Source organism: Molothrus ater, chromosome 9 (genome assembly GCF_012460135.2).
Source record: "Molothrus ater isolate BHLD 08-10-18 breed brown headed cowbird chromosome 9, BPBGC_Mater_1.1, whole genome shotgun sequence".
Lineage (NCBI taxonomy): Eukaryota > Metazoa > Chordata > Aves > Passeriformes > Icteridae > Molothrus > Molothrus ater.
In genome coordinates this window covers 26,796,376-26,857,323 of record NC_050486.2, presented here as the reverse complement: position 1 = coordinate 26,857,323, position 60,948 = coordinate 26,796,376, and the positions used below count along the sequence as shown (strand labels likewise).

Here is a 60,948-nt window from a genome sequence, read left to right as displayed (position 1 = left end):
TGATGCTTTTGGGTACTGAGTCTGGGTGGTGGAAGGACTTTATGTGTTGCCTCATCAGTGGGGTGGCCATGCTGTAATGATCACGTGGGAAAAATCATAAAATTGTGGATTCATTTAGGTTGAAAAAGCCCTTTGAGGTCACTGAGCCCAGATCTGCCAAGGTCACCACCAAACCATGTCCTCAAGTGCCACATCTACACATCTTTTAAATGTCTCCAGGGATGGTGACCCCATCACTGTCTCAGGTTGCCTATTCCCACACCTGACACCTTTTGGTGAAGATATTTTTTCTAATATCCAATGTAAACCTCCCAGCCAGCAGCACTGGGAAATGGACAAATTGGTGATGCTGAAATTGGGAAAAATACACTGCTCTCTTCCTTAGAGTGCCTGGATCTTTGGGTTTGACTGAGGATCCTCAGCTCCTGCAACCTGGCAAGGGGACAAACCCCAGCCCTTCAGCTGGGTGGTTCATCTCCAGGAAACCAAAACCATCCAAACAGATTTTGGATGACTCTAGAAAATATTTCCTTTTAAAGGTGTCCCATCTCCTCAGTCTGTGCTGCAAATGTGGTTGCTTATTCCTGAAATTCTTCTGTACTAGAGAAAGGAAAAAAAAAAAGAAAAGGTAGATAAAGAAGTGGTCAGAAGAAATTTTATCAACCCAAATCACAGGTGATTTTCAGTAGGGTCTAGGGAAATAAAGTCTGGCACGAGTCAGCAACCCCTGGAAGAATTTTCCTCCTGGCAGCTCCAGGCACCTTGGGAATTATCTCTGCTCTCAGCACTCAGCACTAGATGGCATCCAAGGTGGCAATTTGGGCTCCCAAATGCAGTCCTGGGCTCTGAAATTATAATGGCAGCTGGATTAAAAAAATGAAGATCCCATCTAGATGAGGGGAAAAAATCAAAGGGCTGAGGAGGTGGAGTTCTCCCATCCCCTGCTGCCATCTCACCGTGGTGCAGCCCCTCCAAGGTCTGTTCCACCACCTCAGCTGCGTGCTGGGCCACCAGGACAGGAAAATAATGGGACAGGGGGAAGAGCAAAGGCACCACCCACAAGCCAAGGTGCATTCAAGGCTGCAGGGATGCATTCACCCATCCTCTTTTTCCTGAGAATGCTGCCAGCCTCGTGGGTGCTGGGACACGCAGCACACTGCACACATTGCTCTCTGGGGTCCCTCTGCAGCCTGGGGTGACTGGAAATGCAGCTGCTCTGAGCTGGAAAACATTTCCCAATGAGGGAATTACCTTTGCATCATCCACTGTGTTTACTAAATGAGCCAAATTGTCCCTAGGCCACTGATGGGATTTGGGAGAAAGCAGAAGCACCATGAGAGACAACAGACAACCCTTGCCTGGGAGATTTTTTCTCCTCTTCACCTTGCAGGTGTCTGTGGGATGAGGAGAGGGAGTGCCCAGCATCTCTGCCTGTCATCTGTATTCTCCTGGCTGGAAGGTGGGATTAGCCCCCCCAGACTCCAGCTTGGGGAGCAAATTATTTGCTTTTATCCCCTCTCAGCTATGCCATGGCCATGAACAGGTTCCTCAGGAGAGGCAGCAGCCTGGAAGGGGCCCAAATGCACACAAAGGTGTGAGGAGCAGCCAGGTAATGGTTACATGGCCCTGGGTGGCTGCCTGGAGGTGCAGGAGCCACAGGAGAGACACGAGGCTCCCTCCCTGCCCTGTCTGCACTCTGCAGGTGACCTTAACAACTCAATGAGCACTGTGGGATTGCCAGCACCATCTCCTGTGCCTTGGCCCTGCTGAGGAGCGTGATGAGGTCCAGGTCCTGGAGGTGACTTTACAGCCACCTCTCCTGATGGTTTTTACTCTGTCTGCAGCTGAGTAAAGAGTTCTCAGGTCTGAATATCTCACCACTGCCCAGAAACAGTTCTCCCTCTGAAACACCTTTATGCTCATGCCTTTTGTTTTTCTTTTCCTTGTGTTTTCCTGGTGTGAACTCAGCATCAGGCAGGGATGCAGGAGAGCTTTATTGAGGTTCTGTTGGAGGTTGAAATACTTCTCTTCCCAAAAGTATATGTACCTACAAGGAATAGCTTCAACCCAAGCCCTGAGTAGGCAGAGGCACTACAGAGTGCTGTTTGTGTGTCCATTCCCTGTGCCTGCAATTATGGGGAAATTGCCATCGTGTAAGCAGCAGCTGTATGAATAACTCTATTATTTGTTATTATTAGTCCTAGATGTGTGTTTTTCTTGAGATCATATCTGCACAAGAAGGCACATTAATAATAGCCTTTTGAACTGGCCAAGTTTAATTTCTATGGATCGTGAAACTTTTGAAGCAAGGTGCTGTTTATTGCTTTCTTCTGAAATCAAAGCTCTTGAGCGGCAGCAGAGAGAGCTCTGTTGAGTTGTCCAGGCTGAGTTCTTGTGAGGGCAGGCGGTCATGTTGAGCTCACCCTCCTCATCTGGCATCAGCAAAAGGGTCTCGTGTTACAGCCTGGTGCCAGCCTATTTTAGGAAGCAAGATTCCCCTTTTATGCAATTATTTTTCATGTGAGTTTAAGTTCTGTTCTCCTTTGCTCTTTCTCTGTTTCGGTCTGTTCTCTCTCTTGCCTTCAGGTGGGGTGTGTGATACAGAGAAGAGCAGCTTCTCAGCCACCAAGGTGCAAGTCTGAGTCTGCAAAACAGGAGCAAGAATGGGTCAAGAAATAGGAAAAACCATGTGCAGTGTCCACAAAAGGACATGGAGCTGCTGGAGTGAGTCCAGCCAGCAGGATCATCTGAGGGCTGCAGAACCCTGGGGCAGCTGTGAGTGCTCAGCCCAGAGATGGTTCCAAACAGACCTTAAAGTGCCTGAAGGGGATCCAAGAGAGCTGGAGAGGGACTTTGGACAAGGACATGGAGAGGACAAGAGGCAATGGCTTCACACTGACAGAGGGCAGGGGTAGATTAGACAGCAGGAAGAAATTCTTCCCTGTGAGGGTGGTGAGGCCCTGGCTCAGGTTTCCCAGTGAAGCTCTGGCTGCCCCATTCCTGGAAGTGTCCCAGACCAGGCTGGAGAAAGCTTGGAGCCACCTGGGATGGTGGAAGGTGTCCCTGCCATGGCAGGGGGTGGAACAAGATGATCTTTAAGGTCCCTTCCAACCCAAACCATTCTGTGATTCATGTTTTCTCTTTGAGGCCATTATTAGGACTCTTCATCCAAGTACTGTAGAGAAGAGTAAAATCAGATTCCTTAATGCCCATCATGACCTAGCAGTATTTTTGGGCTGCTTGTGAGATGCTCACAGAAGCACGGGCAGTCACAGAGCCACCCAGACTGGCAGCCTCTAAGAAAACAAATCCAAATGAAAGCAGTAAAACAGTGCCTTCTCAGACTTGTGTGATTTGTGCTTTTGCATTTGGGTTTGTCACCCCAAAATCATTTTGCCCCACTTTCCAAGCAGCTGATGGCCCAAGATTTGCTGAAGGCAGGAGGGTGTAAAGGTGGGAGAGCCTAGGAAAGCCTAGGAAAAGGTGGGCAGGTGAGGACAGGTAAAATGAGAACCCAAAATGCCTCATATTGAGGGGGGAGAAGTGTCTTTTTCTTTCATTTTTGAATCCCAGTGTTTCAAAACAGTCCTGTGGTTTGGAAACAGGAGGATTTTGACATTCAGTGTTTGATGCTGGCAATTCTGATAAAGGAGATAAAGGGTCCGTGGTGGAGCACAGGAGTTATTTGTGGGCTGTTGGGCAATGACTGTCAGTGAACCTGTGTCTTTGTGTGTTTAAAGTGTAGTCCCTGACATTTGCTGCCAATTTTAAAGGATTTACTCTTTGCTATTTCATAATCCCTGATTCAGAGCAAATTTGCAGATTTTGAAGATCAGAAGAGACCATTCATGCCCTAGTCTGAGTCTCTGGATAGCTGAAGCCACCTAATTTCATCTCCTCCTGTACTGAGCCAGATACTTTGTGTTCAGCTGCACCACAAAGCAAGACATGAAGGTAGAAAGATCAACCACTAACCCAATACTCAAAAATGTGATCCAAGGTTTGATCATTGCCACTATTTAAAATAGAGTGAGCAACGTGTTTCTCATTTTCTTTAGTCCACCTTCAGGTAGAAAAACAATTTATGCCCAAAAATTCATGTAAAAGCAAGTATTTCTTCATCCTGTTCAAAATAAAGGAAAAGATAAACTGGATATATATCCCAGGGAATCTGCTTGGCTTTACAGGGAAAATAGCATTCTTCTAGTGATTTGATGATGTGGTCTGTAAGGCAACTTTGTGTGCATGTGTAAAATCATTTGAGTTGCAGTAAGGTCAATATCATAACTTGAACAGATCATTTTCTTCTTTACAGACATTTCTTCAGCCTTTGGAAATCCAGTGTCCCAGGCAAAATTAAACTGGCAGAGAAAACTGAAGCAAGAAGGGAAGTTTGTGCACTTAGAGAGAAAATGAAAAAGTTTTTTTAACTGGAATTGTCTGTGACAAGTGTGACAAGGCTTGACTATTAAAAGGCTGTGTTGCAAGATAGTTTTTGGGGGAAAGAATTGCAGCTAGAAAGGGGGTGTGAAACAACTGCTTCATGCTGAGTCAGTAATTTGAGTGCTGTAGTTTTGTAATTCACTACTAACCCAAACTGTGGATCCTACCACTCCTGAGTTTTTGGGCCTGGCTCTTATCACAGGAGCAAACAGCCCCTGTGAAAGGATTCAGAATACAAATGGGGGGAGCAAATCCTTTTCAGAGCTATAAAACCCTTTTGTGTTTTAAGGAGCCTGAGTGTTTCTGGCAAGACTTTCAAAGCAAACAGTGTCGAGGTCCTCTCGATGAATAGCAACATTAATATATTAGGTGTGTATTATGTAAATCCTTGCTTCAGTGGAGCACTAGATAAGATAAATGGGAGCAAAGAGCAGGCTTTGAAGGCTTCTGGTGAGATTTTGTGAGTGTGCTGTGCCACTTGAAGGCTTGGTGCAGAACTCAGAGCCCACTGAAGTCCTGCCCTCCCCTCCTGCTCAAGCGGCTGCTGCTTATGGGACCATTAAATTTTGTCACCACGTGGCACAACCTTGCTCAGCCACAGCACTGCAGGGCTGTGCCTGAAAAACCTCTTTTCTCCCTGTTTTGGTGCAGAGGCAGTGAAGTTCCTGCATAGCAGAACTGGGCTGTGCATCTCCCTTACACCTCCCTGGCACTGCATGGCACAGAGGGATGAGCAGGTTACAGCAAACCCAGTCTGTGTGCTGGAGCAAATATTTGGGGAGGGTCCAGCCTGGCCCTGACAAACACAGTGAAATTCTTGAGGCTGGTGGACAATGACTTATCAAGATAGGGAGGCTTGGGAGCAGATAAGCCCAGGGACTTGTGCATTGTATACAAATACCCGGCCTGGCCCTCGCTGCTCACATGAGGAGTGATGCTGGAGCTCTGCCCCAGTGAAACTCCATTTTTTGTTCTATAATCCTGCAAAACCGGATGGACAGAGGGTCCCCACATGTGGGGCCACGTGCTTCACTTTTTTCTTGTGCTGCTTCATCCCTTGATGAGCCCCAATCTTGCTCCACTTTTTTCTTTTTTGCTTGTGATGTCTTTCAAAAGCCTCTCCCAGTTACACACTCAGATCCCTCCAGTACCATCCCATCAAGGCAGAGTCTTGACTCACTTTGGGAAGGCACAACCTCATGTTCAGTATCCCTTTTCCTGCTGCTCCACCACACACCTGCCCCACCAGCACCCATGTTCATCATCAGGGCTTCACGCTTTGAAGGTGACGCCAAAAGCTGTGGGGTGGCCCATAAAAATGGCATGGTCTAGACGTGGAAAAAGATATTAATTTTTCTTTCACTTTTCACTTTTCACTTTTCAAAATGCGGAGCATTTTCAACCAGGTCATTGAGACAGTTTGCGACCAGAAATAAATCCAAGCCGAAAAAATGTCGGCGGACCTGTTTACTTTATAAACCACAAATGTTTGTATCCTGCAACAAATACCTGGGAAGTGCCTGGACCAGACATTACAAACGTGTTAACTACCCCGAGTTAAGCAGTAATCAATTCGGGGAGAAAAACCCGAGCTGGACCTCTCCTCTGAGACTGCTCTTCATAACGGGGCTTTCATTTAGGCCCCGGCCTAGCAGCGCAATTAAACCATGGCACATTCTTGACTTTCAAACAAACTCCTGGGAGCTGGCCAGCCCCGAGCACAGACCTGGATTTCACCAGGCTGGAAACCAGGGTGATGTTCCACGTCTTTCACGAGCTGTTGTTGACGGTGGAAACGCCTGCCCGTGGTAGAAATTGGGAATTCCACACACAGCCCTTCAAGGCTGCGCTAATAAACACGTGAAGGGATTTGGAGGAAATATATGAAAATAGTGGTCTGTTGAAATGCTTTTTGCAATGCCACCAGTTTTGGGAGCAAGGTGTATTATTGAGGCCTGAAATTTTTAATAAGTAGGGTGCATCAATAGTAATTTAGACTGCTGATTTTTGATTTTTTCTCATTTCTCTGTCAATACCGGGCCATGACCTGCAGAGGTGCTTTGATGGAGCTGGAGTTTGGCATTCCCAAGCGAATGCTGAGGAATGGCAGTAGATGGTGCTGTTATTCTCTTTTTTGAGGACAGGGATGGCAGACACAGCTCTGACTGTACACAAGGTGTTACCAGTCCCCGGTGTCCCCAAATTATAAATCAGGCTCCTTCAAATAATGGGATTTGGTCATTAGAAAACCTTAAATCAAATAACATCTTTTTTTACAGCTTCTGTGTTTTGATCTTTCAGATAAGATTTCAAGCTCACATTTTCAAGCTGTTTGCTGTGATCATGTAATTTGAAATTTATTTCCTTTTTTTTTTCATTTCTGTAATAACATGAATCGAAATCCTCCAATCATGTCAAGAGCCAGCAAGATTTAGGGGAACTAAATTAAATTAGGGAGAAACATCAGGGTTGTGAAACTTGGCAGGAATACAGATGATGGTTTCAAAACAGACTGGACTTTAAGTTGTTGGCAAATTGAATGTTGCTGACCCTGAGTGATTTGTGATGCCAGGAACGGGTCCCTGACCACAGAATGTCCCAGCCCTCGGGTCACTGAGGCACGTGCCTGAGGGCTGACCCTCTTGGCCTGCATCAGCCTGGATCCCCAACTTCCTGGACAGCACCAAACTGCTGCATCAGGATGACATTTATCAGCGAATTCTTTTTAATTACCTGAAGGTTTATGAGGCTTGATCCTTCCCAGCTGCACTGGGGAGGGCAGAACTGGGCCCCCTTTGGATTTCACTTTTATTTGCCTTTCTCTGCAGTGACAGGTCTAACTCCAGCCTTTGTAAAAATTTAACAGGGCAATGTTGACTGTGCAGGTTGGACAACCTGGCGCCGGGGATGGTGTCCAGCATGGGGACAGGGACAGGGGACACAGCAGGTGTCCTGCCCTCAACCTCCTCCTGCCATGGGCTGGGCAGGGCAATGCCCCCACTCCCAGCCCCTCTGAGGGTGTTTTCTCCAGCAGCAGCAGCTGGTGATGCTAAAAATACCCCTGAACAGGGTAGTGGTGGTTGAGCTTTGGACTTTTCAGAAGTTTACTGGTATTTTGGCCTCGTGACTCCAGGCCAGGCCACCTGATGTGCAGCACGTAACCCGTGCTCCAATTTCCCCCCTCGGTGGGGAACAATCTCAGATAACGGATAACAATCAGCTCACTTTCTTATTTTAGGATTGCTGTAGCCATGGTCATTAGCAGCTCCAAGAAATACAATAGGCAGGGCCTGGTCCTCCCACACTGCGTGTCCCCTCTCCACAGGAATTGCTGCCAAAATCCTCCCTGTGACAGAAAAGCAGAGTGGGTTCCCAAGGAAGAGCTGGCTGTTGGTCTGAGGGGAAAGGGGTGGCATGGCACTGAGCATTGCCATCAAAATGAGCATCCCAAAGGGCACACTGCAGGCACCAAACTCCTCAGCAACAGCATCTGTGTTTGCAGCACATCAGGAAGAGCAAAGAGTTGTAACCTGGAGAAGGGAAGGCTCCAGGGAGACCTTGGAACCACTTCCAGTACCTAAAGGGATCTGAAAGAAGTGGAGACGGACTTTGGACAAGGACATGGAGTCATAGAAGGGGGAATGGCTTTGAAGTGACAGAGGGCATGGTTACATTAGGTATGAGGAAGAAATTCTTCCCTGTGAGGGTGGGGAGGTGCTGGCACATGTTGCCCAGAGAAGCTGTGCCTGGCCCATCCCTGAAAATGCTCAAGGCCAGGTTGGACAGGGTTTGGAGAAACCTGGGATGGTAGAAGGGGTCCCTACCCATGGGGAACAAGATGATCTTTACTGTTCCCTCCAACCCAAACCATTCCAGGATTCTGGGATACTCTACACTTGTAAGTGGAGCAGCCAGGAGTGCCAGGGCCACATCCTGCCTGGCCAAGGAGCAGCCCCAGCAGCACAGGGACAGTGCTGGCCGAGGGCAGTGCTGCTGCCCAGCTGCCTCTGCACCCCAGAGCAAGTGCTGAATGCTGGAACATCCACATCCACTGATGGAGCACATTGTAGGGACACCTTAAAGCTGTGCTGGGCCAAGGGGAGCAGGATGGGGTAAGCAGGAGCACAAGGACAGGCTACAAGTTCACTCCCTGCTCCAACAAGTAGCTCTTTTACATTAAATAATGTGTGGGATAAACTACTTCCATGAGCCTCAGAGCAGAATCTGGAGCCTTCTCCCTTCCCTACTCTCTCCCCACACCAAACCTGTGCACCTGGTGGAAACACAAGCTCTCACAACCTCTCAAGAAAGATGTTTGGGCTCCTCTTGCCCCAAACCAGACCTTACTGTCCCACTTGAGCACCCTCTTCTATGGAGAAGAAAGAAAAAAAGGAAATACAAGAACATTTTTCTGCTGTTTTTTAGTTTGGTTTGGGGTGGGTTTTTTTGGCAGATCCCCTTTTACCAGGATCATGTTGAGTGAGTAAGGTACAAACCTCCTTTCAGTTTTTAAGTTCTTGACACGTCATGAACAGATTTCCACACAATCCTGTCCCACTGATACAAAGGTAAAAGGGGCAGCAACAAGTTCATGCCCCTTCACCCATTCCAGGAATAGCCTTAAAGAGATGATTCTCTTAAAATGACGAGACTGAATGAATAAAACTCAATTCCTCTTTTCAAAATGTTGGCTTATGAAATAAATCTGGGAAAGAACCAGTGGTACAACAATTTTTTGATCTTCCCAGAAATTATATCAGCGTATCCTTTGTTTACCAGAAGTTTGGTCCAGCTGGGGTGGAAAGGTGGTGCAAATCAGTCCTTCTTCAAAAATGCAGAGAAAAATTCACTAATTATACAAACTCAGTTAGTTCAAATTATTTATATAAAGCAAAACCTCAGTCCACAATGAGAATTTCCAGTCTGACTGAAAGGAAAAGCTGAGGTCTTGAAAAGCTGAGGTCTTGCATGGCATATTTGATAATTCCATTTATGAATAAGTGATTATTACCAATGAATCTCTTGCATATTATTGACAAAGGCACAGAAGCTGCTTTTTGGCACTGCTGACTTACCCATTGTCAAATGTGAACTGGGCAATTGTGGTGGCTGCTGCTCCCTTAAGAAATTGTCAAAGATTCAGATTTGTGTGTCCTGGCTTGCATCAATTAACAGCACAATCTTTTTGTTATGAAAAATGCAAACATAAGTAGCCTGAGGGGTCTTGTAAATGCAAATACAAAACCATAATTTCAATTTCCCTGAAAATACAAGAAAGCCTTTTTTTATTTTTTTTTTATTTGCTGTTACAATGATAAGTCTCCATTTTTGTTTTGGTTTTTTTTTTTTTTCTCCTTGCTTTGAACGCAAAATGGAATTTAACCCGGGGAATCAGCAGATTTGGGGATATGGGGAGGATGGAGGCAGCTGCTGGAATCTGCGGGCTCCTCTAGGCAGGGCCAGGCTCTGAAGGGTGAGGGGGAGGTGGATGCTTGGCCCCTCAGTGGACAGGAGCTGGGCTGGGCAGCGTGCCCACGGCTGGGGGAGAATTCCCACGTGAAGATTCTTTCCACTTGCTCCAGGCATCCAAGGAGCCTAAATTAGGCGCCCACACCTCTGCCACGCTCAGGGGAAAGACAGAGAGACCTTGAGATGTGTCCTTCGCAGCCAGCTTGGTAGGTGATTGGCACCATTTTGGGCCAAAAGTGGTGCTTTTGTATTCAGTGTCATGGGGTGATAATGGGCAAAAGAGTCCCCTCAACAGCAAGGTGGGAGGTGGCACCTGATTTCACATCACTGAGGCATCACGGAGGCTTAATGAAAGAATTGGGGGAACGTCCAAGGTCTGTTTTCCCCTTTCTTTTTACACCACACATATAAAAGTAAAATTTGAAAACAGCCGCTTCACTTTCTTCCTCCCTGCCAGGCTGGCCTCAGTATGCCCGTGTATGTGTCTAAACAGATTCCTGGAAAACCTGCCCTTGCCCAGGCTTGGGCTGCAGTCTGCAGCTCCAGGAGGAGCAGCAGGGAAGGGTGGCCTTGCTGGGGGCTCTCCCTGCCCGGGAAACACCAGGGATGCAGCAGGATATGTGCCAGCACACAGGCAAGAGGCTGAGGTCAAATGCACGACCCAAAACGAAGAGGAGAAGTGGTTAAACACCGTCCTGAGCAGCTCCCTGGGGTAGCAGCTCTCCCCCCACCTCCTGCACCCCTGCTCAGAGCACAGCATTGCCCTCCTGCCAGCTCGGGCTCCTGGGAAACCTTTCCTTTACTTCCTTGATGATTTTTAATTAGACCGAAGGAGCGATTAACCAACACAACAATCCCTCACCCAAGTCTCTCGCTACGCTTGTTTGATGAAGGTGGTGCTGCTGCGGGAGGGCAAAGCTGCCACGGTTCGGCGGTGGCACCTGGCAGGGTGGCACGGTCAAAATTCAGCCCAGGGTCACCCCGCTGGGGTCCGCCAGGGTCTGTGGGTACCACACACATCATGTCCCCTTCCCTGCCTCAGCACACGGAACAGAGCTGGAGGGCAGGGAGAAGAAAAACATCAGGAAAATGTTTATAAATTTATTTGTTGTTAGTTTTCTGCCCCCTTGCACCGTTCCCAGCTTTCGGGAGTCCTCCAGCCTTGCATCGGCTGGTTGTTCTCCTTTCCCCCCTGCACTCCTGTAGGAACGAACGCTAGAGGCACCCTTCTTCTGGTCTGCGAGAGAAAACTTAGCTGCTAACTTTTTTCTTTTTTTTTTTTCCTAACTTCCCTCAGGAAAAAAATGTGGACCTAATTATCTATGTAAAATGTCAGTCAGATGCAGGAAAGGGGCTGTGCTTACTTGGATATCCCATCCGAGATTTTTTTTTTCTTCCCCCTCTTTTTTTTTTTTTTTTTTTTTTTTTTTTTTTTTTTTTTTTTTTTTTTTTTTCTGTCCTGAGGGCTGGAAAGCGCCTCTCGAAATAAAAGTGCAGAACCGAGCCGGTGGCTCCCAGAGAGGCCGGGGCGGGCGCGGCGGGAGCCCCCAGCGCAGCGCAGCGGAGCCCAACGCGGAGCCCACCTGCCCCCGGGGCAGCATCGCTCCGCACCTTCTCCCGGACTGAGACCTTCACACATACACAGAAACACACACATATATATATATATATATAAAATATATATATACACTTTTTTTTTTTTTAATCCTTCCCCCCGGCTTTTCCTCCAGGACTTTTCCACCGCCTTTGGGACAACCCGCAAACTTCTCACTCGCTGCCCCTTCGCTGCTTTCCCGGTGATTGGGGTTTGGTTTTTTTTTTGGGCTTATTTTGGTTTTTGTTTTGCTACTTTGATTTTTTTTGTTGTTTTCCCCTCCTCTCTCCTTGGGAAGACCCGCCTGCCTCTCTCGCCTCCCGTGCCCCACCGGAGAGGCCGGGAGCGGCTCCGGCGGCGCGGGCAGCACCTCCCCGGCGCACGGCGTGCGAGCCCGGCGGCGGCGCGGCTCGGCTCGGCTCGGCTCCGAGCGGCTCCCTGCGGCCCGGCACGGCACGGCCCGGCTCGGCTCGGCACGGCTCGTCCCGGGCGCTCGCCCCCGATAATGCAGAGCTACAAGTACGACAAGGCGATCCCGCCGGAGAGCAAGAATGGGGGCAGCCCGGCGCTCAACAACAACCCGGCCAAGAGCAGCAGCAAGAAAGCCCTGCTCATCTGCCTCGACTGCCTCTGCCTCGTCATGGGTGAGCACCGCGGGCTCCGCGCCCCCTCTCCCCGCTCCCGCACCCCCCTCCGCTCCCCGGGAGAAACTTTTGGGAAAGTTCGGCGGCGGGCGGGCAGAGCTCGGCCGTGCCCCGGCCGCGCCGCTTCCCAAACAAAAGCGCGGAGCGGGGCCGCCGGGAGAGCCGGGCCGGGCGGCGAGCGGGGGAGCCGGGGAGCGGCCGCGCCGGGCCGGGGAGCGCGGGGGGCGGCCGGGGGTCCCCGCGGGGAGAGCCGGGCACGGCAACCCCGCACCCCGGCGCACCGATTGTGGGTGATTCGCTGCTCTTGGTGCCTGGCTGCCCCCGCGGCCCCGGAGCGGCCCGGGCGGTGCGCAGGGGGCACTGTGGGCTCGGGGATGCGCCCCGGGGCTGCCCCCGGCGCGGGCCCCGCTCCCGGCGCTGCTGCCTCGGCGGCTCCGGGGCCAGCTCCAGGTGGAGGCAGCGCTCTACGCTCAGCCCGGCTCGTGTTTTGGTTAATAATGGAAAACAGCAACTCCTGCCGCTCCGGCTGCCGTGTCGCTCTGCTGGCGGCTTCACCGGCGCTCCTCTCTTTCTCCCGTCTCGCTAAACTCATTCCGGAGCGCTCTCGCAGCCCCTGGCAGAGGTTTGGGTTTGCCTGCCTGCTGGGTTTTTTTGGAGATGCGATGGCTTTTTGGAGATGCTGTGGCATTGGAAGGGAACTGTCAACAGCGCGTCTCAAAAAAAACTTTTTGCATTCCAAAACATCAACCCTTCCATTGTGGCTGCGATGCTGAATGTTTAATTGACAGACACGGGCAGGGGAAATCAACCGGCTTCCAACAAAGAGATTAATAACACAACAGCACGTGAGTTTAATACTCCAGACACCACAGTCTTTAAAACAATTGTTTCTGCTTAGTGCCCATTTTTTAAAGACTGTCAGTTTGATTTAATTTTTATGCAGTTTATTGATCATCTGGTGTATATTAGGGGGCACTAATACATTAGGAGGGGAGGCATGGTTTTCTCTTTATATTCCCACAAGAATAGGGGCCAGTGCAGAAAGCTTCATCTTCTCGGATCTGGAAAAAATAAAAATACTTGGTATCCCATATATGAAATTAATATTAGTAGGAACATAACTATCTGGACTTACCTCACTTAGTTAAGCAGAAAGTTGAATTCCTAGTAAAACAGCTCCTAGGAGTCAGAACTTTTAAACTTTTATTTACCCAAGTTTTCTTAACTTGAGGCGTTCCTGGCATGAGTAGGTGCTATTTGAATGGAGAAAGGGTTTTGCTTCCCCTTCTCTGGGCTAAGGGTCCTAAATGAAAAAGCAGTTGGTTGACATGTGTTATTCTACTTGTGCTAGTTTGGGTAAACAGGACTTATCAAGCATCACTGGAAAGTATTGTTAGCAGGGAATAATGTGATACAGCAAAACTGTGATTGTTGCTTTGTTTCAGGTTGCTACAGGTGGAAATGGGGAAGTAAACACCAGAGTTGGCTTGTTTAGGGGTTTTTGTTGGGGTTCTTCGTTGTTGTTTTGTTGTTGGGTTTTTTTAGGGTGAGGAGCATTCAAATGCAAGAGCATGAATGCAGCAGAAAGTTTAGATCTCACTGATCACTGGCAGGTGAAGGGCATGGGTGGGACATGGTGAGGGAGATGATTATGGGATGGAGAGCCCATGATGTGTGTTTGGGGATGGATAACCCATGTTGTTGTGTGTTTGGGGGATGAGCTTTGCAAATATACCCGGACCAGGACCAGGATATTGGACCTGCCAGTGGATGACTGGGCATGAGCTGCTGTCAGAGCTGCCCCACTCATGGGAGGCTTGGCTTGCTCTTCCCTCTGCCTTTTTCTAGGGAAGACTATCAGCTTATAGTTTCCAAGTACTTGATTCCCATTTTCTTGCTAAAAAAATCCCCCAAAAACCACTTGGAAAGTGGAAAAAAGGTGCCCTAGCTGAATCCTTCCTGTAAGAGAAAGGTGGACAGGTACAAGTTGATGGATATTTACATATACAGTGGGGAATAAAAAAAAAAGCCCTATATAAGATAATGAGGAGCAGAATTGGGTGAAATGACTTCTTCTGAGGTGGAGGGACCAGAAGAGATCTAATGCTGGTGCGTGTGGGCACATGGCCAGTGGCCTCCAGTGCAGTCAAACTGAGTTACACCTCTTGAGCAGCTGCCCAAAGACATTCAGAGAAGCAGGGAAACAGAAGGCTTTTTCTCATTTGAGGACCACTTTAGGAAATATTAAAACTGGCCATTTGATTTGCAGGGGCCTGTGACGCTGCACTGGCTCCTACTGCAGGTAATGCCATAATTGGCCCTTGGATTGGTTTTCTCTGAGGGGAAAATGAAAAGAGGGAACTATGGCTGGAATGTTTTTCAGAAGTGACACGCTCTGTGTGAGGCTGTAGATGTGTACAAACCCTTTGTTTACACACAAATTTAAACAAATTACCCAGAAGACAATTACCATAAACATCTAAGAAAGTCTGAATTAGTAAAGCTGAGCTATCAGGAGCTTCCTTCAACTTTAATTTGGCAAGAGTAGTTAGAAAGATCCAGTTTTGTCTTTCATCCTTAGCAGTACAATGGTTATCTTGATAGCAAATGCATAAAAGGAAGATTTGTATCTTTTTTTTTTCTGGGGGAAGCAGCTCACGAGCCAGTGGCTGGTGGAGTGGGTTGGATGAAGATCACTGCACCAAACCCTCCATTTTTCCTGCATTTCCAACTTGAGTTGAGTTGGCAGGGAGCTGGATGTTCCTGAATGACCAGCCCACTCCTCTAATGAGTGCACTTGGCACTCATAAATCCCTGGGCTCTTGCATGAACAAGAGGTTTGATCGCCGACACTGCAAACTTCCCAGAAATTCCATGCCCATGCTTAACTCAGTAAAAAAAGGCAGAAAAGAACTGAGTGTGCATTTATTAAAGCAGGTCATGCAAGGGGGGAAAATAACTTTCTCCATCTGCTTCCTCCCCTTGGGAGGGCTCTGTTTAGAGGATTGGAAGATGCTTCCTGAAATTGTTAGGGCCACAGGCGAGCTTGGTGGTGTGGAAGAGTCCCCGCTGCCCTGTCCCTGTCTCCTGATCACTGCAAAACGTCTGAAAATGTGATTGAGAGGGTCTGGGCAGGTCTGAAGTTCCCCCTGCTGAGCTGGTTGGTGTCTTTACTTTGTAGAGCAGTGGGGAACTCTCCGAGCAGCAAAACAAGAGGCATGATGGGTGGACCTCACTCCACCTTCATCTGATCATCCTCAGCCCATCCCTCTGTCAGGAGTTTCCTGTACCTCCTACTTGGAGCTTGGATTTGTTATGTGAGGGAATTGAGGTGACCCTGGCTGGGGCAGATCTCAGGGGGCAACCTTCCCTGGTGCCATGGGGTTTTGCTGTCCTGCAACAGCCCCCAAACCTCCTCCTGATGCAGGAGATGTGGCCAGGCAGGGAAAAGCCTCCTGGCCTGGCCCTTGAGGTGGGATGTTCTGGAGCCTGGCCCCACAGATGTAGCATCTAGGGTTAAATTTACTCCTCTCAGACCTGCTGTTTTCCCTTGGCAGGGGCTCCTGGTGTTCAGCAAGCTCAGAGCAGCCACCTGTGCTCTGCTGACGGGTGCTAAGTCAAGCGTTTAATCTCGGAAGAGGGGAAGGCTGTGTCAGCAAGGGTGATAGGGCAGATGAGGGTCTTCAGTAGCTTGTATTTGTGCAGCTTGTGCAGGTAAAACAGCCTCCAAAAAGTCCTGCTTGTGCCATAAAATAGAAGGATTTCATCTGGCATACCTGCTTCTGAGGCTTGTGGAAATTGGCTTTATGGGAGCATATGTTTCAGGCTGGTGGGATGTAAACTGCACATAATTTACTGCCCTTCTTCTTTTCTGCCTCTAATTTAATTTTCTCTCTTCTGTCAATCCCAGTTAATCTGTGCAGCACAAGTTTTACTGCCTCGGGAAGGTTTTTTGAAGCAACAGATGGATAGACCTCTTACAACCTTAATATCTCTGCAGCTTTCTCACAAATTTGGCATCTCCTGTAGCGAGCTTGATGCTAAAATGAACTTTGAAAGTAAATATTTATGTTAGCTGGACCTTGACATGTTTATGTAAGTGGGTATATAATCTTATAATTTGGGCTAACAGTTTAGATTACTCTTGACTTCCCTCTTCTGTGTAGAAAATTGTGTAGTTCTCCAGCTCTCAGAAGCAAAAAGGATTTGAGCTCTGCCAGGGGCCCTGTCGCTTCATCACAAAAATTGGTGCAAACAGGCCTGGGATTGTCATTGAAGTGTAAGGAGTGGGAGGAATTGGAGATGAGGGGTGAGGTTAGAGTTATTTGGATGGTGTAAGGCTGGATGTGTTGAGCTAAGCAACTTTACTTTGTTTGGGTTGGGGCTGTTGTTTTTATTTTTAGGACTGCCCCGCTGTGCACCACTCACTTGTCACATGGGTGACATCTTTCTGTGCACCTGAAGAAGACACTGAGCCAACCATTTCTTGTGTCCAGCAAGGCACAGCAAGACCTGGCTGTGCCAAACCAGCTGGACAGTCCCAACCCCTCGGTGATGCCTTCTCCAGGCTGTGTCTCCTCTGTGTTGAGCCCGCACCACATGGGAGAAGCTGTGTGGGTGGAGAGTCGTCATCGTGTTTTGAGCATCCCTAGGTGGGGTTTGGTCGTTAATGTTTATGTGTCTCTCCACAACCTGTAGGACCTCCTGGTGGCAGCCAGCTCCTGGCCAGGGATGGCTGCTCTGGAGGTGCTCTGGCACAGGCAGGTTGGCAGAACTGGCACCTTGGCATGAGGTTGTTGTGCAGTTGGACTCTGCCAGAACTTGGGAGTAAAGGAGATTCTTTTTTCTTTGAGCCTGGAAAAGCTTCTTCTTGAACCAGCAGTCAGCACCTAAAGTGTGATACCCATCTGTTGTGCCTCCCTTGAAAGACCAAAGGAGCCAAAGATGACTGGAAGTAAAGGCGAGAGAAATATTTTGGAGGTGTTTGAAATCCACTTTTTCTGCATTTGCTTTGTGAAAACAAACAAACAAACAAACAAAAAAGAGAGAACCGAACTATCAAAAAGAGATTATTAGTGACAATTATACTTGAGGTGTTAATTGCAGAACAAGGAAATGCTGTACCTATGGCAGACCGAGTCCTCAGGGGTATAAATCTGTTGGCTTTCCTGAGTTGGTGGAACTTGGCCAGCCTGAAGATGTGTCTCCAGGAAAAGCAGAATTACGTGCAACTGCTTCATGGCCAGGAGTGCTTTGAATCCTGTGTACCTGCTGCTGAGACAGGCAGGAGATGGGAATCACAATTACAGCAGATGACATTTTTTTAATTGTCTGTTTGTAGTGAGCATGGAAAATAATATAAACATCGCTCCCAGATCAAACGGATTATTTTTATACCCTTTAAATCTCCATTTAATATGCATGCCTTTCCTAGGCTGCTTTGGTCTGACCATGTTTGTCTGGATACAGGCTGGTGGTGTCTCCTCCAGATGCGTGTGCTCTGTGTACCACCCAAAAATGGTTTGCATACCACAGCTGGGGAACCTCTGGCAAACCAGGGCCCCTCTTCAGCATCTGAGATAGGCGAGGTGTTTGTGTGGCCCCATCTCTGCCTGAAATGCCTTCAAAGAGGGGGAGGCAAAGGCCCAGCTCTGCTCTGGCGGAGCAGGCTCCATCCTCCCCGTTCCCTTCATACAATGCTCCCACTTCATCCATAGTAATCCAGAAGGGACCCTTGTGGTCTCCCGGCCTGCCTGTGCCTGGAACAAGGGCCTGCCTGTTGAAGGCAGCGTGGGGAAAGGCAGCAGCCTTCAAACCCTCCTCTCCCAGCATTCACACAGCCAGAGCTGGGAACAGCAGCTTCCCTGGCATCCCAAGGGGCTGTGTCCCCAGGGGGTAAGGAAGCAGGGAAACCCCCTCCCAGGATGTGGCTTTCCCCCCTGCCAGCTGGGGTTTTGTATGAGTGCTATCATACATATATATATATATATATAATTTTTTTTTTTTTTTTTACATTTCTTCCTTTTTGTTGTATCTTAGGGCCTTGTTCGGCTCTTCCGGTAGGTCAGGTTTCATCTTTTAAACAAACAAACAAAAAGGCTCAGAAATGAGAATGATAAAGCCTCAATGAAAGAGGTGAATTAAAGTAATCCAGCGCTTATCCTGTAATTATAAAAGTCTGAAGTCAGTTTTCTGAACGCTCTTCTGTGCTTCCCCCCTTGCCAGCGTGTCTGGCGGCCCAGCCTGTGGCCAGCCTTCCATCTGCCTTCCCAGATACCTCAGCTGGGTGGGTTTTGCCAAAAGCTGGGAGCAGGGTGCCCTGCGTGTCACATCTCCTCATGGATCAGTGGCCCCCTTTCCCAGAAGGGCATTTGCATCCCTTTCAAAGCCACCCCATCTCAGTTTCACTCTCTCCCATGGCATCCACCTTGGAGGGGCACTACCTGCTCCACAATTTTAGAGCAGGTGGGAAGTTCCTTCGTGTGGATCAGGTGTCTGTGGCCAGGGATGTGTTGGAGCAGCTGTTGGGAAATTGGAGAATCCCTTCTTGCCTCTTGGGTGCACGCAAGGGCTCAGTTGCAACAGTGGGATCATGATCAGCAGAAGCTGCTCCTCCAGTTCGACCTGAGGAAGCAGAATGCTGTGAAAACCAGGGAATTTGAAGTGTCTTCGTTTCGATTTTTCTGCAAACAGCTTGAAAGCAAGCCTTAAGCATAAGTTTGTTACCAAGAGAATGCATGAATGAGTGTGAAAATCAGCTTTGTCGTGGCAGGTTTGGAAGTACCAGAAATTCCTATGGAACTCCATCCTTTGGAGTCAGTCACGTAAGTGGGCTTGTTTTTCACATGTGCTGGATGTTTTGGAGACAGAGGGTTGGAAACAGACTCTGCATCAAGTCAAGTTATATGCAGAACATGTAATTTAACTCCAGAGCTTGTGATACTCTGCAAATGCCTGTGCTCTTTGTGCTGTGTGTTCCTGTTCCAGCCCTGGAACAGGACTGCATCCATGCATCCTTGTGTTCTCTGAGCACATGGTGCCCTCCTTCAGGGCCAGGCTGGGGCTGCCAGCCAGAGCCCAGATGGAGCTGCAGCTGGTCTGACACTGGTGGTGGCACTGACTCCATGGAGACTGCTCATAATCCTCTACTGTTTTCCCATAGCTTTGCAACCCTTGCCCAGAAAGATGTGAAAGAGTGTTGGTCATAGCACTGAGGAGCTTGGGAGGTTTTCTGGCCATCCACACCAGTGGGCATAGCCTGTGATGCTTGGAAAACACAGCAAATTGAAGCTGGAGCAGTTGGAATTGTTGGGTTCACCTGCAGCTTGCCCTGAACACCAAAGGTGGCTGTGGGACCGAGCTGTCCTTCACCCCTTCAGGAGCTTGCAGGTGTCAGACTGCACTTCTTGGGGCCTCATCATCTTTCCTGGCTGCTGGAGCTGAGAACAGCGTGGTTCTTCCTTCCATGGCTTTAAAGAGAAGAAGTGAAAGTTACTGGTGAGATGTTTTGGGCAGCCATCCCTCCTGAAAGAAATGATACTCCTTCAGAGAGCTTCTGCCCCCCAAAAGTGTCAGTCTGGTGCTGAAGAGAAGAAGAAATTAGCTGATTTCACCTGTAAAATCATAAAAAATTACCGCCATTTTTGGCCAGCCAGCAGTGCCCTCTTGTCTGACCATGCAGGCACCACACACTGATATTAATGACATTTCTGTTAATTGAGCATTAATATGAAGCTGAGACCTCATCACATCCTCCCAGTGCCCAGCCACTGAATTTGAAAGCCAATGTGCCAAATGGGATCTGGGCTTCCTGTCTCCTTGACACTCAGCTGATTATTTATGACTTTTTTGGGAGGTGGTGTAATGGGCTTTCCTTTAAGCCTGGAGGCAGCATCCAGCCCAGCCCTGGTTATCATTCCCAGCCAGCTGACAGCGAGGTCTTTGCTCTGGTCTTTGTGGCAGCACAGCAGCCATGGCAACCAGTCCCACATCCCAAGCATTTTGAGGGCTTCCAAGGCTTTCCTGCAAGGCCCACCACCCTTTAAAGTGCTATTTTCCAAAGGGAGAGTCACACACAGCATGGTGAAATGCTGATAAGCAGGTCTGGTCAGTAACCACTGGGTGCATTTGTGTTCTGAGTGATGCTCAGGGAGTAATTTTGGGTGGCTGGCGAGCTGATGGCAGGCAGCAGAACTCCTTTGAAGTCGATAGCTGTGAATCAGTTTGGTGTTAGCAGGTTTCTGGAGCAGCTCTTTGATCACTGATCAGATGGCCCTTGCATTTTGGGGAGCTGCTTCTCCCTGAATTCAAGTGCTGGGCCGAGGATCCCTGTGCCAGGCTGTGCTGCCCTTGGTCCTGCCTGGGCACGTCACGGGAGGTTTGTGCCTCTGGGAGTTTCTAATCTGGGGAGCCAGGGAGCAGAAGGAGCAGCATCACCCCGGTGCGTGGGCAGGTGCTGGAGCCCGGCGAGGGCACACTTTGAAGGCAGTGTTTCCAGTACAGAGGTGCCCAGTGGGGCTTTCAGAGCTGCTCAGGCACCTCTGATTCCTTCCTGAACTCCCTGGTGGAGCTGCAAACTTCAGTACTTCAGTGCTTCTGCCAGGCCTCCCAAAGCATCTTGAAATCAGATCCTGGGCGACTGTGGAGGAGTCTGTGACTGCCAGGGCTTGGGCTGAAGTGTGTCCCTAGGACGTGTGTGTACCTGTCCCGGGGCTTCCCACCTAATTCCTGTGAAAACTTACCCAGGTGCCTCTGCTCTGGTGCTTCCATGCTCTGCAGAAAAGGGAAACAACCTTGGATTCCCCCACTGCAGTGGGAGCTGGCTTGTCCTTTTCCAGAATAAGAGCTGGAGTTTTTTCAGGTAAAGGATGTGGAGGAAAAGCTGCACTAAGGCATCTGCCAGTTGATAATACATTACAAAAATGGATGATTCTCAAAGGGAAGGACTTGGAGGGGCTTGTATCCTACTCATACTTGCCAGGCTGAGAGGAAGTTCCTTTGCTGCCTGACCACAAGAGGCTGTGCTTTTCATAGAGAACTCGGGGACTTTTTTGCTTTTTTTTTTTCTTATTAAAAGAATAATAAAATTTTACTTTCATAAAAATTTGCAGCATCAGTTGCTATCCTCTCAGATAATCCCGTTTTTTTCCCACATAATCTGGGCCAGATATTTTTTCATCCAGCCCTCCTGGTTTCTTGACCATCCCTGCAGCTTTAGCATGCAGCTGTCATTCTGCTGCAGCTTCCACAAAGCGGCTGAAAACCAAGGTAACAGCAACATTTTGAGTGAAGGGGATGAAATGTGGGATAGGTTCAGCGTATTTCTTTGTCATTGTTGGAGTCCTATTCAGTCTGGAACTGAATAGGAGGCTGATTAGCATGTGGAAGCATTTCTAAAGCATTGGGCTGTGAGGGTTGGGTGGTTTGGTTTTTTTTTTTTTCCTTAAAGGAGAAGTTTTGTGGCATTTGTTTTTCTGACTGAGCTGGTATGAATCTTTGTCAAATGCAAAACCCGTGGAAAAGCCAGATAGCATTTTGGAGAAAGCCTGTTTTGATAAATCACCATGGGCACAAAGAAGTTTTCCAGTGTGTAAAACTCTCAGAGCCACTGGAGAATCTAGGCATGCAGCATGTTTGAAATTGCCAGACAAGTGGGATAGTGTTTGGGATACACCAGGATTGTGGATATAATAACAGGTACTTTGCTTTTGCTCTTGCTGAAGTTTTCTGCCACAAGTGGGTATTGGGTCCACGGCCTGAAAATCCACCTGCTTAAATCTCAGGGTTTTGCTTTCACAGGGAAAGATGTAACACTGAGGTAAATTAAAGCTGCCTGCAAGTGAAAAACATCTTCTTTCCCCATGCTTTAACTCCTGGGCTGGTTTTGGAGGAGACGGTTTTCCCTTTAGTGTCAGGGTGAGGTGTTGGGCTGATTCTCTCATTAACACTCCCTTGCTGCAAGATCTGCTGTGTTTTCTCTGAGGGGTGAAATTGCCACCTTGGTGCTGTTTGTGGGTCTCAGCTGGGTCAGTGCAGGAGCAGAGATCCTGCCCTGGGAGCACCATATCCCTGCCTTTGGTGGGAACACAGGATTTTGAGGGTTTGCCAGTCTCAAGGGACACAGGAGACCCCCATTGCCTGTCTGTATGGATGTAGCAGAGTTGTGCCCTGAGCTGGCAGTGCAAGAAAATGCATTTTATTTCTGTGTATGGTGAGTATTTTATTTCTTTGTACAGTGAGGGATGGACATGAGGTCTCAGTGAAGGCCTCAGTGAGTGATGGCCTTGGGGTTGTATGGAAAGTACTTGGAGTCAGACCCTCTTGATGATGTGTGCATGGCCTGGATCTTGTGCCTGGGTTTTTTTGATAGTTTTCTTTCAATTATGCCAGTTTAAGAAAGGCAAAATGGTCATCTCAGTGGTGTGCCTCAGTGTCACACAGTGGAATGATTTGGGTGGGAGGGGACCTTAAAACTCATCTTGTTCCAACCCCCTGCCATGGGCAGGGACACCTTCCACTATCCCAGGTTGCTCCAAGCCCTTTCCAACCTGGCCTTGAACACTTCCAGGGATAGGGCAGCCACATCTCCCCTGGGCACCCTGTGCCAGGGCCTCACCACCCTCTGAGTAATGCCAGCTATTGAAGGCTGATTAAAGCTATTGTTTAATTAAGGAGAACTCAGCTCCTCTCTTCACAATCCATGATTAAAGGATCTTTTGAAGTAATTCTGCAGCACTTTCTCGTGTCCTGCCTTTCTCTCCTTCACCGTGGAGGGAGTTCCTGGTGCTGAGGGTGCCGGGCTGGGCGGGCCGTGCGCTGTTACCGCAAACCTGCTGGCAGAGCTGCCTGCTGCCAAAGGCATCCCAGCGTTCAAAAACCCTGCAGAGGGGTGGAAGGGAGTTCAATCTCAGGATACGCTGATTTGGAAAGGGAATCCAAACAAAGAGGCTTTTCAGCAGAGGCTGAGGCTTGGCTTCTCTCAAGGGCAGTTTGGGCTTGGGGAAGCATCCGGGAGGCGGCGAGCGGAGCAGGAGTACATGAGCTGGATGCCGCGTGGTGTAAGGTTTCCCAGCACAGTCTGGTTTTGTGTTACAGGCTGGGGAACTGGCTCTAAGCTCTCCTCTCCTTTCTTTTCGTTTTTTTTTTTTTTCACCCCCCTTTCTTTTATTTCTGTTGGAAACAAAGGAGAGGTTTAGGTTCTTTTGTTGTTGTTGTTGTTTTTTAATAAAGGTTCCCATCCCCTGCAGGTTTGGCGGTGCCTCTCGTTGTTGATGCTGGAGGGGGACCCATTGGTGACTGTGACCTGGAGAAACCCTTTGCAGGGTCCCACGCAGGCCTCACAGGGATGTTTTATTTTGCTCAGCAAGCTCAGTCCTCTCAGGGGCTCGCTGAGGGCACTCTGGCAGGAGCCGGCGTTCCTGAGGGGACAGGCACCTCGTAAAGAAGTTCTGGCTCAGATAAGAAGTGAAATGAGGTGGATGCTGGGGCACCTTCTTTGCAGCAGGAGGGACGCAAAGTAGAGGGGGTGTCTGCCAGGCCCCTCGTTCCCATGGCAGCCCTGTCCCTCACTGTGACACCTCTGGTGCCACCACGTCCCCGTGAGGTGCCAGGAAGAGCCGAGCAGGGAGGAGGTGCTACCAACCATCCCAACCAACCAGTTGGGGTTTTTTATAGGCACCAGATGGTTTTAATAGAGGAAAGCTGAACTTCTTATGACCCTTCCCCACAGACGTTGTTTGTTGTTTTGTAATTGTGGCCAGGACAAAACCCTGTTCCAGAACCTGCAGTGAATCGAGATCTTGGTGCCTTCTTCTTCATCCCACCATAAACCCTCCACTGTCCCCATGCTCCTCTGCCTGCCCTGACTCCAAATGATCCAGGAGAAGCTACTGGGCATGGAAAACTTGAGGCTTTCCACTGATCCTTGGCTAAAGAGATTATCAAGAGAAGAAACCGAAACATCTAAAAGCAAAGCACAAGGAAGCAATAAAATGTCAGGCCATGTTTTCCCTGCTGGTTGATTAAAAATTCTCCTGATAAGCAGGAAAGCTTTCATGGCTGGACAAGACCTGTATTGTGTCAAATGCAGTGAAAGGTTTATTGGAGAAGGATAAAGCGGTGCGAGCGTTGGGTTGTACTTGCAGCCCTCCTGGAATCGTTATCCCCCAGGGCTGAGGAGCAGTGTTTTTTGCAAAAGAGAAAGTCAAGCAGAAGGAGATGAGGTCTCAGTCTCCATTCTCCCCATGGGAAAACCATCAGCAGTGGCAAACCAGTGAGCTTGGGGACCTGTGCCCAGCCAGTGCCAAGATGCTCCACTGGGCCCATGGTTTCCCTCTAGCCTGAGAAATCTTGGGATCAAACAAGACAGGAATGACAAAACAGGAAAACAAAAGGCTCACTTCCATGCTGTTGTGTTTGACTTCCCAAGGTTTTAATTGCCAAGGGCTGCATGGGGAGCCAGCTGGCTGCAAAGGGATGCAGATCTCTAGTAAGAGAGGCAAAGGGATGCAGATTTCAAGTAAGAGAAGAAAGACCCTTTTTTGTTGTGGTTTTTTTTTTAATCTTTTGTCAGAGAAACTAACAACTGTTATGTTTTCCTACAGGAGATGCAGTTTTGTGTACATTTCCCCTTCAAAAAGTAAATTATCATTTTTAGATACCTGCTTCCTCAGCTCCCCCAGCTGCTCTTGAAGCTTCTGCTGTTATTGTTTTGCCACCTGTAGGAGTAAGAGGGTGCAAGCAGCAGGAAAGCCAAGTACAGAGTGCAAAGGGTGCCTCAATTTTACAATTTTTCTCCTTGGAGCAGAGAACCTCTGCTTTTTACAAAAGGAAAACACAGTAGGTGGTTTAACTTGCAAGCCCTTGGCCCATGCTCCAAGAGATGTGCATTTCCCTGCAGATGTGGTGTCAGCAGGATCAGGCCCACCAGTGTGTGGCCCTGGGAACAGGCTGGACAATCCCAATTTTACTGCCAAAACCTTGTTTTTATATGATAACTTGGAAAGAGGGGAAAAAGGCCAGCTTAAAGTAATAATAGCAATAATATTAATAATAAAAAAGCATGGGCTGTTTGGCACGGCGGGTGTATAAATCTCAACATTAGCTACCTGTGAATCATCCAGCAGCACGTTAATTGGTACCCCTCAGTAGATGAGGATTTGGCACCGGGTCTGCATGTAATTACAAGCCACACACAGAAGGACACAGGCAGCTAATGAACTCCTGCCAAACTCCAGCTCCGCTCCTGCGGCTTTTGAAGCCCGCTGGTCTTTCAGAGTTTTGTATGGTAAGCACTGAAAGGCATCAAATCACTCCTTTGACAGTGTTTAGAAAGGGTTGGTTTGTTGAATAACCCAGTCCCTCCAAAGTCCCAAATCTGAGAACTGGAGCATCTATAGGCTCCTTTCTCAGCAGAGCAGTAAATAGACTGGAAATAGAGGACACCCCTGAGGAGCTCCTGCCTTGCTGACAGGAGCCAGAGGGCTCTGGTTGCCACGATGGGCTGCAAGAAAAGAAACTATTTCCACTTTAAAAATACTTCAAAACAGTCCCACCAATGGGATGCTTTTTGTTCCCAAGCCTCATTGTTTTGAACTGAGGCTGTGCACAGCATCTCTCATGGGTTTGCAGTTGCTCTGGTGTTCTGACTGAGGTGGTAAAAAGGGTTTTTGGAGGGTTTCTGCCCTGTTGGGAGGGCAGGTTTTCATGGGGCTGGGTTTGGAAGGTCGTGGTGCTTTTTCATGGATGTTTTGTTGCTGGGATGGGATTTGAGCCTGAGCCCTTCTCCTCCTCTTTTCATGTCTGAGGTGACAAAGGGAGTAGTTGTTGAGATAAAAACAATTTCCATGAAAACCTGAGATTTTCAGGCAAACATACCAGGCGGGTTTCATGGCAGTACCATGGTGAAGAGGAATAATGCAGCTTGGCATGAAGCCCTTCCAAATAAAAAAAAAGGGGGCAGGAGAGGAAACAGAAGACCCTTTGTCAAAATTAACTGCAATAAAGAAAAAGGGACTCCTATTCCCTTGGGCTTCTTTAACCTTCTTTACTTAATTTATTCACACGTTCCTTGACAGCAGGGCACAGCATTGTTGCAGGAGGCTGGAAATGGAAACTGGGAGTTGTCCATTTTTGGTTTTAAAAGGCATGGTACATGTTGTGTCCCTCCAGTCAGTGTGAATAGAGCCTTGGCCCTCGCCTGTGCCATTCAGATGTGGCCCAGTTCATCCTGTCCCTTAAAGAAACAGGGTTATGGGATGTCACCTGGCTGCAAAATGCAGCTGTTGTGGGCAGGTGCATGGGAAAGGGGCTGGGGTGACAAGGTGGCTGTGCCCACCCTGCCTGGCCCTGTGCTTGCAGAACACGGGGGTGAAGTTTTCAGTGCTACACTGGATTTGCAGAATTTTCAGTCTCTTAGAGGGATAGAAGCACCCAGGAGTCCGAGATGGTGTGCAGCATGGAACCATGCTGTCCCAAAAATTCTGTTTGGCTTTCAGGGGCACAAATAATTCACAGGGGCAGATGGGCAGGGTAGGTAAGTCCTTGTGTGCAGCATGGGGTGGACACCTCTGTCACTGCAGGTGATGATGTCTTGCCTCCAAAATACTCCACTCCCAGCTGCTTTCCATCAAAACTTCTGTGGGCAGGGAGGTGTCAGCATGGCCAAGGCAGCAGTTGTCATTCCTCCTCCTTCCCCTGCAAAGTCTCCTTTCCCTGTAATACAAAGCTATTTTAATTAGGAGCATGGTTTTTATTTATTTTTTTAATATTACCAGCACAGCCTCAGATATATCATGTATTGCTACACATTAGGATGCCACTCTGTGCAGTCAAAATACAGAGGAACAAGAAGAATGGTAATATTACACTTTTTTAACCCATTGATAAATAGGCAAAGCCTTTCAGAGCTCTGCTCTGGGGACCACCAAGATCAACCCCCATCACTTTAAGGGCCTTTGGATCACTTCCACCCACGTCTCTCTGCCTTTCAGCACTCTGGGCCGTGCTTTATGTCCTGGAAACTCTACCAAATCGCGACTACCGAGGGGGAAAAGCTTCATTTCCAGTTAATCAAGGGAGTTGTGTAATACCATTTTCTCCTGGGGAACTTCCAGAAAAAAGAAAGGAGGAGAGGAAGGGGGGGTGGGGGGAGAAAGGGGAGCATTACATAAAGCAAGTATATTAAGAGGAAATAAATTATGAATTAAAAGTGATTAGTGAACTTTTAAGGAAGAGGTCAGAAGTGCTTTTTGGAATACAAACTTTTTAAGCTTCCAGTGCTTGTATTGGGTTACAGAGTTATAACCCGGCCTTATTTGTGCAGGTGGCTGCTGCTTCAAATCCGAAGAAGGATTTTGCATTTACAATAGGTACATTGACAGAACTGGGTCAAAAAGCTACTGGTGGCAGGCTCAGGGCTGTGGCCAGGGGCTCTGCTGCCTCCTGCACCGGGGCAGTTGCTCCCAAAAACATGCTTAATTACAGTGGCACTGCCTGGCCTTGGTGCTCAGGAAGATGTTTAGGAAGTTCAGTGATGAGGTTTGATGAATTTTTATTTAAGAGACCTAATGTTGACTAAGTTAACTGGCTTTATTTTTGCTTCATATGCTTTGTGTCTTTACTGAGTTAAAAATAATACACTTTTGTTGGCTGCATTACATTGGCTTCAGTTTTATATTTCTACCTGTTCTTGTTATGGTTTGGGGTGTCTGTGCAAAGAGGAGGAGCCAGGGCTTCTGTTCTGTGGTGTCTGGGGGCAAGAAGTTGAGATAAGGAATTTTTGCTTGCTATTTTATGGATTAAAACAGCACCTACATCTCACAAAATTTTCCTTTTGAGTAGAGGGCGATGAATTGGTTGGATGGGGCCCTGAGCAACCTTATCTAGTGGGTGACATCCCTGTGCATGAGTTGCAAGTAGGTGTTCTAAGCTTCCTTCAAACCCAATCTTTCCTATCATTCTGTGATTCTATATGAGCAGAACAGAGTTGTGATTACGTAGGGAAATATTAGTGTTCACCCAGCCAGTGGGATGACAGGGACAAAGGGGAGCAGCTCCTTTGCTCAGCCACTGGTTTGGCAGAAATTTCTTAGATTCCCCCCCAAAGAAGGGGGGTGCTGAGTGTTGCTGGGGCTGGGCAGTGGCCTGATCCATTCCTCGAAGGCAGAGCCCAGAGGAGTGGTGGTGAGAGGCTCGTTCCAAACCCTGCTGACCAAGCGCTGCTCGCTCCATTTCTAATTGGAAACATCACAGTCACCACAGTGTGTTTTTCACACGAGCTGTTGGCCTTCACCATTGCAGAGTTCACAGGCACATCTTTATTTTTTTAAATTTCTCTCCCTCTCTTCAAGCTCGGTCATCCTAGGTTGGGCTTGTCATGTTTGTGAGACTTCCAAAGCACATGGATGTGCAGAGGTGCCTCAAAAGGTGTTGTTGACACTTGGGGGTTTTCATGGGTGTTGCATTTTATCCCTTGCTGTAGACAATGGGAAATGATGGCTTTGTTTCCATCAAGTTTGGCTGGAGCTGGCTCAGCCAAGACATTCCTCTTGGTAATGTCTTTTGTATTCACCCAATTCAAATTTGCTCTTTCCATCATGTTCATCTGGAGCTGGCTCTGGATTACTGTTGGTAATGTCTTTTATATTCACCCAATCCAAATTTGCTGGTTGGCCAGTCTGGTTTAAATTTGTTTTACCCCACAAATGCAGAATTTTTAAAGGACCTACATATTGTGGCTTGGATAGGACCTTTTGTTCTTATTAATGAGTTCTGAGGTTATTGAAAATAAATGTGCACTTTAATATAAAGGCTTTTTAATCCATCAGCTCACACCAAACTCCATGAAGAACAACTTAACACTCTTTGTAGAATTCCCTTGTTTTTCTTCCTCTGTATGTGGTCCTTATCTTTGAAAATAGGTGACAGCTCCTCACTAAAAGCACTTTTTCACCCAGAAAAAACCAATGGCAGCATTCCTGTTGGTCTGGAGCGCTTGGAGCACGAGGCTGGCACGTTGTGCTCCAGCCACATGAGGAAGTATTTCTACTCTTGGTTTCAAATCCAGAGGAATTTGCAGTGCAAGAGGATAATTTGGCATTTGGCTTGAAGTATTTGTGTGACCAAGAACCTTTCTATAATGATATTCTTCCAGGATGGCTGGGTTAATAAATATGCTCTAGGTTGCACAGGGGAGTATTAACCACAAAGAATGAGTATCATGGAATCATGGAATGATTTGGGTTGGAAGGGACCTTGAAGCTTGCCTATTTCATGGACAAGGACAGTAGACCACGTTGCTCAAAGTCCCATCCAACCTGGCCCTGAACATTTCCAAGGATGTGTTTGGGTTGGGCAGCTGGTAGGGACTCCTGTCACTTTTGACACCACCTTTGGTTCCTTTTAAAGGCACTTGTCAAATACCCCTGAAGCCTCGGGTCATCAGTGCTGTGCTGTTGTCCATATAGAAAATAATTATTTCTTGCTTTCTTCTTGTTTGCTCTTGCACTAACAGGCATAAGAAGATGTTTTGCCCAGTGTTCCTTAACCAGTTCTTACTAAAAACAAAGAAACAAACCCCAAAAATGTAAGAACCCAGAAAATACTATCTAAGTCAAAATGAACCTGTGTCTGCCACTAGGAAGTCTTTTGGAATCTGTAGCATCTGGTGGACCTAAAATGGTGAGGTTTGCTTTGAAGTTCCTACAATTTAGCTGAAAAATAAAAATAATAAAATGGACAACAGAAATGCCACTCTCTGCATAGGAAGGATGCCAGACAAATTAATTAGATGGGGCAGATGTTCATGGAAGTTATGTGAACAAACCTACAGCAAGTACAAAATTAACTAATTTTTAATTCTTTTTTTTTTTGGTGGAAACCAACCCATTGTGCCCAAGAAATTGTCCAAACAGGTCAAATAAGAGAAATGCAATATATACTGATCCTTGTTTATAGGTTCTTTAGTACTCTAAAGCAGGTACCTGTTTTACCATAAAGTCTAGGGTTTGTTTGTGTGGACAATTTTCTCTCCTCATGTGTCAGCTGAGAGTAGTGGAACTGTAATCGAGCTGAATGGGAATCTGTTTTGCAAACAAAGATACTAGATGTGTTTCCAAAATACAGGCAGATGCACAGATCAGTCTGCTGGACTGCTGGAATCAAGGTGAAGAACAATCAAGACTTTGCAGGTAGTAAAATAGCAGAGCTGATGGTTAGCCCAGTTGTCTCCTTGTCCTAGTGAATATGTGGTCCTCAAATATCCAGATTCAGTCAAAAAACATAGGGATGGAGACACATCACTCATGCTTTCAAGACCTTTAAAAGTCTGAATTTAATAGCTGGATCTAGTCTGCAGTAGGATCTTTTTTTGGCTGATACTGGGCTGCAGATCTGGTCCCTTGAGATTATTTTTTTAGCTGACCACGCTCCTCCCATTCCTTCAGATACACCCAGTGCTGGTGTGGAGCTGGCTTCTGTTTTGATTGACAGCACATGCCTGATATGGCAGAAATGTGGAAATACTTCGATTCACTGGGTTATTAACTTTTATTTATGTATTTATATATATATTTATACATGTACAGTGTAAGTTGGCTCCAAGATTTGCTCGCTGTCGCTGCAGTTGCCAAGGCTGCCCTTGCAGTGCTGCAGCTCTTCTCTCAAAGTTTTGGGAAGCCAACTTTTAAAGCCCCAATAAAAGCCTACCGTAGCCTAATCTAGTTTATATGCATTTTTAAATATGTACAAATATTGTAAACCAAATAAGGCTTGTATGTACCCAGGATCAGCCACTAAGTACTTCAAATAGAGAGCCTGTCTCTTGTAGGTACCCAAATATTTACAGTGTGACTTGAGTAAGGAATTAGATACCCCACTCAGCCCTGCCAAATTAATTAATGGTCTTTTACACTTATTTAGGTAGATGTCTGATCTAGTGAAACCCTAAGAACACCCAGGGTCTGGACAGTGGCAGGTAAAAGCATCATGGAATACTTGTTAGAAATTACTGTTGCTTTGTTGAGGTAGCCAGCAACATCCCACTGACCTGCATGGTTAAAGAACAAAGATTTAATGGGGAAAAACCCCTAAACCCCATCAAAATCAGACATTTAAAAAGGAGAAAGTGGTGATGGTTCTTAATTTGCTGCAAAGGTGAAAGCTGGGCTGGGAAGATGAGAGTGGCCTGGGTGGGTTACTGCCCAAATGCCTCTTGTCTTCCTCTCCTTCCACTTTTTGATGAGTGGCCAGTGAAAGCTTATCCCCTTTTTAAATTTTTTTTCCTCCTATTAAATCTGCACAAGTGCTAACTTTTCAAAGACTCTAAGATTCAAAGTGCTGTACCCAACACAGAGCCCTTTTTTCTCCTGCCTTTGATTTTTATGCACATTTCAAGCTGGTCAGAGAGTACACGGGGGTTTTGTTTAGGCTTGGTGGTGGGGTTTTAGCTTTCAAGCTGCCAGCCTTCCCAGGATTATTGCCTATTAACTGCCTCTTCATAAAGGTGCTGACCAAAGAAAGGAATATTTTTTTCCTTGGTGCTAGCCTTCCAAACTCGATTGGCTTTATTAAATGGAAAGACAAATAAATTTAAACCCTGCTCTGAAATACCTTAGCGCAGGACACCAGCAGTTAGAGGTCACCAAGTCACTTGGACTTCCTCCCAACAAAAGCAACATCATTTTTCAATGTCCAGCCCCACAGTATCCTGCAGTGCCTCACACAATTCCTCGGTGTCCACACCTGCTCCGTGCCACTCGGAGCAGGGCTGAGCCTGTTTGGATGGGGCAAGATCAGTCCCCGAGAGAATTCTGTTATGGTTTGGAGCCGTGTTTGATCTCTTACAGCAGAGCTGGATAAAAGCTTGTGGTTGGGATTTCCTTGTTCTGTTATTAAAGCAAAAAATCCCCGTTGTACAAGGAAAAGAAACTTTCCATCACGTTGGGAAGGATGTTGCAGGTCAGAAGGTAATTTCAGCACTGTTTACCTTTATTGCATTGGAAGAAGCAAATCCCTTTGTTTTATGCTTTAGTTTCCCATGAGATGGGTAGCAGTACTTGTCTGGTTGCACAGCTCCCTTTGGATGTGCCAGTGTTGTGTCCATGCTTTAGGACGTGGTCCACAGGCTTCTGTGTCATTTCTCAGCATGGAAATACTAGTATTAAGGAGGATGTGAGGCCCTTCTGCAGCATTCCTGAAGATTTTGCAGTTGGTCTGCACATGACAGAATGACCAGACAGGACTATTTTTGGAGAAAAGTGAGCATCCCCAAAATCAGTGTAATTTTTCTGCCTGCCCTGTACATCTGTCATTCACTTCAGTGCAAGTCACTGTTTCCTGAAGTGAACCTCTTGTGTCCTCAGTAGTTTGGTACCATGTGTAGGGATGGGAAGTGGTGGAGGTCTAAGACTCAACACCTTTATGGGATTCAGCTGTTGAATCCGTAGATCTGCAGCCAGGGATGCACACTCTGAATTCCCTCTTAAAATGCTGACTCAGAGAGGCAGACTGGGGCAGGAGAGGTGATGAGGACAGATGTTCCATCCTCACAGTACAGCCCTACTCTGCTTGCCTTCCATTTCCAAGGTGTGTGGGCTGTAAGCCCCACTTCTGGATTGGATCCTTTTGCCTCGGGCAGATCTCCTAGTGTGAATAATGTCTCTGTGGTGTTTTGTTTGAGGGATCCCAAAGGCATCTCTCCCTGTGTTTAATTTTCTGTCTCCTTCCAGACTTCCCTCTGTAGTGTTTTTTCTGCATAGCCCATGCTCTGCCAGCCTTTTGGCACCACCACAGGTTTCTCCATGCTGGAACCCCCTTGGCAAAAAAAATATGGGTGGTGACCTAGTCCCTCAGACAGCCTGTCCTCCAAGAAATAACCTCGTGGAAGAAGAGCCATCTTGAGCACAATTTATTGTTTGCCATGGGCTGGGGTCCTCCATTCCTTGGGTGAAGGAGCAGTCTCTCACCCAGCCCTCAAAATCAAAGGCATGTTATGTCTTCTAAGTAATATTCACTCAGTTATAGGGAGTGTGTTTATGTTTCTCATGTTAAAAAAAGGGGAGGGGAAGGGAAAAAAAAAAAAAGGGAATCTGAGGTTAGTGTTTTGCTGGAAAAATATCAAGACTTGATTGGCAATATCCCACTAAACCACAAGTTTGTAGGAGAGAAAACAAACCCATTGGATTTTCCAAACTATGCCTATGTGCTTTATGAAAATGTGTCCCATATAGGTCACTTACACTCTTATTATAGCTGTGGCAAGTGTACATATAATTGAAACACGGAAATACTACCCCAAGCTGCTCAATGAATGAAGGAGAAACAAATCTTTATTATTCCTGGGTTCACAGAATATATAGGAACACTATTGTCTCTCTTTTTTTTTTTTAATTCTATTTTTTTAATTTTTTTTTTTTAGGGCCGGTTTTAGCTTTCAGATGTATTTTATTGTCTGTGGGAACATGTGTTTTACAGACCTGTCATGTGAAAGCCATTAGCAAGAGGAACTGGAGGAGTAACAATGAGCCACGTAACCGTGGTGTGTCTGCTCCCCAAGTTCATCCGGATCGTGCCCGGCGACGTTAGTGCTTCTCCCCTGCCATTCCTCACCAGGAAACCTAAGGATTTTTTAAGAATTTTTTAAGTGGCCCATTAAAAAGGGATTGCTGGCATCGCAGGCAGGCTTCTGGGGCCAAGCTGGCTGGGCTTCAAAACGGTTAAATCGTGGAATGAAGATCAGCTGGATTCACACGAGATGTCCGGTGTTATTTACCAAATCTGAGCGGGGCGGGCAGTTCTGGAGCTGTTCCTTGCTGGTTCACACATGTGGTGGAAACTGTCCTGCCTTGCCAAGCAGATCAGGGCCCAGAACTTGCAATTGACCCATTTCCAGAGTTTTTGAGAGGATCTGAAAGGGGCCCTGAGCAGTGGCCTAGACCACTATGGAGTACCTGAAAATTTCACTTCAGTATGTGTTGTCCCTGCTTGCAGGCGATGGAGTTTTTTCTTAAGACTAACAAAACCCTGTAGTAATCCTGGCTTAGGCAAACCCATTAACATATAGGAAAAGCAGCCAAAGGGGATTGCGCAAAGTGAAATCCAGAGAGTGGTTCATGTGGAGAACATGAAGAACATTATTTTGGTGACACTTCTGAGCAACGTGCATGGTGCCCTGGCTAATCGCATCTAGCAGATGGTGTTCACTACAAATGTGCCGTGGACAGCTTTGGTTCAGACCCAACAGCGCTTCATTTTTTATTTATTATTTTTATTCATTTTAGAAGGAAAAACCCTCTGATGTCTTTGAGTGCTAGCTGTGTAAACAAACCCACAGATACTTAAGCAAGTTAGTGGTCGACAAGTATTCCCTAATGCCTTCTGTAGGATCTGGGTGTGAGACCTGTTGTCTTGGCCCAAGGACAGCTGGAACCACTGTGCATTTGTTTTTCCCCTTACCTGGGTTTCGCTCTGCAAGTGGGACGAGGGTTTCCTGTACCTTGTGGCTTGTGATTTACTCTGAACATGGGTTTCAGGGAATTTGGGGCTTGGTTTTGTGGGGATGTAGTGCTCCTCTCGATGATGGGCTTAACAGCAAAGATGGATGGGGAAACTGAGGCAAAGGGAAGGAAGGTGCCCTGCCCAAGGTGACATTGTGGTTGGGAAACACCCTACTAGGTTTGAGGCAGTGCTGTGTTTGTCTGAAAAACTTTAAAAAATAGGGAGTTGTGGACGTGCCACAATTTCCAGGTGTGCCCCCCATACTGTGTGTCCTGACCCGTGGTCTTGAGCAGATCTGCTTCCTGCCTGGTGCAAAGATCCAACCAAGCTGTCCAGACACAGGAATCCTGCACAGAAGGTTCCCAGATAGTATTTAAAATCCAGATTTCACGTGGCTTTGTTGTGACTGAAGGTGAACAGGCTCAGATGGGAGTTCATCAGCTTTTGTGGATGCTCCGGTCCTTGCATGGATGTGTGTCCCACAGCTGCCCAAAGCTCGTGGTTGGTGCAATAGTAGGTACAAACAGGAAACTGTCAATACAGCCTGTAAATACAAAGAGGAGTGAGCCAAGGAAGGCTTCAAAGGCAGGGAAGTGATGGGGATGGAGAATGGCTGGCCGGGGAGGAGAGAAGCCCTGCGGATACTCGATCCTGCCGTGTTTGTTTGCACAGCTCTGGGCTGCTCTGCCCGGCGCACTCGGAGGAGCATCGGGCCCTCCCCGGAGGACAGTGCCAGATTGGCTTTCATGGCCTTTTGCAGAGGGATTGCTCCAGGGGTCTGTTCCTGTAAGTTAATATTTGCAGCGCACAGGGCTTAACTGGAACCAGGCTGCGCAGACATCTGATAACCATAACAGAGCAGATGCTTTTTCCCTGCAAGAGCAGCTTGGAAAAACAAATCTCAATGCTGTTCCCTTTGGAAAGATAACAATATGGAAAGAAAAGCACCAGGAAAGGTGGTGCGTGGTTTGCAAGGGGTTTTCTAGTTGAATCTTGGGGGTTTTTTTGTGAACTGCTCGGTTTTGCCTGTATTGCTGATGGGTTTGGTTGTCTCCCCTTCTTTGTAGCCGGGTTGCCTTTCCTCATCATCGAGACAAGCACAATCCAGCCCTACCAGAGGGGCTTCTACTGCGATGACGACAGCATCAGGTACCCGCAGAAGAACGTGGAAACCATCAACGACGCGGTGCTGTGTGCTGCAGGCATCCTCATCGCCATCCTCGCGGTGAGTCCCACCTCCAGAACCTCCTCCTCTGTCCCAGCAGGGGCTTTTTGGCACCTCTTTGTCCTGCTAATGCTGCCACGGTGTCTACTGGAGCACATCTCCTCTGCGGATTGTTTGACTTTTGTAAGCGTGGAGTTGCAAATATTTACAAATGAAAGCTTGTAATGAGAGGAATGAGATTACTCTTGAAGCCTGTAAACAGGCCCAAAGCTGTTTGGGCAAGTCTGTGAGCTTCACAAGAACTTTTCCACCCTCCAGTAAGAGTTCAGAGTAGAGGCAAAAACACTTGAGTGTCAGTAAGGATTTGGCATGGTTTGTCACTATTCAAATAACTCGTGGTATTTGCCTATTTTATAAGGTTTAAAAAACAAAGAAAGGATACATCTTTTCAGCTAACCAGTGCCTGGAAAATTTAACAGGTTAGTATTAGGTTTTTAAGAGATTGCATATTACAGCCGTTTTTAAAAGACAATTAAAACCTTCCATGGGGAGCATGTTCCCAGGGTCCTCGCTGTAAAATGTAGTTAATGTCCCACCTTCCCAATGCCTCTTCATTTTCCTTCTGCCAGTTTTTCTAGAGCTGTGCTAGGAAATGGTTGCATGGCAAGAGTTTTATTTGCCGGCCAAAAAGCTGAACTCAGCCCATGAGTTGAGCCTCCTGATGCCCATATGTGCTTGGTCTGGGGCAGAAGACAAGATCTGTCTCCAGGTTGTTGCTTAAACATTTCCAGCTAAGATGAAAGTCCCCTATGAAAAGTACCTGCATTTTTTTCCTTCTCACCTGCTGCCAGAACAGCTCAGGTGCTTTCCCAGAAGTGCCACCTTCCTCTTGCTCCTTCAGCCAGGAGGGATGGCGATGGACAAGTCAGAAGCACTTGTTCTCCTTTCACCTTTCCTTTCATGGGCAATATATTTTAGGATGGCACAATGCCTGCTTTGGTAATACTCCATCCTCAGCCTTGTTTGATGTGAATAACTCCATCATTTCCTCATCTCTCCATCATTTCCTCATCTCTCCATCATTCCCTGACCACATAGACACCCAGCAAAGCAGTTCCCCAAAATTGCCCTGTTTCTCTGCCCCCTTCCTCCCCAAAAAAAGCCCAAAAGGTGCCAGGCCCCCAATTCTATAAACACAGCAGAATTTCCCCCGTAGGTGAATGACCCCTGAGTGTGGAAAAGCCATAAAAATGAAATGAAAAAGCCTCTCATTTTCGCATTACTGCCGGAGCTATCGGCACGCCAGCTCCATGCAGAGTGTGCTTCTGATCCCTAATGAGGCAGTGGCAAATACAGGAGTTGGAAGAGAAACTGGAAACATAATCAGCTGCCTGTGTGATCCATCAACTCTGTACCACGAAATAGCAGGTCAATTAAAAGAGAATGAAAATCCCCAAAGAATTGGATGTTTCTGACCTGGTTTCGCTGTGCCCACAACAAATGTAACTTAATAAGGTAAATTCAAAAGCTCAGTTATTTGCTGTTGAGTGACACAAATGGCTAACGAGGAACTGAAGCAACAGATTTCTTTGCTATGGCAGCCTGCATGGAAAATTCAAGTCAGCCTGACCTCTTTTTTCAGATGTAACCCAGATACCAGAATTACTGTAGCATAATAGGAATTCCTTCCAAATCCACAGAGCCCTGAGTGCGCTCCTTTGGCTCTTTTGGAAGGCAGGGCAGTGGTCATGAGCACTTCCAGGGAGCTGGCTTTTGGGATGGAGCAGCCAAAATTCCACACCCTCGCTTCACGTGGCGACACAGGCAGTCTAGCCTGGGGTAAAAAGGTCCAGGTCATGTTTTAAGTGGCTTGAGGACACCCAGAGAGTTTGTTAAGTAAACGGCAGAGGAGAGACCTTTGCTTCCTTCAGGATGGGAGAGGACATGCATTTGGTTTTAATATCTGTGTATTTACTGACTTCAGGCAAATGTCCATGCAGATGGCACTGGAGAGGCTCATGCCCCTGGGCTGTGCACTCTCACCTCTCTCCTGACTGCACTTTGGGCTAGAAGGTGGTTGGTGTGATGTTGGTGGTCCCTTGGATGGTGGGAAAGGGAAGGTGACACTCCTGAGCTTTGTAGGGGCACCACTGCTGTGGTACCATGTCCCCACACCTGATAGGTCTTGAAGGGCTATGAAAAATTCCTAATTAAATTAATTTGCTAGGTAATCTAAGTGACACACCTGGATTAGCTGGCTGTTTTACAGTTGAAGGTGATATGCTGCAATGTGATTAGCACAGAGAATGTTACACCAAAAGCAAGTGTCTAGAAAAGCTCTAAAAGTAATTACAGGCTAATTGGATTACTGGTGATAGCTTATAATAACAATAAAATGGACTTGACAACTGAAAGTCTGCAAAAAGCATTCACAGACAGAAAAATTTGATGTTGGCTTCTCTCTAGTGACCAGCTTTTTAAAATATGTGTGCCAGGGAATTGTGCCCATCACCTGGGAATGGCACATGTCCCATGTGGATGGCTCGCCAGGAGTGCAAGGAATGAGAAGAGCTTGATATGTTTAAAATACCAATTTGTTTTCTTTTCAGGATGTCCTTCCAGTCTGTGCACATCTGTGCTGCATTAGTTTTTCACCGTCCTGCTTTATCTGGGACAGCACTGCCAAAAAACCAAGTTTACCCAATTTTTAGCTACTCATTAAGTTGATCCATGGCTTTCACTAACTGGGGAGGGTTCCTGGGTACCCAGCAGCATTTTAGTGAGGGAGTGAAGGCTCCAATTTACAATCTGCTACATGTGTGCAATTACCCAGACCACCAACGGTGAGAGAAAAATATTAATCCCCAGACTTTTGTTGGTCCCTGTTTAAAATGGTCACATGCCTTTCCCAGGCCAAGAGCCTCAGGTTTGAGTGGATCTGTGTGTGAGTTTGCAGTAATGGCACATGTCCCAGTGTCAGATATCATCCTTAATTTGTCTGGTCTTCCTTCTGTGAAAGCCACGAGTTTTGAGCCTCAGAGCTCCCCTTCTTGTGAATTTAGGCTTTTGGGAGGGCAGGAGCCTCTGTGTCCATCCAGGACAACCTCCCTCTGCAGGCCTCATGCCAGTAGATTTCCTGTGCTGGAAAAAAGAGGTTCAAAATGGAGATAAACCATGGTCTTTGGAGACTGTGAGGATTAAAATGATGCAGCTCCCTAAACAATCCTTGGTCACTACCAGATTTCCAAGAGCAAATCTCAGCTGTGACGTGTAAACCCCAAATGGTGGTGCAGCCACTGAAAGAATTTCTGTGCATGGTAGCAGAGCCTGCTCTAGCTTGGCATTTATTTTCTGTTATTACAGTTGTATCTCTCTTTGATAAAGCCTGCTTAGCTGCAATTTCAGCTGCCTTAGGTCAACCTTTGTTTTTCCAAGCCCCGGTACGAGTGACTTCAAACAATGATACAGCTTCAACTCTTCTTAGTCTAATTGCCATACTTTTCCAGTTTATTAGTTTCCAAAGGTTGTGCCAAGCTTTTAAAAAAGGTAGGCAGGGGAGCCTCGTCTCCTGCTTATGGCTGGCAGGCTGCCACGCTGGGAGGAATATTGCTGGCTGCTCCAGAAAGGGATTAACATGAAGGCATTTTTCTTGACAGTTAATTTTACATATCACAGTCCCCGTGACTACAGAGAGGCAGGGACAAGGGGGCATCCAAAAGAAAAAAAAGAAACAAAACCTCTGCCTCGATATATTACTCAGGTATAAAAACATTTAGAGTAATGAATGAAATCCTAAAGCTGTAAATCTGGAGCTTAAAATTTAGGTGTGTAGCGTGACGGAGAACAATTTAAATCTTTGGCTCTTTGGGAGAGGTGAGACATTTGGACTTCATTTCACAGCCTGATTTTCATTAACCTGCCTCTTAAGAGTCATGAGTGTGAGAAGTTGGATCCTCGGCGCCCTGACAGTGATTTATGGCGATACTGTCAAACCTCAGCACCCCTGACACAAGAAAAACATAATCTGCTGCCATGTGATGGGAAGACACCTTGAAATGCCCCAAAATAGCTGGACTTTTTGGAGGCCTTGAGAGGTCTGAATTGGGTCTGCTGGCAACAAGTTTTGGGCCAGAATCTGAAAAATTTGGGGCTTTCTGTTTCTTCCTTTGTTGTGTTAATGATTTTAAGAGAGGAAGATAAGCAGGATGTGGGTTTATTTTCCTCCAAAATCAGTTTGACAAGAGGGTAGTGGGTCTGGCCTCTCCTTCCCAACACACACTAATTCTTTATCTGGTTTATGTCAATTTTCTTTTCCCACTATGCTGGGGTGTTACTTCACTTCAGTAAAGATATGCCAGTGTGCTAACCCAAAATTTACTCTTTTGTTTCATTTATTGGACTTTTCCATAAACAACATGTTGAGCACTGGGAGGGACGAGGGGGAGGATGGAGAGACACTGGGCCATGGCTTCTCCTTCCTCACTCCAGAACCAGATTCCTGGTTTGAGATCTCAGAGCTGTCTCAGCCCTGCATTCACGCCCGGCCCTGCTTTTGCCTGTTGGAGCCCTGGATGCTGAGAATTTTAAACTTTCTGTGCTGAAAGGCACAGACCCTCAAGAGAATGCTGTATTTGACCTGAGGCTGCAGAGAAGGCTTCTAAAATTGAATGATATTAGGGGTGTATAGTTTGAATAGGAGTGTGTAGTATCACAGGGTGGAAAACTTAGAGTTTAAGGTTTTAGAATATAGGAATATATATGGGGCAAGATGGAGGATTTAGGGCGGTGGCTGGTCCTTCTTCTTCACCTTCTTCTTCTTGGGTTTGGGTGTTTGTAATTGGACAGAAAAGTCCACATTGCAGGACATGAGGGATTGGTTATTGGGTTAAAAGTAAAAATAATCCAGGTGTAATTTCTTAATTGGATAATTTAGCCCTAAAAGACCTTGTAGAGAAAGATGGTTAGCCATTTTGTAGAAGGCTGTACAACTCACAACTTGTAAGACCATAATATAGATAAGAAATAATACACATTTGAGCCTGAATATGAAATACTATCTCCAGAGCTTCAATCCCAGCCTTGACAGAGGCAGAAAGGAAGTTAAGAACTGACATTTGCCCAGCGTTTTTCCTGCTCTCTGACCTCTCTGTTGTGCTTCCCTCACAGATTATAACGGGAGAGCTCTACCGCATCCACTACCTGAAGGAGAAATCCCGCTCCTTCATCCAGAACCCCTACGTGGCAGCTCTCTACAAGCAAGTGGGCTGCTTTGTTTTTGGCTGTGCCATCAGCCAGTCCTTCACAGACATTGCCAAAGTGTCCGTCGGGCGCTTGCGGCCGCATTTCCTGGCGGTTTGTGACTTGGATTTCTCCACCATCAACTGCGCCAAGGGAGTTTACATCCAGAACTACACCTGCAGGGGGAACGACAGCAGGGTGCAGGAAGCCAGGTGAGAGCCCCTGGCACCAGAGCCAAGGCTTGCTGACGCTAAATGTGGCTTGGGTTTCTCTGTCTGCAATAGAGGATTCGAATCTGAAACTGAGGGTGGGGTTAGTTTGGATGTTAGGATGAAATTCTTCCTTGTGAGGGTGGTGAGGCACGGGGTGGGTTGCCCAGAGAAGCTGTGGATGGATGCCCTATTCCCAGAATGCCATCTAGGATGGGGATCTAAACAACCTGGTCTAGTGGAAGCTGTCCTTAACCATAGCAGGGGGGTGGAACGAGCTGGTCTTTGATGTCCCTTGCAGCCCAAAACCATTCTAGGATTCTATGAAATGCTGCTTTTTCTGCGAAGGCCATAAATCCATTTTCCAGTGGGCAGCAGTTTCCCTTGGGAAGTGTGGTACTCAGCTGAACAATATTTCTTTTCCTTTCTCTTTACTGCTACACTATTGTTTCCCTGAGCTGCTGCTCTCTGTGGGAATTCACCCCCAGAGCTGAGCTCATGGTGAGCAGCCCGAGCTGTCCCGTGTGTCACAGCAGAGCTTCTCCTCAGGAAAGGCTCCACCACACAGGCAGGGCTGCCAGTGCCTCCCCTTGGAGCTCTATCACATCCATCAGATGCCCAGTTTTGACTTTGCCAGGGGCACATTCCTCATGCTGCAATCAGGCTTCTGGAGAAGTTGCTCTCTTCTCATTTCTTCAGGGTTTCCCGGTTATTTGAGGCGAGATGATGAGTTATTAGGTTATCCTGGAAATAACTCCTGTCCCCTGAGTAGGCCAGGAAGGGACAAACAATGCAAGCATCCTGTCCATCCGTTTGCTTTCTGCCTCACCAGCAGGCAGGGCGGATAACAGAGGTTTTATAATCAAAGGATTGGGGGTTGCGAGTCCCTCTGCTCTGGCACCCTCAGATGCCAAGTCACCGTATTATAGGGGGAATTGTGATACTGAGGATTGTGCTGGCTGGTTCTGAGCACCTGCTTTGTTTCGCAGGAAATCCTTCTTCTCCGGGCACGCGTCCTTCTCCCTGTACACCATGCTGTACTTGGTGGTAAGTGACCTCACTGAGCTGATTGATCCCCTGTCCCCCATCCCACATTCCATAGCAGTAATGGCAGGATGAGCCTTGGACATGGGAAGTTGGCTGGTAAAGAAGAGTCTGAGCTGTTGGTGGGAAGATCCTCCCTCAGCTGCTGTTGTGGTTTTTAGGACAGAGACTCCTGAGATGATAACTGAGCTGTGTGTGTGCAGCTTTGGGATGTGGCCAAGGTGGCAATTAAATCCAAATCCTGCTACATTTGTGGATGGCCTGTTTGCACACTGAGGAGAGTTTGGGGCAAGGCAGAATGTTTCATGGATGGAGGGGCAGGATGTGCTGCATGGCCATGTCAGGAGGTGATGCCTGGTTCTGAAATGTGCCAGCAGAGCAGGTGGAGCAGCCTGGTTCCGGAGGGGAGGGCTGGGACTTGTTTTCCTTTGTCAGTGAGAAATGGCTCTGCCCTTCCTGCGCCTGGGCTGGGGCCGGGGTGGCTGCCAAGGTGCTTCCTGCTAGGACTGCAGGAGGCAGCGCTGCCCACACGGGCTGGACACACACACACACCCTTCTGAGGGGTTTGTGCCTGGTTTTCCTCTTTTGCAAGTTATTTATTTCATAAAAAATCAGGTTTTGTGTTGCTTTTAAGATTTGTGCTCCTCCTCCGTCCCTGGTAATCTTGGATTTGCAAGCAGAGGAACAGCACTGCACTGATAAAAACATGAAACATGAGCTTTTATCTATCAGCAGTGCTCCCCCCATCCCTTACCCTCTAGAAAGATAAGTGGCCACTGCTCCCTCCAGCCTTTTCAGCCTTGGATCCCCTTCCCTGTGACAAACTCCTGTAACTGAATCACTGGGCTTTCCAGGCAGTTGTGGGCGGCGTATTAAATTCTTTCTTTGTTTTCCCTCTTATTTTGTTCTTGGAAAACTTCTGAATTTCTCCAGCGACTGTTTTGGCTGTTTCCTCCCAGTTATTACAATGAAGAGCCGCCTTGGTGATGCTTCACAGGAGGCTCAGCCTATCATAAAGCTTTCTGAGCTGAGTTTGGAAGCCATCGCTCACAAGGGCAGTCATTTATTTCTGGGGAGGTCTCTGGGCAGTCAGATAAGTCAGCCCTGAGGTATTTTCAAGCCCAGCATCTGGGAACAGCAAGGACTGCCGGTCCCTATTAAGGTGGTGATGGCTTCTCTACCAGGGCTTGACCTATTTGCTGCAGGTTTCTGGACAAACTTTCTTTTTTCGTGTGTTTTCTGAAACTCCAGGACTTTTGGAGCAGGTGAGAAACAAATGGGAATATAGAGCTTGGGGGGCAGAGACCCCAAAACTGCTGACTGCATTCCAAGTTCCCACAGGATGCACAGAAAACCTGCAGGGCTCATTTCTCATTGCTGCTTTGCACCAGTGCCTGCTGCCTGATGTTGTTTTTAACTTTGCAGCAGGCTTTAGAAGTGGTGTTTAGCTCCTGTGTGATGCCTCAGGTCTCTTTGCTGCCCTTCCCTGTCCCCATATGGGAGCACTTGAGCTGTCAGCACTCACCAGACTTTGCCCCACACTCCCCAGGACAACAGGCTGTTCCACTTGCCCCTCTCTATGCAGGGGACAATCCCTTCTAAATTATTTTATTTTTAATTTTCACCTTGTCCCAAAACTGTGATATGGCTGGTAGCAGACTCTGCCTGACCAGCTGTCCAGTTGCCTTGTGTCTTAGGAAGTCAGGAGAAATTACATCAAGTATTTGGTGATCAATTGAAGGGAGAAAAAGGCAACTTGAGACAAGACAGGTGAGTCAACAATCTTAAGGCTCTCTTCCATCTAAATGATCCAGTGATTCCAGCTTGTCTAGCAGCACCCTGCTCTCCCATCACTCCAGTTCCCTGGTCACTGCCAAAGCCTGACAGAGAAATCTCATAGAAAAAGGGAGGCAGAAAATCTGACACATTGGAGAGGCTGATAATAACAAAAAAATAATTACAAGAAAAAGGAGATTATAGTAAGCCAGAGGGATTTTATTTGATGCAAGATAAACCCTGCTGTCTTGCCCACCTCAGTGAATGAGTTGGGGTTTTGAAAGCCTGCTTAGAAACATGGCATCCACCATGCCAGTGCCTGCAGGAGGTGTGTTTGATGGGTTTAATCAGGGAACCACCTCAATCAAGACAAAACGGGTGCTCCCCTATTCCTGGGAAGTGAGGGCTGTGCTGCAGCAGGTTGCTGCCTACACTTTGGATAGCAGCAGTGTGCCAGGAGCTGCTGCAGAGCTGGGGGATCTGTGGGGCTGAGCGTGTCCTGCAGAGGCCTGGCAGGTCAGCCGTGTCCCGAGCGTGTTCCTGGTTGAACAATACCTCATATTTCAAGGATAAGTCACTTCCCGCCTTTCCTGGCATTCCCTGGCTTCGCTCTCGGAGCCCATTCTGAATTAAAATGTTTTCAAGTTTGCTTCACCTGGTGGAGACGGGTGCCAGAAAATTCCAGTCAGGCTGTGAGAAGATCCATGGATTCCCACGCACCCCGCAGGGCTTTGCCTGCAGCCTGGGGCTGGATTTGTCCAGAGGTTTGGTGTGCAGTGGCTGAGTGACCACAGCTTCCCCATTTCCTGGCACAGCAGCAGAACCCTGTGCTATCCATGGGCTCCTAGCAGGAAAACATTCATAGATGCCAAGCCCTGGAGGGCTTTGAGGGAAAAGTCCCAGGGAAAGGCACTTGCAACACAGTGAAATCCTCTGGGATTTAGTTCTGAATGCTGACACCTCAGGGCTAAGTTTCTCGCAGCCTTCTTGTCACCAGGAATACTCAATTAACATCAGGCCTTTGTATAAAAAATTTAAAAGGGGAAATAACTCTTGGGTAATCCTCTTTGTCCTAATTTTCCTTGCTTTGTTACCCCTTGGCTGAGTGAGCTGTAATATGTATTTATAGCAGGCTGAGGAAAGAGGAGGTATGGAACAGCTTATTCCATGCAGCCCTCTGGAGCTGACCCACACCTCTTTGTCCCGTTTCTGTGGATGTGGGGGAGTCTTTGCAGGGAGCAGTGGATGCTTTCCTTCCCCTGGAGCATGTGAGACCATAATGCTGATTTATTTGCAGCATGAAGTTGCCTGAAATCACACAAAGGGCGCAGAAAAGCTAAATTTAAATATCAGGAAAGTTGAATTAATATCCCTCAGTAACATTGGCTGATTCTGGATAAAATGCAAGCAAACCTTGTGTATTTAATATGTGTCAGTGGGTGAGGAAGAAGGCTTCAGAATGGGTTGTGGTGAGTTCTGCTGGTGTAAATGGAAAATGAGAGATGGTGCTGGGTTTATGTGTCAGGGGAGTGTGAGGCTTCTCCCTGGAGCTCCTTACTGAAGGGTGGAGAAGGTGCCCTGGTACAGCTGAGCAGTGATGTGCCCTAGTGAAGGAACCTCTGTGGTGGTTGTGGACTTGGAGTTGAGTTTAGTGGTGACCTAAGGAAGAGAATAAAATGGAATTAAATCAGAGGCCAAGGCTGAGCTGTGAACTGAGCTGCTGGAGATATTTCTGGTGGGGTGAGAGGGTGCCTGTGCACTCAGCAAAGGCAGGGAAGAGGCAAACAGCACAGGTTGAGAGGTCTTTGCCCATCTCCTCTCTTTCCCTTGTGGCCAGCTTGGTGCTAAAAGCCAAATTCTGCATTCCCCAGCCTCCAGCTGGCTTTGTCCAGCCAGGGCAGTGCATTACACTGGGATGAGTATGGGGTGGGGGGGTTTTGGCCCTGTAGCACTTTGGGTACCACTCTGCTTGCAGATGGGGCTGGAGAAGGAATGGTGCAGGAATGGAGAAGGAGGTCACTTGGGGTCAGACAGCCAGGAACAAGCCCAGCTATTTCCCAGAAGGAAACTCCAGGTGTGCCTGAGGGGGTGATGGAGTCCAGCCCTGCAGGAGGAGAGCATGAAGGGATTTCTGGAGAGCAGAAAGCCCCGGGAGGCTGAGGGGTGCTGCTCTGAGCCTGTGTCCCCTGCCAGCTCCTCCTGGCTTTGCTCAGAGGCTGTGTGTGGCTGTGGGCACTCCCCAGCAGCCCTGTGGAAGTCCCCTGGCACAGGAAGAGTGATGTGACATCCCTCAAGCCATCTGCTTTGTGGTAACCCAGCCTCTGCCAGGAGACAGCGGATGGGAACTCCAAATAACTCCCACTCTGTGTGATCCCATTTCTCCCACCCTTGCTCCTGTTGGTGCTCCTGGTTTTTGCTGCCCTGTGATGATCTGTGGTGGAAATAACCCTGGTTGTGGTCTTGCTCTTCCACCCCCTCCTGGGAAGGGCTCCATTCCAGCTCCACATTCCCATCCAAATCTGTCAGTCTGTAGCAGGCAGCATTTCAGATTTTCTCCCAGGAGAAAAAAAACAACAAACCAACCAAATGAAAAAAACCCCACCAAAACAGCAAAAACACCTTCATAAGCAGATTTGCAGATAAATTTCCAGGAACTTCCCATTTCTTGGTAATAGCACTAATTCCTGCATTAGGGAAATTCTGATCCTTTCAGCCCCTAAATTCTTCTTTCACTTCTTGACCTTGTCGTATTAACTGGGTTTTTCTTTCATACCGAGGGCAGAGGCAAAGTTTGGAGTACCCCAAGTCTTACCTTAAAAGTATTGAGGTGATCCTGGTGTTTGAGAGCAGCTTTGTAACACTGCATGCTCATAAAATGCCTGTGGAATAGGAGGAGTGCTGTTATGCTCTTTTTTTTGTCCTTCTGAATGGGGAATAAAGAGCAGTTTTTCCATGGCCTTTATTGTGGCAGTAAAAGGAACTCAGTTGAGCTCCTCACACTGGTGTTGCAATGTCTGAGGAGCACAGGACTAAACCTGTGGGTTTTAGTTTTCCAAGATACACAGTTGTGGGTGTGAGTTGGGTGCTGGAGACTTGGGGGACACCCAGCACATCCCCTATGGTGCCACACTGCTTTTTGCTCCTTTTCCAGCGCTGAAGATTGCACAGGAGGGACACAGTTCAGCCCCAGAAGTGCCTACTTTATTGTATCTTCAAACTTGCTGTTTGCTTTTTATTGCTAATTTTTAATTGATACTTTGCACCCTCACATCTAGATGACTTTTTTAGTCCAAGCTTGTGGGGTGGAAAGATTTGAGAAGATGTCCAGACTGTGCAAAAGTGACTAATGTCAGATTATACAGCAGCAAATTTCCTTCTTAAGTGATTTGATGGGACAAAGACAGAAGGTTAAAATAAGACATCAGGTTTCAAGTCTTCTTGGTAGAACTGAGAGTGATGGTTTATAATATATAATACTTGGAGATATTTTTGCTCTGTAGCAGCAGCAGCACACTGGAACCTGAGTTTTGCACTGTCACCTGGGCTGAGTTGAGGCGCTTGAACATGAAAACAGAATCATGGAATGGTTTGGGATGGAAGGGATCATGGTGTGGGGTGTGGGGTGTGCTCCATGGGGCCGTGGCTCCGTTCCCAGGCTTAGGCTGGTTTGCAGATATATTCCTCAGAATCACCATGTGCATTAGCCAGCACTGAGCTGTTCTGGTGCTGCTCCCTTCCATGTTAATTGGCTAACAATTTGGATAATTTGGAGCATCTGCTCCATTCAGACAATGTGATGTTTCATTTCTTCTGAAGAGCCCAGTGTGTGTTCTTTCCATAAAGGGGCAGATACAGTGTTTATGCAACAGCCAAACATACTAAATTGGCCAAAATTATGCCTCCCCCTTATCAGCTTCCCAGTTAGTTCTGCTTTTACAGGTCATTTTATGCTTTTATGTTGTCATTAAGTTATTTGTGGTTTCAGGGAACCTAGTGAGAGCTTCATCCCCTTTCATATCAAGGCAGTGCAAACTGCTCCGGGTGTGTAAAAGGGATCATAAATGGGGAGTAAACCCTTTTGCATTCCTCTGATGTAGCACAGCCCCTTGAAGGACAGGGGTCTGACTCTAGTGCTGTATTTAGGAGCAGAAATGGGGAGCAAACCCCTTTGCAGCCCTCTGATGTAGCAGAGCCCATTGAAGGACAGGGATCTGACTCTAGTGCTGTATTTAGGAGCAGAAATGGGGAGTACTCCCCTTTGCAGCCCATGGGGTCTGACTCCAGTGCTGCATTTAGGAGCAGAAATTGGGAGTAAATCCCTTTGCAGCCCACGGGGTCTGACTCCAGTGCTGCATTTAGGAGCAGAAATTGGGAGTAAATCCCTTTGCAGCCCACGGGGTCTGACTCCAGTGCTGCATTTAGGAGGAGGCAGAGCAGGCCCGGGCTGCAGAGGCCGAGCAGCATTTGCCAGGCACTTTCACACCCTTTGAGCCTGACTGCTCCCCGAGCCTGGAGGCTCCTGGGCGTCCCTCCCTCCCTCCCTTCCCACAGCCTTCCTCCCTGCCTCATCCCCGGCAGGAGCTGCTGTTTTCCTGCCCTCTCTTCCCGCCCAGCTTCCCCGTTCCCACAGGAACCGGCCGTGCCCGGTCCCGGGGCGGAAGCGGGCCCGAGATAGTCACGGCAGGGCCACAATGTCTGCCTGACATCACCCCAGAGCCCTCCTCTCGGCTGGGCCAGGGCTTTGCTTGGCATTCCCACCCAGGGAGGCAATTCCCAGGCCGTGCAGAGGGGCAGCTGCTCTGTGTTTCCCTCAAACCCAGGGGCTCGGGAGGGGAAACATGATGGGAGAGTGTTGGAGGGTGGCATTGTGCACATTGTTGGTGGTTGTGGCCATGTCTGGCAGTTCTCAGGATGGCTCTGAAGGTTTAGCATGCTGTATGGATGCTTCTTTTCCTCTGAGAGATGGTATGAGTCCTAAATATCCCAGATTTGGGACTTTGGTTTTGTATGTTTAATAATGCTGGGAGGAATTTCTTTACTGGGAAGCCATGCTGTGTGGAGGCTGAAGCAGAGCTGGGGTGCAGGGGGTCCCAATCCCCTGTTTCTGGCTCACTGAGGAAGGGCTGTGCCCATCCACCTCTGTCCTCATCCCCTCCACGGGTTAACAATCCCTCCAGAGGCTGCACAGGTGCAAAGAGCATCCTTTCATTTTATCAACTCCCCCTCCTTGAGCCACAGGGCCCCACAGCCACCCCCACTGCTGCATTTTGGGCAAATTTGTGCAAACTAACTCAACCTTTTTTTGTTTGTTTGTTTCCCTCTCTTGCCACAGTTCTATCTGCAGGCCAGATTCACGTGGAAGGGAGCCCGGCTGCTCCGTCCCCTGCTGCAGTTCACCCTGATCATGATGGCCTTTTACACCGGGCTGTCCCGCGTCTCCGACCACAAGCACCACCCCACCGACGTGCTGGCAGGCTTTGCACAGGGAGCCCTGGTGGCTTACTGCGTGGTGAGTGGGGGAAATGGGCAGGAACAGTGCTGGGAAGCTCCTGGGGTCTCGGCTTGTTGGTTCTTAATTACTGCCCCGAGATGTGCAGGATGTCTCTGTTTCTGCCGTGCAACTGAAGAATGAATCAGAGCTCTTCACTTTTCGGTCTTGAGGTTGTTTATTAATTCTTATCTATAAAATTTTCTTTCTGCCCAGCCGAGATCTGCTCAGCAGGGCAGCCACAGGCACTCTGACCGCCCCAGAGGCGGTGTTGTCTTTTTATACTACAAACTACGTATAACATATTTACACTTAATTCCCAGTACCCATCACCTATGTTAGACAGTGCACTTCTACTCTAAACCGATCCCAAAGTGCCAACATCACTTCAGAAAGTGGAGAACAAGAAGAAGAAGAAAGGCTAGACACGCCCTGATTCCTCCATCTTGTCCCCATAACCCCCATACCAAAAATCCTAAAATCTACATTTTCACCCTGTGATCATTTTATTATTATACTATTTAAACTTCTGTGACTTTCAGGTCCTCATACAAAGCTGGGAACTTGCTCCAGGGGTCACAATCAAACCCACAGGTGCTCTGCGCAGCAGCCCTCCGGCGGGGTCCTTGGCAACTCTGGACATCCGGAGGGGTGCATTGAGTTCCGACACTGGGGGGAACAGCAGGGCCTTTGCAACCCCACCAGTTCAGCTCAGGTGGTTCCCTGTTACAGCTGGGGATGTGGTGAGAGGCTCCAAAGGCTTGGTCCAGGCAGCTGGGGGCACTGAAAGATATTCAGCCAAGGGAAGGTGTTTCCCTCTCCACCAGAAGCTTTGGCAATTCTCAGTGGCACTCAGCTGAACAATATTTCTTTTCCTTTCTCTTTACTGCTACACTGTTGTTTCCCTGAGCTGCTGCTCTTGGTGGGAATTTATCCCCAGAGTGAGTGTTCTCAGTTAGGCTTCTTAGCAAGATTTTCCACCAGGAGCTGAGCAGAGAGTCTGGGGTGCTTGGCATTATGGCTCTTACACACACAGTCCTTCCAAAAACTGCTATCTCCCTGATATGGGGAGGTGGCTGATGGCTGATGGATTTTCAGGGGGCGAAAGGGCTCTTGAAAAAGTGGCCAACAAAAGCTGTGCCCATTTCTCTTCAGCTGCTGGGCTGGTTCTTGTGCCACTTGCTCTCCAAAGGGTGACATGATTGCACAGCCCTGTAACTCAAAGTGACACATGCAGATGTTTTAAGTTGGCAGGATGGGGGGGAACCAGGTGAGGCAGCTGCCTCAGACAAAAAGAAGCTGGGGGCTGTGGTGGTTTCTGTGTCTGTGTGAACTCCCCAAAAGCAAGATTTTAACAGCTCACCACTTTTTGTGGGGGTTTTTGTTGGGTTTTTTGTTTGGTTTTTTTTTTAACTGTTCTAAAAGTAAATCAGTCTTGGGAACAAGAAGTTAAGTTCACCAATATTGCATTTTGCAGGGAGAGAAAATAGGTTATTTATGTACTTCCCACTCATTGATAATATTCCAAAGCCAAAACAAAAATGTCATTGTTGGGACATTTTCATGCAGTATTATTAACTCTGTGAGCAGTTGCTATTGGGTTTTGCCTTTGCCTGGTGCCCACATCCCATGCAGGGCTGGCAGATCCCGAGGGGGAGGTGGCAGAAGTGTGTGTCTTTGTGGTGGGAAGTGGGCTGACAGGCACAGTGTGGAAGGGGAGTGGGGAGCAGGCAGTGCATCCCTGGGTCCCAGCAGTGGTTCCAGAAGGACAATAGCTCTCCGGATGGAGCTTGGGATGGGTGTCCGGATGCTTCCTGGCTGGGACAGAGAGCAGCAGGCCTGGCTGTCCCCTCCCAGCCCTCCGGCAGCTGGGAGCTGTGCTGGGAAGGGGAGGCTGTGGCAGGGCTGGGATGGTTTTCCTGTGTCATAGGAAGCAGCTGCCTGGAGTTTCCCAGGCAGGCTCGAGTTTGCCTGTGAGTCTGGGGCAGCCTGAGCTGCTCTCCCAGCCCGCAGGAGGAAGGAGCAGTTGTGTCTAAATGCTTTGCAGGAATGGCTCAGTAACCTGGAACATCTCAGGGCAGAGTTTGAGCCCAGCCCTTGTCCCATTCCATCAGCCTGCAGAGAACCATCAGTGTACTGTTCTCCAGAACCTGGCTTTGCTGGTGGGAGTCTTTGCCTAGTAGGGCCTAGTAGACTTTCCCCCATTTTGGGAGGTGGCAGCAAGGGACAAGAGGAAGAGTCATCCCAAATCACCCTAGAGTTTGCACTGAAGGAGCAGTTTAGGAGCTTTTTGTCAAAATTCCTGGTATGTCCTGGGGGTTCTTGCCCAGCTCCCCTGCACAGGCTGCTCTGAAATGGAGGGACCTGGAGACTCATCACCTCCCACCCTGGGTGCTCCCAGCCACCCCTTCCCCCAGCAAAGCCTTCAGGGTCCGCCCTGGTGATAGCCAAGGGCTGTAAAAACACCACAGTTATCAGGCCATAATTTTCAGTAGAAACCAGTTGTGGATTTCATCTCCAAAGCCTGCCCGAGCTTAAACCCAGGTCGTGCTGCAGCAGACACGTTTGTCTTTCAGTGCCTGAAATAACAAGCAAAAGACATTAATGTCAAGCACTTCCAGCTGATGAAACATTCAGACATGGAGCCAGGGTGAAATACAACGAAGATTTCTCAAATAGAAATAGTTTCTCTGCGCCTTGCAGGCAGCTTGCTGTGTGTTGTGTGGTTTATGTCTCTTCTGAGGGAGAGGGAGAAGGAGAGATGTCAGGAGGACATGCTCCCAGTGTTGCTCTGGTTAGCTCAGAGGAGTTGTTTTAACCTCTCTGTATATGATTAAAAATTGCTTCAATAGGATGAAAAGTAATAGGAATTGTTAAGTGGGAATGTGAGATACTGGCTTAAAATGCTCTCAGTCTTCTCCCATCAAGTTTTCTTTATGGGTGGAGAGCACCTTCTACAGGAAATGGAGCTAATCCAAGTGAAAAACTTAGCATGTTTATTAGTCCTTTTTTGTGTTAAACAGTTCAAGCATTAGGAGGATTTAACACACTTTTAACCCCCAAAGATCACGTTTCATGATTCCTATAAATGTTTATATAACCTCCAGCCATGTTAAAGTGAAATACAGTTTAAAGAGAAATGAAACCCCTTAACCAGCCTTTCAATGAAACCTGAAAAGCAGCACAGTAAAAGCAAAAATACCCAGGATGACACTCCACCATAACTCATTCCTGTCAAAAATAAGGACCAGACTCAAAGCAATCCCCAGATGCTTCTTGCACTCAGCAATCCCCTCCCATAAATTGATTTGTCATGGCTATCTTGGTGCAGAAGTTGGACACCTTTTTGATTGAATCCAGCTCTCAGAGGTGGATGAATGAGTGAGATGGCACCAGAAATGCACCAAACCAGACAAATGGGGGGTTGCAGTTATTAACGGCCCAAAATAAAACCAGTGCCAGAGCAGTTCAATGTAGTTTTACACTGGGATGCTGCAGCAAGGGGCCAGATTCCAGCTTGTGATCCTCGGGAGCATCAGCTGGATCCTGTTATTTACCCAAACATACAAAGGCTGCCACTTGGATGCCCTGTAAACAACTTTATCAGCTCTGTTACACAACCAAACAACCAGAAACCAGCACATACATCAAGAAAAGAACTGTTTTGTACATCAGCTCCTTCTCTGCTTTTCCACAAAGCAGCACCAGCTCAGCTTCCTTCATCCCTGGTTAGAGTTGTAGGAGTAAATTGCTGCATACAGCAGCTTTGCTGGCTGTCCAGCTTGAGCCTTATCTGCTGTGCTGATAGGGGCTTCCAAAAGTTATTTGCAAGGACAACTTGACCTGCTGCACAAGGCTGTGGGTGGTTAGAAAACGTGGAGATGCAGGTAGACCAAACCTTTGCTTTCTCCCTGTCTTACCCAGCCTGGAAGTCGTAATCTAATACTATTTCTTTAAACACCTTGGAATTATTTTTTCCCCTGATTTATCTGGGTGATTAAATGTTGCATTTGAGTGGTGTGGGAGAAAAAAATCAAATGTACTGCTGATTGCTACAGCCATGTGCTGCTCATCCTGGGATTACAGCTCAGCAGACCCATGGCTTCTGTTGGGATTATTGGGGTTTAGGGCTTTCTGAGATGAGCTGTCACACTTGGGCTGGCAGGGACAGTCAGTGGCAGAACGGAAGTTTGGGGCTGTGGCCCCAGGTGACAAAATGATGAATCCTTGCCACTTCTAGCTCCATCCAGAGGATCTGGCTGTCTGACTCTTTTCCCTTCTGGCACAGGGCTGAGGTTTGGCAAGGGTGAAAGTGCCCCGGTCCTGGAGGACTGATAAGCTTCATGCTGCTGCCAAAGGAGGATGTGGAAGTTTCCTCCCAGCACTTTGTTTCTTATTGTGTTGCTGCCTTCCGAAATTGCCAAGCACTGGCTTTTTCGCATCCGGGAGAGGGGTTACATCACGGAATATTTAGGAAGAAGGAGTCAGGAATAGATTCTCCTCTCCTTAGCCTTTGGTTTCCACCAGACCCCAGCTCTGTACTGGTGCCTTGGTGGGGCATGAGGAGCATGGCTCACCATTGACTCACTGCTGATAGCTTTTAACACAGTTTTAACTTGAAAGCTTTTAATTGCCTACCTGATGTCTGGCTGAATGAATTGTTTCACTGACTCCATCCCTGAAACCACTGAGGATGAGTCAGGCCAGCCCTTTGGAGACCTTTGTTATTTTATTGGAGTGCAGGCCGTGGATCTGTTTCCTGGCTTTTCAACCCATTCAGCAGAGGTCTGGATGTTGCACTTGGTGATGACGCAGTGAGAAATCAAGTTGTCCTCTCATGTTTTTACAGTTTTGTGAGGTCTGAGCCTTTTCCTCTGCTGTACAGAAAGGTGGTAGCAGGCGCTTGGGATTTCACAGCTGTTACAGGCAGGCATTCAAAAAGTGCTATTTTTGCAGCTTAAAGATGTGTATATATTCTGTAAACCAACTTTTGCACAAACCATCACCCACTGTGGCTAAGTTTGCCTTTTCCACTTACTCCTGCAGGTGTTTTATGTCTCAGATCTCTTCAAGCCCAAAACAAAGACTTGCCTGCCTCCACCTCCCATCCGGAAGGAGATCCTTTCACCTGTGGACATCATTGAGAGGAATAATCATCACAACATGGTGTAGAACTTCGAGGAATCAGATGGGTGTTGTATTTTAAACTTTTTTTTTTTTTTTCAAAAAAAAAAGTGACTGCTGACAGCAACTACCTGCTGCTCTCAAATCTCATCAGACAGTAGAATGTAGGGAGAGACTTTCTTGCCCGACCAGTAAAGTCTTATTCTGTGGTCTTTTCAACTTGCGACATTTGGATGAAAGGGGTGGTGGTGGTCAACTAAGGCAAAGGTGACAATGAAAAAGGAAAAAAACAAAACCCACACTACACAAAATGCCGAACAACAAGAGAGGTGCCGGAGTTCTGGATGTGCAATTGGTTTGAGTGTTCATGTTGTAGTGAACGCCAAATTGTTCCCAGCCCAGTGAACACTAAGGGATTTTTGGAAAGCTGGCCATCCTAGGTTTTTTTCGGACTACGAAGATTTCCAATGCCTGCGAGAAAAAAAAACAACTCATGACTAAATTGTATAGCACTACGTATGAGCACTGAGTCAAGACCTGGGATTGGTTCATAAGAGTTGCTTTTTTCTCTTCTTGATCCTAGTTTATTTTTGCCTCCTCTCTTCCATACTGTGACTTAATTTAGAAGAAGCTTGCCCAGTCCATGGTCTCCGAAGGGTCTCTGCTCTCTCTGCTCACACTAGACGCCTTTAACGAGCGGCCCAAGATGCGCAGTGAGGCCGGAGATCTCCCTCCTCCGCACAGAGAAGCCACATTTCCTCCTCCCCGCTCGCTCCCTGCCGAGGGCTCATCCCACCCGAGCCCTCCTAAATGAAAAGAGCATCCTCCACTTCCCAGCCCTTTCCCCCAGAGAAAAATCCCAGCAGGTTCCCTGCGCGCCTGCCCGCGGGAGCCGCGGTTTGCGCCGGGGGAGCGGCGGCTCTGCCGAAGACTCGTTCAGTTCGCACTACGACCCCGGGGCTGAGTCCTGGGGAAACTTATTCTGCAGTTTTGGGACGGGCTGCTGGGCGGCACGTCCCAGCCTGGGTGTCAGTCGGTTTGTGCATCCCCTCCTCTCCTCCTCATCCTCCTCCTCCCTGGCCACCCCAGGGTGCACCATGGCAGTACCAGGTCCTGTGCTCCGCTGGGTCACTCCGGTGGGAAATCAGCTGTGCCTCTCTCGGGTGTGATGATGGCATTTTTTTTTTTGCCCAGAAGCCACAGGTGCTTGGTTTGCAGCCCTTCCACGAAGCGCATTTGCAAAGGGATCCCGCAGAACACGCAGAACAGCCATTTGCACATCCTTCTCACAGAATCCGTCCTATCATTTCAACTTATAGCAAGCTATGATTTTTTTTTATATTATAAATATTATATAAATAATGTATAAAACCTTAAAAATTAACTATGTAAAATATTATTTCTGAAACAATTTTAGATATATCCACTATGACTATAAACTGTGTCCTGACCTGTGTTATTTACATTTTGCTGCTTAAAAAAGCATTGAATTAATTTTTTTATAGTCGACTAAAATATTGTAGTTCTGTGGTAGTAATATTTTAATGAAAATAACTACAATTAGAGACATTTGTATAAAAAAAACATATTAAATTGTCTGTATTTTTGTAATGTTCCATTTTGTAAAGAGAAGAATATTCAAAGACTTTTGTAGAATACAAAATTGAAGTTTGTATCTGCGAAATTATTGCTGTATAAATGTGCTTTTTAAATAAAAGCTCATAACACAACTAAACATCCTGGTGCAAGCTGCATTCTGTCTTTGGGTTGCCCTTTCCCTAACGGAAAAAGAGGGTCCTTGCCCAGTGGGACACTTGAAAGTGTGATGTGGATGTTGGGTGGCATTTGGGGATGTGATGGTACAGGAGGGCAGCTGGATAAGGAGGACCAGATGCCATTTTTGATGGGAGTGATGAGAAGGTCCCACCAGCTCCTTGTGGGTTTGCATGGATCTTCTCTTTTCTATGTCCAGTCTTAAAGCAAATCTCATTTTACTGAAGGCATCCCTTTTACTTTAACAATCTTATGAGATATAAAGGAATATTATGGAAGTAAAATAAGGTCTGAAGAGCCACAGCCCAGCGGCTGGTCTTCCTGGACAACCCCTGGCCTAGGAGGGCTCCCAGCTATGCTCTGCTCAAACACCTTTCCCATGAAAAGCAGGCACTTGGCAGCTGAACCAAACTCTTGCAGCTTGCTGGGTTGCAAACGTAGGTGGGACAGGAAAGAAGAAAAAAGAAAAAATCGCACAACAACATGTGCTCAGAGAGGCACATGTGCTCAGCACACAGTTATGAGGCAGCCTGGATTTTTTATTATTGTTTTTAATTTTTTTATTATTGGTTTTTATTTTTTTATTATTGTTATTTTCCTCCTCCTACAGAGGCAAATGAACTTGTTGGTGGTGACACACGGTCAGAGCCGCGTTTCGACCACTCCTTGAGCGAACCACATCAGCAAGATAACACGGCACAGAAATAATATGCAAGAATGCATGACAGGAAGCAAATACCACATCAAACTGCAAAGAAAGAGCAGGTGGAAATTAAGCCAGCAGAACTGAGCTAGCACTTGCTATTATTATCCTAATTAGGAGTAAAATTTTATTACGCGTGGAAAAACTTCGTAAACCCGCACCTGTCCCAAATGCAAAGGGCGTTTTCATGGTGCCACGTGTGATCTGAGCCTGAGTGTTTGGAGGTTGAGTGTGTTGCCGAGGTGAGACTTCAGCTTCAGGGCAATGGCTGTGAGGACAGACAGGCTCTTAATCCCCAGTTTATCTCCCAAATGCATTGCCTGGGTGTAAGTACCCCCATGGGAGGAGGAAACACTGCTCTGTCTGCCTGTGGAGCCCTGCCTGTGCAGAGCCAGCCCCAGTGCAGCAAGCACCGGGCTGAGAAAAGTGTTTGCTTGCATCTTCACCCCAGCAACTTGGAAAAAGGCAGGAATACAGATGTCTGGGGGAAAGAGGAGGGCTTGGAGAAGGGTCAGAGGGGAAGCGGAACAGGAGGTGATAAGAGCCTGGGCAGGGCAGCAGGGCTGGCGAGTCATGGGATCTCACTCAGGATGTGTGGGTCAGCCTGGAGAGAGGGAGAAAAGACCATGGATAAACCAACAGGGTTGAACTCTATAATGTGGGGCTGGGCATCAGCAGTGCCAAGTCCTGTTTGTGGATGGTTGAGCGATGGTCGTTTCCTCCTCTGCTTCCTGCCCACCTCTCCTGTGCTGTCCCATTCCATCCCATCCTGGGGAGGGTAAGGGCAGCTTTGCACAACCGGGTGGAACTGGGGCTCACCCCTCCTCACTGCCTGGGGACTAAGAGAAGTGATCATTTCTGGCAGCACGGGTGGAAAAGGCAAGGTCCATGGAGATCTCTGGGCTAGCCAAGCACAGAGGAGCGTTCCAGTGCTACAGGAGGAATAAGGACCAATTTTAAATGAGCATTTCAGTGAAACCCCACAGGGAAGTGAAAGCCAAAGGAACAGAGTTGTAGGTACCGCAAACCATGAGTGTGGTGACAGGATGTATCTACTGCCACAGCTTCCTGAGGGGCAGGAAGAAAGAGAAAATAAATAGGTGAAATGGAAAAAAACCCAAACCCAAATCCACATGGGCACTGACATCCTGAGGCCACCACTCTCTGCAGTGTCTGCAGGTGCAGCTGGAGCTTGCACCTTGCACTGCTGTGCTGCTTGGTCCTTCCTGCTGGGATGCTGAGCAGCCAGGACACTTTGGGGTTTGCATGCTGCCTCTCTCTGCAGCTCTCCCGAGGAGACAGACGGGTGCACAAACCCAGATGCACTCATGCAAACAAGACATGTTGCTGGAGCCCGGGGCCGGGTGCTGTTTGCGGCCTTTAGTGCTGCAAACACCGGGCTCTGCTCATGCTGATGCTAATCAGGGGCTGCGGAGCACCCAGCTGTCTGCCTTTGATGCTGGGGCTCGGCTGGCAGTGCCTCTCTGCAGAAGGGGACGTTCTGGTCAAACCTGTCTTTTTTTGCACTGGGACCGGTTGAACACGTTTTCAAAGGCAGGGATTCGTGTGTGCACCTGACTGCCATGGGAGCAGGTCTTTTGTTCCAGGGGAAGGGAGGTTTACGCAAGCCCCAGGTCCGGCTGTGTCTGGGTGCACCTAAACAGCTTCACTCAGCATGAATGCCTTGGCAGCCTGCAGAGGCTGGAGCTGTTGTACTTCTGCTCAATGATTTTCGGATATGAAGCTCTCAATCAAGGGAGGGGGAGGGAGGAGATTCGCCCCACAAGCAGAGACCTGTTTTTCTCATGCTCCAAGCCTGCCTTGTTTTGGGTGTCCGAAGGTTTCACCCAGCTCTTCGTAAAGCCGAAACCAACGCTCATCCATGGAGCCAGACGATGTGTTGGACTGAGGTCCTGCTGCACAGGAGGGCTGGTGTCAAGCCCACATCCATGGCTGGGGTGCAGCACTTCTGTCCCTGGAGCCAGCGCCCCACTTCAGCTGCATTTCCCCCCCCCCATCTTTGCCTTGACACACCCCGTACCTTCATCCACCGTTCTCCTCTCAAAAGGCAAGCAATTCCTCCCTTGTGTTTATTTTTTCCTCTGGACACCAGATCAGAGGTTCAGATTTTTAGGAATGAAGGGAATCACTTGCCTCCTGGCTTCTGTAAACATGGTCCATACACCTGCCCTCAGATAGGAGCTACTGCCCATCTCCTCCAGACGTTCCTACCCTCATTCCCTTGCTGCCAGGTGATGCTCTGGGCACAGCCCTGACTGCTCGGATTACCCAGCAAAACCCAACACAAGCTGTCACCTTCACTGGAGGAAGCACAAGGTAGAAAACAACCTCCTGTTGACTCAGAGGAGGGGGAAAAAGACACACAAACAAACCCCAAAACCCAACAACTTTCAATTATCACCTTTGCACGCCACCCCCACTGGCACCAGCCGGAGCAGGAGTGCCTGCATTAGCTTGTCTCGAGTTACAATTTCCTCGGGGCACAGACTACACCTATGTGTGTGTTTGGGTAATAATGATCCGACTGGTTGTGATGAACCCACGCCCCATCCTATCTGTAGCTAGAAGGGAGCGAAGTCACCGGGATCATCTCCCAGTTTCCTTAGAAAGTCTCGTTCTGCGAGTTCCTGCCACCGTGACAGCACCTCGCAGGCAGCTCTGCTTTTAATATATAGTGCTGTGGCCTGCTGGAGCGTTTAATTCTTGTCTTGAACCCAGAAAAATAACCGTCTTGGCTTCTTTATCTATTTTTTTCCCCCAATTTAGCATCAGGTGACTCTCAGAGCTGAATTTTGGTGAATTTTGGCAAATTTTGGCAAGGCTGCCCGGTCATTCAGCGCTGGTGGCAAAGGGCTGTGGTGTCTGAAGGCATGAACTCTGCAGGGTTTGATCGGACTTTGTGCAGAGGGTTCATAACCAGCAGGAACAATGGGCTGCTATTGAAGAAAAACACCTTTCAGTGTTTGCACAGGTCAGCAGAAAGCTGAGGAACAGAACCACCAAAACACCAAACTGTGTACACAGGCATCCACGGATGGGATGAATGGGAATTGTGGCGGATTCAGCTCGCTCCTGAGGTCTTTGAAATTATTCAAAATATACCAAAACTTGAAATAAAATGTGACTTCTCTTTCCCACCTGAAAAATGGATGAATTGAAACAAAGCCATCTGTGCATTTGTACAGGAGCTGGTGTGAAAAGCTGGGCTTTCCCACCATGCTTTGACATCTCCATTTCCAGGTGTGTGGTGTGAGTGCATGTAAGCTGAGGTCAGCCTGAGATATAAATTAAATAAAGGAGCATTTAATTCTTGCTGGGCTGATCTTTCCCCTGGAGAAACACCATGAATGGAACAGAAAGAATGGTGCTGTTTCAATAAGGAACTCAGAAAGAAAATAAAACGTTAAAAAGAGAATAAAAACTCTTTTTATGCAAAGAAGAAAGGGAGCCAAATCTCCTGTGAGCACCATCCTTTCAAAGGGATCTGCCTTCTGCACAAGTGCATAATTTGCTTATTTTCAAAGAAATTTTACTGATGTTGAAGGCAAATTAATAACACTACCCCAGCCTCCCAGGGCTTGTCTGAACAAGAAAAGTTGTTAATGTTTAATATGAGGTAAAATTTTAATCCGTTTCATTAAACTGAGTAGATATTCTTAGTCCATTTTTAAGCAGGATTAATCGTGTTTACCTCAAGTCAAGTAAGCACAAGTATAATGTCAACTGATACAAACCTTGCTTAAATTAAAGGAAGAATACTACC

At 47.7% G+C, this 60,948-nt stretch overlaps 1 protein-coding gene across 1 annotated transcript; it reads left to right on the top strand.

Annotated features, from left to right (window-relative positions):
- The first annotated feature begins 11,438 nt into the window (after nucleotides 1-11,438).
- PLPP3 (phospholipid phosphatase 3) lies at nucleotides 11,439-56,423 on the top strand. Its single transcript, XM_036387818.2, has 6 exons — nucleotides 11,439-12,150; nucleotides 35,712-35,869; nucleotides 40,976-41,259; nucleotides 42,246-42,303; nucleotides 49,409-49,585; nucleotides 54,611-56,423. Exons 1-6 carry the CDS (start codon nucleotides 12,012-12,014, stop codon nucleotides 54,734-54,736), a joined length of 942 nt encoding a protein of 313 aa, XP_036243711.1. The 5' UTR covers nucleotides 11,439-12,011; the 3' UTR covers nucleotides 54,737-56,423.
- Nucleotides 56,424-60,948: the final 4,525 nt, after the last annotated feature.

Bases quoted from the DNA above. Each gene is read 5' to 3' on its own strand.
- PLPP3 (XM_036387818.2), top strand. From the start codon at position 12,012: ATGCAGAGCTACAAGTACGACAAGGCGATCCCGCCGGAGAGCAAGAAT. The intron at 12,151-35,711 runs GTGAGCACCGCG...CCTTCTTTGTAG, and splicing joins CTGCCTCTGCCTCGTCATGG to CCGGGTTGCCTTTCCTCATC. The intron at 42,304-49,408 runs GTAAGTGACCTC...CTCTTGCCACAG, and splicing joins ACACCATGCTGTACTTGGTG to TTCTATCTGCAGGCCAGATT.